This window comes from Sphaeramia orbicularis, chromosome 22 (assembly GCF_902148855.1).
Source record: "Sphaeramia orbicularis chromosome 22, fSphaOr1.1, whole genome shotgun sequence".
Classification (NCBI taxonomy): Eukaryota; Metazoa; Chordata; class Actinopteri; order Kurtiformes; family Apogonidae; genus Sphaeramia; species Sphaeramia orbicularis.
Window position 1 is genome coordinate 37823656 of NC_043978.1, and position 72089 is coordinate 37895744.

General features: G+C 38.7%; 1 protein-coding gene across 2 annotated transcripts; it reads right to left on the minus strand.

Annotated features, from left to right (window-relative positions):
• Window positions 1-4088: 4088 nt before the first annotated feature.
• Window positions 4089-43120, minus strand: fndc5a (fibronectin type III domain containing 5a). Of its 2 annotated transcripts, XM_030127403.1 has the most exons (7): window positions 43035-43120; window positions 41958-42426; window positions 22182-22297; window positions 16260-16458; window positions 7404-7493; window positions 7181-7314; window positions 4089-6740 (listed from the first exon to the last, which is right to left on the minus strand). In XM_030127403.1, exons 2-7 carry the CDS (start codon window positions 42112-42114, stop codon window positions 6681-6683), a joined length of 756 nt encoding a protein of 251 aa, XP_029983263.1. In that variant the 5' UTR covers window positions 42115-42426; window positions 43035-43120; the 3' UTR covers window positions 4089-6680. The 2 variants fall into 2 exon arrangements, 1 of the variants encoding a protein (XP_029983263.1); XR_003934585.1 differs by lacking the exon at window positions 43035-43120 and having other exon boundaries at window positions 7125-7314; window positions 41958-42668.
• Window positions 43121-72089: the final 28969 nt, after the last annotated feature.

Below are 72089 nucleotides of genomic sequence, written 5' to 3' on the forward strand. Positions count from 1 at the left end.
ACTGCCTTTTTACTCTGCACTGTTTACTGCACATGTCAAAGGTATCACTCTTGTCTTTGCCACTGCTCTGTTTTGAATCACAGGCTTTTCTGGGCATGTATAAAGCCATCCCTTATACCTTGTGAAATAAAACAGTTTCTGAAAAGCAACTGTTTTTTGACATCTGTAGATTATTTTTTCTCTTGCTTTGCTGTGGTTTCCAGTTTCAAAGTCATCTGTAGTTTAACAGAATTTACTTGAATGCATAATAATGAACATAGTCCTTGATGTATGGGCATGTTTTTTTCCCCATTAATGCTTAAATGGAGGCAGTTTATTGCTAAAAGACTTTGTTTCAACTTTGAGTCAGAATGGTCAATCAGTTGTCACTAGTTCTGATCATCGGACCCTTAAATGCCCAAACTACTGCCCCCTACCCCTCAAGCTTGCTATAAATGTTCATGTTCTTTTCTGTTAGCTGTACAGAAACTGTACAATATTATGCTTGTTACTAAATGTTTTGAGCCTTTGTAGATCCACTGTAATCTCGAAATTGAAATGTGTTTTTAAAAAAAAAAAGTTAAGGCATAATACTGTTAAAATTAATTTTATTTTTCTTCAGAAACTTTAGGCTGTTCATGTTCAGTCTATCCACATTTTTTTGTGAAAGGATAGCTTGTAAGTGTAAACATTTTTGTAATTAAAATTTTTGCACTAAAACAAAGGAAAATTTGGAGTTGCCATTATTTCTAGGTTATTATGCCATTATTTTACTGGTCTGGCCTGAGTTTGACAACCCTGCTATAGAGGGCTATTCCTGAGATTATTGTTACCCCGCCCCCCCCCAAAGGTGAGGCAAGGGGTATTGTTTTTGGTTAGGTTTGCCTTTTTAACACTTAAGCAGCAAAACTAAATTGCCAGTGACCCAGAATAGATGTCATTACATTTTGGGAAAGGTAGGTCAAAGTTCAAATTTTATGATTTTTCAAACTCTTGCCATTTGCTTATAATAGGTGAAATACATGCGAGGGGCGGGGTTTGTTGTGCCTGGCACCACATATTATTGATGTTTGTGAGCTCCTTAAAAGTTATTTTTGTGTTGTGATGTGACAAGATGTTTTTATAACCTGGGCAATAAAACCTAGACTTAAACATGACTACATAAATCCACAAGGGTACAAGTGGGAAATTCTCTAAGTGATTTGTGCAAACTGATCCTTTAATTGTAGAGCAGCTCTGACCAGTGTTTCTCATCCGCTCTGAGGATTCTCTGCTCTGTGGTCTCATTAAAGCAGCAGCAGTAGAAGGGAAGTGTAACTGCTATAGGCATCTAGTGTGGAACATCCACATCCCTTGAGTCAGAGTAGGGCTACATTTCTGTGGGGGCGAGACTGTTTGTGATGAAGTACTCGTGATAAAACCTTGGCCGTTCAATGCACACTACAGTTGACACCTATTAGTGTTGGTGGAGTTTTGTGTCTTTGTCAACTGTATTATGAGCCTGTTCTGTACAGATACAGGCTGAGCTAAAGTGGAAGCAAAGAACATGAAACACACCAGCTCAGGCTCCTTTCATTGAATAATGCAGGCTGTTGGCAGATAGCAGGGCAGGCTGTCCTGGTCCAGCCACCCAGAAAGCAGAGGTGTGGGGGTGGGGGAGTGTCACTAGTGAAGGCCTCGTGACACGCGTCGAGCCGACTGCGGGCCACGTGTGCAGCAGAGCTCCCACAGCACTACACCTTCCAATACGCCTGCCCAGCCTCAGTCATAAGAAGCTGTTAGTGTTTTTCTGACATGCCTTGCGGTTCTCAGGCTGTTTGGGGTTTTGTCAGAACTAACTGTGTTGTGGAAAACCAAAAGTCTCAGATATGGAAGTCATGCACGTCTACAGAATCTCAGAGCCTCATTTCGCGTGCTCAGCCAAGCAGCCGAGACAGTGATTGCTCTTGTATCTATGCCTTTTGTCGGAAAGAAAAACATAAACAATCTAATGTATCAGAGTGTGCCATTGTGTTTTCTTGTTGATTTCTAAGTCATTACACATCGAGGCGTGCTTTCTTGCGAACTTAACTTCCATTATAGTTGCCAAAGCCAAGTTATTGGATGAAATTTTCAGCAACATTAATGCCTTTGTTTCAGCAAAATGCCAAATCTTCCCACACTGCAAAAATGTAAATCTTACCAAGTATATTTTTTTCATTTCTAGTCAAAATATCTCATCACACTTAAAATAAGACATAATCACCTAGAGAGTAACTTTTCAGTGAGATATAAAGATTTATTTTTAGACAATAGATCTTGAAAATGTTATTTCAAGAAATCTTACCAAGATAATTTTCACTTGTTCCATTGGCATATTTTTTTTTTGCTTAGTTCAAGATTTTTTTTTGCTTAATTCAAGCAATCTATTGTCTAAAAATCTGTTCTTATATCTCAGTGTAAAGTTACTCTTTAGGTGACTGTCTTTTCAGTGTGATGAGATATTTTGACTAGAAATGAGAAAAATACACCTAATAAGATTTAGATTTTTTTCCAGTGCAGTAATAGTATAATATCTACTTCTGGAAATATCTACTTTTTGGATGGCATACGATTTTGACAGATTCACATCTATTATTCATTTGAAGATGGTCCTATCTTGTCTTCCATGTTGAAATACTCCCTCAAGAATGTCAGTTTTATTCTGATGCCACCTCACAATTAAGAGCAACCAGAGTTTTGTGGAAAATATTAGATATTTCATTTTATTTAAGCATACACAAGTAAGCATACACCATATTCTTCATAATTGAAGTTGTGTAACCTTGTGCATAATAGTTAAACCATGCTAGCCCTCATTAAGCAATGACTGCTGTACACATCATACAATAATTATAAACATGATAGCACAATTAAAGCAGTTCATTTTCCAAACCATGCTTCGTTGTGGATCTCATTCCTATTCTTCAACAACCCATAATGAAACAGGCCGACTCTTCTGTATTCTCACAATGCTGAATCGAAGTTCACAGGCATGTTTCTATGACAGTTAAAAAATACACATTGTGTAAGATGTTTTTGTAAAGTCCAGTGTCTCTTTACTTCCCTGCTGACTCACTGCAAAGGGATCTGTTACTGCTACCAAGAATAGTTTTCGAGGGTCGTGTCACACATAAAGGAACATCGCTGAAAGTCCTCAGTGTGTCGTTAAAACAGTGGTTCGTCACCACAGGGCTCGAGTGGAATGTTGAGTTCTTACAGTCGTCACCATTTAAGTGCGAATAAGGAAAATGATTTCTATCTGATAACAGGATAAGCTGTCCTAGAGTCAGCTATACAGTCCTGATGTCCTTAAACCTAGAAACAAATAATGACAGGAGTTTAGACTGATGGATGGCTGACTGATTATAATGTCACTACACCACCATATATGAAATATACAGAATAATTAGACTCATATTCCTCTACTGTTCAATATATGCTTTGTGTAAAATCAAATGATGTTCAAGCCTCAACCTGGATTTATCTGTGTGAAGGGAAATTCAACCAAAGTCATTGCTCTGATGCAAATCTACAACCTTAAACATTAAAGTGAGAGTTTATATTAATCCTACACATTATACTAGTAATAAGGGATAATCTATTTACAGTAGCAACCAAAGGAATGTGCAGTATTCTGGATATGATCACAACACCTTGTCAGGGATGTAATTTATGGAGTTAAATCTCTATGTCAGCTCTTAAAGTAAAACCCTTTGCACTCATTTAAACAACTGAGTAGGCAGAAAGTAAATAAAAAAAAAATGCCTACAGGGAATGCTGCGGTTAAATATATAGCTGGCAACTTAAGACATGGCCCCAGTTCTCAGAAATCATCCGGGGAGACAATCATCATTATCCGTGACTGGGTAGAAGGATGCCTATTGATCGGGGAGGCAACTACTAGTGCAGTGTTCCTGGGGAAGAATGGATTCAACCTTCAGCGCCTGAAGTTTTCAGTGAAGTGTTGATCACTGTGGATGCTGCAGCAGAACGCTGTTTCAAGACTTCTCCCAGTTTGTCCAGGCACCATCTTAATGTCTGTGTTAATCAAAATCAACTCATTTTATTTATTTATTTTTAACCACCACCCCCCCACCACCACCACCACTTTTTGCCATTGCTTTAAACCCACTCGAGCCTCTGACACGAATCAGTGCTTATTGGAGGAGCTGAGCTTTTCCACTCATAACAAAAGTAGAAGTGGAAGGGGAGAGAGGCAGAGTGATAAAAGCCTGCCATTGCATTAGTCATCATTCTGCCCACTCTGCTCAACCGTAACCTTCATTGCTCTCCCCTAACTGCCTTCACTGCCTCCCTCTTCCCCCCGACACTTCAGACTTTGTGCATTGACAGGGACTTGTGACCTGTTATGTTTGTGTGCACACATGTACAGTATGTGTCTGTGTTTACAACAGATGACTACCCACTGGATCACAGAAGGACACAGTTTGGGCTGAAAAAGACTACTTGTTCTTTCGGTCAATACAGATATTCAACATCTGAAAAGCTCTTGACTAATATGCTTTCAGAACACCGTGGTCAATGATAAGAAACATCCATCACTTTTCATTCTTTTTTTTTTTTTCCCCAATGAAAAGAGTCTCTCCTTTGTGCACATCAGCAGCGCAATGAAATAATGTAAGAGAAGTACATAACAGTTGAGAAAGGATATGAAAAGCTTATTAATATCTGGACTTTTACAGTTGCTTTTAAAAATATCACCTACACTTTTCACTTGTACCAGTACCTTCTTAAAGTTACATTTTCCACATTTGTCATATCATATTTCATCAAAGGCTCTTAAAACTGACACCGACAAACAAGAATGAAATATAAAATGTATTTACAAATTGAAATGTCGAGAGCTTTTCAACAAACCACCTGACAGAAGGAGATTTACCTGTTCTTCATCACTTACTTCCTTTTAAGGTTAAGAGTATGATGCAAATGTGACATACAGGGCCTACCGTCTTACGAAAGAAATCATGAGATTTTATTATTTTTAAGGCAGTAACTACTGAATTTGAAACAGCCCTCAAATAAACCATTTTCTTATTACCTCACGCCCCAACGCAGTCTGTTGGAGGCTGAACCATATCTCATACAGTATACAGTGCACAGTAACATATGGCAAAAGTTGATCCCTTATAGTTGTTTTAGCCTCTGCAACACAAATGTTGACTTTGAATTGAGAAAAAGTCTCAATAGAAGCCCTTCTGTCTTGGTGATGTCTGTTCAAGACATCTAAGTGAAGTCTCAGGATCAAAGGCTGGGCCCATACGAAGTTATTTCCATGCTCTCGATCAGAATGTTTATAGCTTAGAGACGCTCCTCTGAAAGTTCACACACAGATCACCTGGAAATTAGGCTCATGGTAGGTTTCCTCATTTTTGCATGCGCTCTTACAACATACAGCTGTTTATCTGAACTTTGCATGCTGGGAGGTCGAGTTTTTGTACGAAGGGGCTACTGTGTGCGCGCAAATTTCCCAAGTTCAAGTTCTTGCTTCCGTGCTTCACTGAAGGCTGTTATTGCTGATATAAGGGATCCCTTAGACATGCGTCCAGCCCCTTCTGAAGACAAAGTCATTAATTAGACAAATGCACTCCTTTATGGCAGTTCGTTTTCGTCCCCACAACACTTTGACAATAATCACCTCCAAAGAGAAAGACACAAGGAAATACTAAAGGGCTCATCCTGGACATGGAATGTAACATTTTAGAAATCTGTAAGAAAAGCGTGAAAGAAGTTAGAGGACATTTCCACAAAAGTAAATGTGACAGAGCTCATTCCAAACCTGTCACGTTATGGACTTCACTGTATATATGTGTTTAGATCAGATACTTTCTCCAGCCATCCTCAGAGTTAATGAGTTTCTTCTTTTCTGACATGATTGGATGATTCAGCTCCGGTGGTGAGTGGAGTGATCCCTCTAAAGCTGCTCTGGCGTCATCAAAGCACATCTAAGAAATGGCTCCTAAATTAGCCAGGTGGAGTCTGGATTCCCTGAGGGGGGAAACAAGCTCGCAGAATCAAAATGTTTCCCACAGGGTGGCAAAAGAGTTTCTGCCACTGGGGGAATCTAAACAGAAAAAGAAGAAGAAAAGAGAAAACCAGAACAACAGAAATGTTCTGGTGGCACCTTGTAAAAATTAGCGTAAAAAAACACTTAAATGATGAAACAGTGTTTACTTTGGACTAAACAAGAATAGGAGCGCAGTAGAGTGGACTAATTGGACATGTTTGTGTTTATAACATAATGAAAGACAGTGAGAGGAAAGAAGTAACATGGGAAGAGAAACAGAATGAAAAGGTGTCTGGCTCTGTATATCGGCTTTGGTCCCTGGGGTTGGTTTTTCAGCAGTCTCTCCACCGTCGGAGCCATTTGGCCCTAATCTCTGCTGCCCCATGGCACCGGAATTACTGAACACCGTGGAGCCACTGAACCCACGCCACTGTCTCTGCGCTGTGGGCTCTCAGACCTGCACCAGCCACACTATGCCTGGTCCTAGAAGCCCTGCAGCTTTGCCCCAGAACCGGGCCCCGTGCCAAAGGAGAGTTGGCGCCATCGAGGGGGCCCAGCATCCCGGCCTCATCCTGACAAGCAGATGGGCTTAAAAGGGGCCTGGTTGTTTGTGAGAGCACAAAGTCTTGCAGATAAAGAGAAGACGTCCTGGCAGTCACACCTCAATGATGTTGACAGATGGCATCCTGTTGTTGTTGTTGTTGTTCTTGGGGAACTGTGGAAGGAAAACAGGAGATGACAGGTATGAGAACGCTGGAGGACTCACAGGAACGTGCAATCTTCAATGAGCATGAGGATGCTTCTCTGTTTGGATGTATTATTGAGGTGGTTTGGAAGAGACTGTATCTGTTTTCTGGTGTGATTTGGACATTTAAAAATAGGAAGTGGATATGGAATGCAGCTCTGTGGATTGGCCAAAAGAGAACTTATCAAAAGCCATGACTTGTGTGTGTTTGCCAGTTGATGCTGAATGTTATATTGCACACAAAAATGAGGACGTATTGAAGCAGCGTTTAGTTTCGTCCTGAAGCAGAAGCTCAGATGGCACTATGATTGCGCATGAAGTGGAAAAAGTCTAAAAGTGGCCGGGACAATTCACCTGCCCGGCGCCGCGGAGGGGGAGGCACCCGGGGAAAGGAGGGGGGTGGGTTATACCTTACTGCGCAACAGCCCCCCTGTTGGATGTTCAGGAGTGCTGCACTCTGAGGAGTTTTTGGCTTTGTCCTTGTTGTTGTTGGGCTCGTTGTCTTTGATTATATCATACTGACGACAGAAGAGAGCGATCACACCTGCAAAGAGAAGCACAGTTACATTTCTTTTGCCAAAACGAAAGCTGTGTGTTCTCTGATCGTGGTTAATTGAAAAGCGTTGTACTCACCTGCCCACATGATGAGTACCACCACAATGATTATGAGCTCCCCTGCCCTCAGCTGGGTGGTCTGGCCCACTTCTTCCATGGTCACTTCGTCTATAGGAATCAAGAGGCAACATGGAGTAATTAGCCTCATACTAGAAGCTGAAGGGGAATAAACTCACTGCAGATTTAAAGTCCAAGGGCAATCGATGGCATGCCTCAAAGTTTTCACAGAAGAGTTCATTATATGCTGTCAATGACTCTTCAGGCAAGTGTGTGCTTGGAAAGCAATGACTAATAGGCTGTAAATGGAACAATTATACAACATACCAGAAATGTTTGCTATTAAATAAAACTTCATACTGGGATATTTAACTGACACTTCAAGTTTGCTAGGCTTGGAGGTGAATATATTGGATTTCTTGTGATTAAAAATGCCAAGACGCTGTGTCAGACAGTGAACGCCTCAGTTCTGTGGATGTTATGAGAGCAACTTTGCATCAAGTGTCTTATCAGAAATATTAGAAAGTCTCCTGTGATCACCACTTTATGTTTTAAATTTCATTACAGCTTGTGAAAGTCAACTTATGGTGATTAGAGGTGATTTTTATGATGTCTGAATTTTAAACATTATTCCAGTGCATGACCACACAGCTGAAAATATTATTCAAGCCTGTTCATATTTTGTTCCACCATGGATTTCCAATTTCTTTTTGTTTGCTTCTCTTTGTTTTTCCTTCCAAACAGGCAACGTAGTTAGGGGCCGCATCTTGGAAAAAAAAAAAAATTGCAAATATAGTGCAATTCTTTTACATCCACCCACTGTTTTCCGTTGTCTCTCAGATTCCTCTTCCTGTCCTTTTAATGGTGCATTTGCACAGCAGTAGCAGATGTGATTAAACTGTATATTTGGGGTTTCAGTTACGTACTTCCTGTTTTTATTTGAGTCGGCTGCTGCCCACAAGTCGACATTTTTACTCTTAAAATCTCAAATGTCCTTGCAGTATCCTCTGTGTTGCTTTTAGCTTTTGAGTGATGAGTGCTGTGTTGCCATTTTGCAGCTTTCGTATTGTCTTAATGATGCTGTGTCCAATTCTGTTCCTGTTTTGGAGCTCAGTCTATTCTTTGTACATCCAGAAGCAGAAGCAGTAGGAGGACAGACGCTTATAAGAAGTGATCAATTTTCTGAGACTGAATTTATATCGGCAACTGTCTCAAACCAAATACACAGAAATATACAAACACAGACATCCAAGACGATAACTAATAGGCTAAATTCTCCAAACATCTCATGGACTGACGAGATCAGACGCAGAACATGAAGAGAATAGTTAAGGCTGTATCTAGGTCACATGGGATCTTCCATACTAGAAAGTGAAGGAGGATGAGGCAAGAAGAAAGTGAGTTAATCACAGCAGTACGGATCAATCCATACTGTCCTCAATGAAACTTCATCATCATCTTTGATGTGGAATGGCAGGAGGGATATCAAAGCAAGCAGTGTGTGCACATTCAGCAAATGCTGCTCTTCTACCAAACAAAGCAACAACACGTAACTTTCTTGCACAGCTGAATGTTATGAAAGCCAGAGGGTGTATCTAAAAGTTCACAGCAGCATAGGGAGCACTCCTATCTTTTTATTAGATGCAGTGGATGACATTTGGAGGGCCCTGAGTGGCAGGAACCCTACGCTCCGGTAGCTTTTAGCAACAAGCACTTCTGCTGATCGATTGCCCTCTGTTGCCCAGTATTAACTAATCAAAGCACAACAGCCCAAGGCGCCTGACACGGTTGCCAGCTGGGTGCAGTGGGGCTAACCGGTCACTTGTAATACCTCTACTGATTCACACTGACCAGACTGCGGACCAACTGCAGTTTTCTGAATCACAAGTTGTATTTACTTTTCATTCTTCAGCATTGTTACTTTTCTTCTGTAGCATTTAAAGGGGTTGTATGTAATAATACAACTTTACAGTCTAGAACAAGTGGTGCCAGGCACAACACACCCCGCCCCTCACACATATTGTAGCTTATTTTGGCATCAATCCAGCTGATGTCATCATGTCTGTGTGTGTGCTGATGTCAGCATATCAATTGCCTCTATATATGTGTCAAGTTTGAAGTGAATTGAAACAAAATGTATGTTTTTAAAGTCATTTGAAATTATAAGTGGGAGAAAAAAAAGGGAGAAAAAAGATAAAAAATGTGAACTTTGACCTTCTTTTCCCAAAATGTAACCATATCTATTCTGAATCACTGACAATCTATAAACCCAATCTGGTATCAATTCAACCAATAGTTTTGCTGCTAGAGTGTTAACAAACAAACAAACAAACAAACTGAACCAAAAATAATATCCCTTGCCTCCCCTTTGGAGGGTAGGGTAATAAGGTGCTCTGAAGTTATGTCAAAGATGCCAATGTATTGGATTGTAGAGATATGAACTCCTAATATGTATTATTTAAGTCGTGTGTTAAGTTGTAAGTTTTGTGACCACTAGAGGGAGTTGTGAGTAACTTTGCCACAGGGCCTTTGACCAAAGCATTAGAAAGAGAATTGATAGAACGAGAACCTCTAAAAAAGTATTTCTAGAGTCAAAGAAAGTGACACAGTGACAAAAGCGAGAAGCACTATTGTTGTTTTCATCACTGGACACAGCTCTAAATGAAAAGAATGGAGTTTGATCCTGAAATCGCAGTGATTCTTCTACATGGGTGAGTTTGATTATGAAGCTTATGACTGTATAAAGTTATTCTGTGATGTTATCATTTTTGCTAAATTCACTGTTTGTTGATTCATGGTTCAAACTAAATTGTGACAATTCTGACCTTGTTTGGACAATTCCAAACAGATCTGTAATGCAGCTATTGACAACATAAACTGTACAGTAGCAAAGCAGAGTTGATTTGTGGTTTTATTGTCTGAAAACCGAGTTAGGCTAACTGAGCTATAATGTAAACTATCAGCTGATGTGGAGATTATGACACAGTGTTATTTTAACCAACCAAAATAACCAGCTATGAGTTTTAGTTTGAAGATGGAAAGTTGATGATACTATGATGCAGATGTAAACTATGAGCTTTATACTTTATTCTGTGAGTGATACAGCTGGTGGATATCTATCTAGTGTTGATTTGTTGGTGGTTTTGGTGTTCCTAAGTGTGCTCCAGTACATTTCTATCCCCCTGCTGTTGATAGTGTTGAGTATGTACATGCACTACATATGTATACTACAAAGTACTACATCTGCTTTAGTACAGTGAAAGAACAAAAAAGACAGAAGAGACAACAGAAGTATACTTTGCACGTTAACACATTCAGTACTAAAGCATTATGTATTGTAATTCTTAACATCTGTGTCTGCAGAGGAATGTTTAACCCTTTAACAACAGCAATCTTGCGCTCCATTTTGCACTTTACAGCCTTCAAATTGCTGTAACTCCTGAACCGTTTGCGCTATCCACAAAATTCCAGCGGCATTGGAAAGCTGAGATCCTGAGCTTTCCTTCTCTATATAACACTTTATGGCAGCAGTGTGGGACGCTATTACGAGTAGAAAGGACCTTTTTCACAGACTTCAACACAGCCTAAAAAACGCAAATAACAAAAATACGAAGCCATAATATGGATACTGAATGTTCTAGACCACAGGTGTCAAACATGGGACCTGGGGGCCAAATCTGGCCCACCAAAGGGTCCAGTCCGGCCCTTGGGATGAATTTGTGAAATGCAAAAATTACATTAAGATATTAACAATCCTTTTAGTTCAGGTTCCACATTCAGACCAATTCAATCTGAAGTGGGTCAGAACCGGTAAAATACTTTCATAGTAACATACAAATAATGACAACTCCAAATTTTTCTCTTTGTAAATGTAAATATTTTCATGTATTTACAGTAAAACAAAGTAGAATAACCTGAACAAATGTGAATAACCTGAAATGTCTTAAGAGAAGTAAGTACAATGTTAACAATTTTCTGTCTGTTACTAAATGTTTTGTGTGTTTGTAGATCCACTGTGATCTGTAAATTATAATGTACATGTGTAAATGATAAACTAAGACAGAATATTAAAATTACACTTATTTTTTCAGTTTGTTCATGTTATTTGCATCTTTTGAAAGGATAGTTTGTAGATGTAAACCTTTTCATAATGTAAGTTTACTTTTTACGCTCTAAAACAGAGAAAAGTTTGGAGTTGACATAATTTATATATTATTATGTTATTATTTTACTGGTTCGACCCACATCAGATCAAATTTAGCTGAATGTGGCCCCTGAACTAAAATGAGTTTGACACCCCTGTTCTAGACCAAAAAGCATGTTTGAACAGATGTAAAATAGTTGAAAGTTTATTTCTGCCATCTCAAAAAGTTTCATAATTTACATTTACAGTTGTTTCTGATTATAAATACGCTAAATACTTTGTCAGTTTGTTTCTTTTTCACTTCAACACACTGTTTTAAGCAATTATTATTTATAATAATGACAATTAATGGCCAGATATTGAAAGTTAAGTTCTTCATCAAAACAAAGGTACAAAGGATTTGGAAAAAAAAAAAAAAAACATTTTCTGACACTTTTATGGCGAAGAAAACATGAAGACACCTAGGCGGCCTGTTATAATGGCAGTCTTAAAAGGGTTAAACCTTTTATGCAGTTTAGCTTGCTTGTGTGGGTTTTTTGGGGAGTGGACAGAACTTTTTCACAGCAAACAACAGCCGGGCTTAGTGACTCATATTGTGTTGTTATCATAGTGATGTCACCACATTTTGTACAGTCCTGCCTCTACAGAGACTAAAACCAACATTTGGAATCAGAGAAACAGTTGTATGATACAGTTTGTCTTTCAACTTTAGATGTACTTTAATATGCATGTTTTTGTAGGATTTGTGCTAAACAAGGTTAAAGCCGTACATCACACAGACAGGATATTCCCACATTTACACAATAAGCATTTTGTTAAACTACTCCTTCAAGGGGCTAAAACCAGGCAGGAATATTTCTTTGTCTTTCATGTGGCTGCTTCTGCTTCAGTGTCCAGATAGTGCAAAAGAAAATGTGTGAGTAGTGTTTTTGTCCTTTGGGATGTAACAGAGATAAGGGAGGCTGTCTGGAAAGATATCTTACAGTTTTTTTTATACTGTGGATCCATTTTGACATAGATATCAAACCTCTGTATGACAGAACAAAAGGGACACTTTGTTCCAGCCTATTTTTTGACAATTTTCATGTGTGGCCAAGATGGCAGAGTTTCTTCTTGATCAGATCTGACAGGGTTGGTGGGTTATTTTGCAGTACATGTATTGAAAGTTTGTGTGAATATATGTAGGTTTAGATCAGACGGTCCACATGTTAACGTGTATCTCAGTCGTTTTTGGACATGGAAGAGGAACTCACTGGCAGCATTTTCTGCTCTCTGACTTTTGTCTTTTTCCCGTTTCTTTCAGGTACTTATCTGTTTCCTGTTCCTCTTCTTCAGTGTCTTTTCCTCCTGTTTTGTGCACAGGTTGCCCTGTATTTTTTTTTTTATCTTTTATATTGTATCTCTTTCTTTTCCTTTGATCTCCTGAAGCTTAAACCCATTGTGTGAGAAAAAAATGCAAAGACACGTGGAATAATCCAGCATTTCAGGCTCATCCTTTGCTCTTTCCACTGGGATCAGCATGATATAGCAGAACAGAAGGGCTGAGAAGCTGAGTGAGGATGGTGAAAACCTCCCTTTTCTTTGTGGGAAGTTTGTCATAACAGGAAAAAAGACTAACAGCTGCAGAAAGACACTCTCTCACACTTGCTACCCCATGTAATTATTTGTGGCAAAAGACCAACAGTATATTCCTCTTTTTGTTTTATTTTGTCAATACTTGAGCATTGCTTGGGTTTGTATCCACTAGTGAAAGGGAATTTAACACATGATGAGTTAAAATGTATCTCATGAGTTAACCTTGCAAGTAATTTGACTGCATGATCATACACAAATACTATCATTTTAATGTCTTTAGAAAGTATAAAATTAAGTTCAAGAGAATCTAAACACTGATTATATTTGTAGCATAAATGATTTCCCTGCCATAGCCATTGTCCAATGTATATATAAAAGTGTAACTCACACTTCATCTAAAATCATACTATTAAAAAAACTGTGATTTTCTGTTTAACTGTGAGATGTCAAGTTCAAGAACTGCTCATCTCTCATGAACAGACTCCATTGTAGCAACACAGCTAAGCTAATTAAATCAACATTCTTGAGCGTAAAGCATGAATGAGACAGTAAAGCATGTCTGGGGTTGAGATAAACTGTAAAGATGTTGAATATGAGTGAGGGATGATGAATCGCAGACCTGCTCTTGGTAGAGAAGCTTTGTGAAATGAGCGCCTAGTGGAAAACATGTGCAGGAGGAGGCAAATCTGCAGTGAAGGGGAGATTTCCATTAGTATTTGTGTGTGCAGAACCTGCCAGTATGTGGAAATGTTTTTGGTGAATGGGTAAGCGAAGTGAGGCAGGGAGCTTCTTCCTCTAGATTTGCAAAGAAACCAAGCAAACAAACACTCCTCGATTCCCATCCCCTATAGGGATGGGAATCGAGGGTTCCCAGTAGTTCAATTCCTTGGAATAATTTGCCTGCCTGCTTAATGGTTCTGCCTTCGTTGTGCATGCTTGATGATGTCACACGCATGCTGCAATTATTTTGGTTTAGAATGTAGCCAACATGGCGTCAGGGCAGAAACGCTCCAAAGTATGGCTATGTTTCACACGAAAAGATGACACCAGGGCTACTTGTAAGACTTGCAACGCTTTCATTTCTTCAAAGGGGGAAATACCTCCAATATGCAAAAACGTTTGTCCACGCAGCATGCAGTTCATTTACAGGCATGTCATGTGTTTGATACGCTACTTAGCAATGCTTGTGAATCTAGCGGCAGAGCGAACACCAGGGCATCATCCGGGAGGGGGGCCAACAAATGTCCTGCCCCCTCAAATAAAAGTTTCCAAAGATAGGGAAAAGGAAAATGAGGTGCACAACAGCGGGAGACATAGAGGAATTAGTTAAGTGTCTTAACCCATAAAGACCCAAACATCCACCATTGACCAAAAGAATCTACTGATCTAAAATATTTAATACCTGTTGATCCACTAATATATACATATATATATATATATATATATATATATATATATATATATATATATATATATAATTGGTGTAAAATCCAGTTTGTCATCTTTTCATGGTCATCAGATATGACCCATTTGAATGTTCAGAGGGTCAGTAGTGAATATGGAAACACCGTCATCTACAACAATATTGATTCATGAGTAAAACCCATGGAGTTGGATCAATGACAGCACTTGGTTTAGGTTCAGTTAATGATATATTTTGCTGAAAAAGTCAGCATTTTTCAGTTTTCTCTGTTCTGATATAACAGTTGAATTTGCTCTGAGGTTTTTTGAAACATCTACATGATCACTTAATTAAATGCAGGAAAATACTTACACTTTTCACTGAGGAAAAAAACAAAGAAAGAGGATAATATTATAATGAATGGTGATAAATCACTTGAGAAAGAAAGTATAAATATGGAGAAAAATGCACTTGGGAACTGCCACAAAAGTTGCACCGGGTCTTTACGTGTTAGGTTTCACTTTCACTTTGTAAAACCCCATCTGTTGTTATTATTTGTGCATACTGTGTATGTTATATTTTCTGTGCAGAGATGGAAATATAAAAGACAGTTAATGCAAACAAATCTGTTTGTACTCTTTTATTCCCTCACCCAATGAGAATCGATAAGGACTCAGATCAATAAGCAAAATCGATAACAGAATTAGAATCATTAAATTCTTATCAATTCCCATCCCTAATCACCTACTGCATAACAGTCTCAGTTAACAGTGTAAGGCTGCTCTCTGAGGTACACCGATGGCCTGAACATTTTGAAGAGTACATTGTTTCCATGTTGCCACTTTGACTCTGTTGCTCATGAATATGTAATTACAGCTCAGTATACATATATATCTCTGTCGCTCAATGTGTGTTTATTACTTCTGTTTATTTCTGTGCATTGTTCAGAGTTCACTGGTGAAAACAGTAGGAGGGAGACTATCTGAAACCTTAAGAAAAAGTGCACAATCGGAAGAACCCTGAACATGAAACCACTTGTTTATCTGAGGTCTGTGCTGTTATTGATTTCTTTAGATTCTTTCCTCTCACAGAAAAAACACACAAAATTCATTTCCTGTGCTAATTAGGCCTCTGTGGCACCAAGAGCATATCTTCAGTTTGACGATGATTGCATTTACAGTATATTCAGTGTAGCTTTGCGAGTGTTCTGCAGAGGTCTGTATTCCCTCCAGCTCTGCTCTCTGGGAAGTATTGGTGTACAGTATAGCACTGGATCACATGAAAGATGAGTGTAAACGAGAGAAGGAATAGATGGAGCAGGGCTTCAGCCAAAAGCACATCGATTCGCCATCCCCTGCAGCTCTGACTACCTCCTCGCCACATCTGATGAATGCCTCTCCTCATTTTGGTTTACTGTGGAGTTGTGCTGGGTGCATGCAGGGTAAAGCCCGCAGTGGCACATCAATACACATTGAAGCTTACACCCACCTCGGCTGTTTTATTCCCAAGTGGTGGTCAGTGGGGGTGAGGTTTAGAAGTGCTCTGTTGTAAAATTTCATTTCACGCTTTGTGTGACTATTGATTTTTATTGGTTTTTAGACAAAATCAGTCAAGATGTTGTCAAAAGGCCAAAGCCTCCTCTGTACTCACTGTCTTGAAAAAGTCAGAAACAGAGCTGAGAAATTTCCATTTATGCGTGGATCAGATGGATGACCGAGCATGAGTTTGTGTTTGTTTTGTCTTTGTGCCACCTTACCTTTACTCTTAGACGCCTGAGTCTCGGCCTCCTTTGGTGTTCGAAAGCGCAGGGGTTCGCTCAGCGGGCTCGTACCCGACATACTGATGGACTGCACATGCACAATATAATCCGTTTCCTCGTCCAAGTCCCATAATGCACAGGAGCGTGTGGTGGTGTTGACTTCCTGGATGAACCGCAGCATGTGCACGTCTTTCTTCTGTTGGAGAATAAAATGTGAGAGACTGATGTCTTTAGCTGTTTGAACAATGGTGTGCACTGACTGTCACCAGGCAGTCAATCACTCAGTAAAATTAGTTAACCAGAAGGTGAAACAGACGGTAAATTTATGGGACTCCTGAGAAGACCTCGGTGCTGAAAATTATGTTTCGTTGCATCCCATTAGAGCACAGTTTGTCTGTGGTGGTGAGATTGGGCCATGGAGAAAAACACAAGGATAAAAGGATGCATCCATACAAAAAGTTAATATAACTGACTGACTGACTGTAGTGCAGCAAAAACAACTGAATATAAGATCAACAAAGAATACAAGAGCAAACACATTTACATAATAAATTAGAAGTATAAAAGAACAAAAATGGTAGAAAAACAGTAAGGTGCAACAATAAACTGTAATGTGTAAAGTAAAATGGAATTGTTCAGTAATATGGACAGTAAAGTGCATAGTGGAAATATGTTTATGACCGGGTTTGAACATCAGGTGAGTTTATTGTACAGTGAAATGGCATGTGCCGGGAAAGATTTCCTGTATCGGTCCATTAAACAGTGGAGCTGTAATAGTGATAATCACAACGATACTGAGATATAATGAGATAAAGAATGGCTATTAGAGAATTTTTATTTATTTATTTTTTTAGTTAGATTGTCCATTCTGAGCTACCTCAGAATGGACAATCTCTTCTTTGTATTTCAAAGCAGGTGATGTTTAGCCTTAAAGTATTAATGTGCTTTAACTGTGTTTGTAGTGTTAACATCTTCATAACAAAAAATGAAGGATGGTCAAAACAAACACTGACTCTAACAAGGACCTTTCCTTTTTTGAGGTTGTGGAAATTCACTTGGTTGTGATCTGTAGTTTCACTACTTGATATCTTAATACTTCACAAAAAACCTTTAAGAGAAGAGACAGAGATTCCATGAGTCTCCTACACTGATACTTAAAGCAGTCCTTCTGGGATCTGTCACTGGTGGACCAGGGTTTAAACCCAACATCAATGTGATGTATGATGGTAATTTTCTGATCAGGGCTTTATAGATATAAAGGCCCCAGTGAATATTGCATCTCTCAGTCAAAGAGGCCAGATGACCTTATCTTAGAGGACACAGTGGTGAGTATCGTAGCCATCACCAGTAATAAACCTCAGGGCTGAGTGGTAAACATAATCTAATGGCCTATGAGTAAAAGCAGAAGCATGTCCAGAGGATGATAGGAACATTGATTCATTAATGTTCTAAAGCTGGTTTGAGTTGTGCATTGACAGTCAATCATTTGTTGTAATTTGCTGACAAGTCTCCTGATGTGATCTTTAAATGTAAATTAGTCACACAGCCAGAAGACAACACCAGTACCACATTGAGCAGGAAAACTCCAAGGTTATGCACCTCTGTACATTTTTGACCTATTTTAACTTTGATCTTTACTACTTACACTGGTCTACAACTAAGATGCCTCCAGAATAAAAGTAGTGAAACTCTACCAAATTTGTGTAACTAATAAAGAAACATTAAGTCAAAAATTGGCTGTAGTTTCCAAGATACAGTCTTTGCAAAAAATGCGAATTTATGAGAATTAATGAGAGAATGGGTTTTACTCCAAAGGAATGTTTGTCTCAGAGCTACCAGATTTACTTCAAAACACTAGTCGCTTTTCCACTGACCCTCAAATTGTGCGAATATTACTTGCGCATAAAAATTTACCTAATGGGAAAAAAACGACAATTTCACCAAAGCTCTTGTTTTTTGATTAAACCTTTTTGAGCTGGTAAAAGGTGTTTTTTGGGAGTAGCACAATTGGTATATCATGCCAACCTGCAATGGAAAGATCTTTTTCTGCAACTACAGTCACCTGAATTAAAAAAAACAAATAAACAAAAAAAAAAAAACGGATGTTGACGGACGTTACAACAAGCGAAGAAGAATAGTTTTAAAAGAAACTTGGTGCAGTATATGTGAACATACCAGGAAACTGAATAATTTTTTAATTTAGTCCAGGATAGAGGGGTAATATATAATAATAATGAATATATCTGTAACTCAACATGATATTTATGTTCGTCACCATGTTTATGAAACGACTTCCTGTGTCATCTTGCGATAATAAATAAACAAATCATCGTATTTGTGATTTAATGGAAAAACTGACATTACACACTTCTTTTTTTCAACATTTAGTAAATTTCGGTAAAGTTTTGCGTATATGTCCGATGGAAAAGCGACTACTGTCTGCACATAACAATCCATTCACTTTACAGGTTCTTTCTAGTGGAAGATATTTAAACCTATTGCCTAAATGTACATAAACTAATATATATGTGTAATAACACTTTAGCACAGTGGTTCTTAACCTTGTTGGAGGTACTAAACCCCACCAGTTTCATATGCGCATTCACCGAACCCCTCTTTATTAAAAAATAAAATATGATTTTTTTCAAATTCAAGACACAGGTATATGTTTTACTGGTGCACAAAATGAACCGTGCATTAACATCACTGTGTTCAAAGAACAAAACCAATACAGTGCATGAACTCACAACAAATTACATACCTTTTCACAAAGACATGACCTTTTTTAATATTACCACACTGAAAGGGTTTTAATTTTTAACCTTATGTATTCCAATAATGAACTTATTGTATTTATGCTATTTATCATTTTTAACATTTTAACACACACCCATCACCTAATTTCCATCAGGCTACAATTATAATGAATATTTACTGCAAATCAGTGTGACTTCTGCTGTTGTGTATATGTATGTGTAGGCCGTCAGGTCAACCCGGTTTTCGTTTCATCTTGCCCTGAACTTTCTGAACCACGCAATTTTGACATAAAAAAAGATAATTGCATGTAGTGTATCAAAAAAAGTTCTCGTTACTCCTTCAGTATTTTTGTGATCGTTGTTTTATTATGGCACTAGCTCGGCTTTAGCGTAATACGATTTCTCCGTCCGCGACGGTGCGTCGGTTGTCACATGATTGTAACTGACCAGTGCGGTGACCGAAAAATGTAAACAAACGCTACACATGTCTGCCTCCGTGGTTAACAGGAAGTAGCAAAAGTCATCACAACAATGTGGAAAATACTCAAATAATTCATCGTCAGACAAGTGGAAGAGATTATAAACACTTCCGGATGTGTTGTAGTGCTATAAGCAACAATAATACACCGCGTATATTGGATGTCAATCAGAGAAAGAGTCTCCGAAGCCGTTTGTTTACACGGACCTAGCCCGACACACACACCCGACTAATGAGTCGAGTGTGTGTCTTGACCTCCGCCGAACCCCTGAGACTGACTCACCGAACCCCTAGGGTTCGATCGAACCCAGGTTAAGAACCACTGCTTTAGCATATGCATTGAAAACATCAGCTAACCGACACTTTTTCATCTTAAGATTCAACACATTTAATCTCTGTGGCAGGTAATGTCTAAACAAACAGTACACCACTGTTACCAGTACATTTCAGAATTTATTGCAAAATCTTTACTTTTGAAGCCTTACATTGTTTTACACCTGAGTATATTTCTGCACATCAGATCCACATCAGACAGTTAAACCCTTATGATCCTCAGACCAAAGCTCACTGGCTGTTTTTCCAAGATCTACATTAAGAACCAAAAGTAATAAAGCTTTGGTTTTTCCTGAAATTGTATTGCTAGGAAAATATTTACAATATTTCTATGTGATTAATCTACAAATTAAATACAAACATGCAGGAAAAGTACAGGAGGTGAGGGAAAATGTGTAAAGTAACCTAAAAGAAATAGAATGGGAGAGGAAAGAAGAGAAGGGAGAAAAAAGTAAGTGATAAAACTGAAAATCTTTCCATATGATGGCCACTACATTTTGCATTTTGGATTTTTAAGTGAAAATCAAGTATTTTCCTGTACTTAATCCACTGATCATGTAGATGTTCATAAAAGCTTGGAGTAAATTTAAAGGTTATTAGATCAAATCAGAAAAAAATTTGGAAAAAGTGACTTTTTCAACAAAATATATCGTTAACTGAACATAAGAACAAAGGTCAGCAACCACTGTAATTTATTAAACGACGTGAGCTTTGCTGGTGAATCAATGTTGTAGAAGATGACAGTGTTTCCATGTTCACTACGGAGCCTCTGAACGTCAAAATGGGTCATATCTGATGACCATGAACAGATGAGAAACTGTATTTTACCTGAATTATTTACATGTATTGGTAGGATTAGTGGTCAGCAAGTTATTAGACATTTTAGATCAGTAGATGCTTCTGGGTCTTTATGGGTTAATTCAGATTCAAGCTTAAGTTGCCTTTTTCATAAAAAAAAATATAAAATACCATGTGACTGAATGTGTTCTTCTGCATTTCTGTTCCCTTTGCACACAAACCCTCGTGCGACTAAAAGCAGCAGACCGTCCAACTGTCCTCCTCAATCATATCACTGAACTCGTGTATGTCTGCAGATGAGTGTGCACGAACATTTGTAAATCCCCAAGATGGCAGCTTGTCCCACATAAAGTAATGTGTCTAATGACTGTGAATGGGTGCTGAGTAATGTGTGTGTGTGTTTACGATATGTGCGTAGGAAGGCTGCAAATAATATCACTTATCCCCTTTCACATAGCTGTCACAGTCTGCTGCTGTCAAAGAGCAGACAGGCAGTCCGACAGGATCCAGCGTCCTGTGATGATTCCCATAATGCATACTGTCTCCAAGCAAGGCAACAACACAATAAAGACTATCAGACATGGCAGCAAACAGCCAGTGTTAAGTCACCAACACCAATTAGTGTTTTTTGGCTTGAGTTCTATTACCCATAAAGACCCAAATACACACCAGTGACCAAAACCATCTACTGATCTAAAATGTGTAATAACTTTAGAGCCACTAATCCTATCAATACATCTAAATAATTGGTGTAAAATACAGTTTGTCATCTTTTCATGGTCATCAGATATGACCCATTTGGACATTCAGAGAGTCCATAGTGAATGTGGAAACACCATCATCTTCTACAACATTGATTCACCAGTAAAACAGTAAAACCCATGGAGTTGGATCAGTGACAGTGAATGGAGACACTAGGTATATGTTCACTTAATGATACATTTGACTGAAAAAGTCACTTTTTCTCAAGTTTTCCCTGATTTTGGTATGATAACCTGCAAACGGAATTTCAGCATGATGATTAAAATACATGATCAGTAAAATAAATTGAGGAAAATACCTGATTTTTCACAGGAGAAAAAAAAAAAAAAAAGCAAAATCTCCCCATGTCTGTGCGGGTTCTCTCCGGGTACTCTGGCTTCCTCCCGCCATCCAAAGACCAGATCAAAGATCAGTTAATCTAAATTGCCCATAGGTATGAATGTGAGAGTGACTGTTTGTCTCTACATGTCAGCACTGCGATGAACTGGCGACATGTCCAGGGTGTACCCCCCGCCTTTGCCCATAAGTAGCTGGGATAGGTTCCAGCGACCCCCATGACCCGAGTGAGGATAAAGTGGGTTCAGATAATTAATGAATAAATGAATGAAAAATGCAACGTGGAGACTATTATATTATAATAAATGGTGATAAATCACTTAACAAAGGTTAAATGGAGAGAAAATTAATTTGGGAACTAACACAAAAGTAGCTCTGGGTCTTAATGGGATAAAAAGCACAAGTGAGGATATCAGAGCTCATCTCCGCTGTGAGTTTTCTTTTCATGTTGCTTACCTGCTGTGTGATGGCAAAGCCGATGACGTTGTCTCCCTCCGGGATGTCCCATGTCACCACAGCAGACTTTGCTTTCACCTCTTTGATGGTCACATTGACAGGAGGTGACAAGCTATCTGCAAACACAGAGGCAGGGAGAGAACAGGACAAAGGCATGTTTTATTGTCTGTGGTTTGAGGCAAATGAGAAGTTCAGCGCCGTTATGTTCCTGTCAGGGGCAGATATGGCCTACAGCGTGGCAGGATGCCAAACACACTTGTGTGAATGAATGGCTCAGGTTAATCCACATCGAACAGTGGGATCGATGGAATAGTATAGAAATCCCAAACAGTGTCTCAGAACATTTGCGCCATATAAGACCACATGTGAACGTGTAAATTCAGTCTGTGAGACACCAACCAGTCTCATCATTCAGAAAATAAAAACTAAAATAGAAATGTGTTTTACAGTTTTGACAGTTGACAGATATTTTTTGGTTTAACTGCTGGTACTGCCTCCAGCTACACAGAAATACGCCATCATCAATCGCTCTCCGTAACTCTGTCTGTCTTTAATTAAAGCTAATAAGGTTGGAGCCTCATAAAAATTTACGATACAGCTCATTTTACTATTCTATTATAGGCTTTTTTGGGAAGAAAAGTATATGAAAGAAATATGATTGGTCGCTTGTATTAAAAAATGAATTTGGATGATATGCAAATTGTACCTGAAACAGGCGAATAGTGAATGCCAAAGTGCTGTATGTGTGTTTTTTCCAAATACACCTCCAGTGTAATTAGGGTCAGAAGTTGCAAGATTTAAGCGGTACAAGAGAGTAATGTTTCAGTTTCCTTACATAATTAAGTGTCAAACCATGTATGCGAGTGTGCATGTGTGTTTTCTGCATGTCCAGTGTGTACTGTGGTGCAACTGCTGCATCGAAGTCTTTAATTAAAGAACAGGCTGCTTAAGTCTGCACCGAGACTGGAAATACACAAAAAGCCACACAAGCACACATAATGACTTTAATCTTGTGTGTGTGTGCGTGTGTGTCTGCAGATCAGACACCTACACTAGAGGAGAACATCAATTTGACTGTAATAGTCTGAAATTAATTTTAATTTCCCCAGTGTTTGTATGATAGCATCTCAAGCACATTGTCTGTTCTTATGGAAATCAACTTTATCATATACAACAGATAAAAAAAACAAGACGGGTATAAAAGCAAGTTACAGCTTGATAAGTAGTGATGCAAAAATGTGGCAGTAATTGGGCCGTCTAGTTTAAATGAAACTGATTCTGTCATGATTCACAAAAAGCAAAAACAAATTGTCTGAATTTCACAATGTGAAATAGAACATAGACTACTCACATTATTTATAGAAAGTGGTAATTAATAGAGTACACTTTGTCTTATTTCACGTACCTGAAACCTACAGGTCACAAATCCCACCTCCTCCATGTTATTCTGTGGGACTTTAGTCAAACTAAACACCCACACACTTTAATAGTCGTTTCCCTGAGGTGATTTCAGACTTTGCAAGTAGATTTCACCAGGATAATTTATGCTGAAATCATCTTTTTTTCCTGATCATTTTTAAAAAAATAAGTTCATACATGCATTCATTCATTCATTTATTTTCTGAACTCTTTCATCCTTTGGAGGGTCACAGAGATGCCAGAGTTTATCCTAGCCACTGATGGGTGAAGGTGGGTAGTTCAACATCCTGACATTTACTCTAAATTGTGCTGCACAGGCAGCTATTTTATATTTAGGTTTCATTTTTACACAAAGGGAGGAGATAGAGCCACAGCATTCATCTATGTAGATAGCAAAATCCATCTTCGCCAAAAAAATGGTTTTGCAATCAACAGCAAAAGGTAATTTGTTTACTTTCCTTTGAATTATGCCTTCATTTGTTAGTTTAAATGACTATCATGAAAGTCATGGTTTGGTGTAAAACAAAAACTGTGAAAGTGCATTAACAAAAAGACTACACAGCTGGAATTACATTATCGTACTTGTGTCCTTCTAGAAAATATTTCTGCAGCTTCAACATGACTGGACTGAAATGATTCTCAGCTCTTTGAATAGTTTTCTAACTGTTAAAGACCAAGTTGAATATACTGGAGTAACCGTTGTATTGGTGTTGGTGACTTATATCAAGTGCAGCAAGAGATGCAGTCCATTGAGCTGTTTCACACAAAATCAGACGTTATATTACTATCTTGACACGAAAAACTGTGACTTTCTCGGCTATAAAATTATTGGCTATAAAATTATTGGCTATAAAATTGACAAATATCATATGGTACATCTCACAAATGACCCCCTTTCATGTTTTACTGACATTATCTCTCTATATACAGCCTCTCTGCTATATGCTATACGCTGTAAAATAGTCAACTTCACCAAACATTTGCTTGATAGAATCATCTGAACATCTTATTTTTGTAATTTACAAACCACAACTACAGTCAAGCTGTCATTATGTTGGCTCTGGATTTCTTCAGTGACTTTTTTCTGGTCCTTTAAAGCAACAACAGTGTACAACACTAGCTCCTGTTAGCTTCAAAATGACCTTTAGCTCATGCAACAAACATCCAGCACCCTGCACAACACTGACTCCAACACAAACGTTACACAGTCAGTGTATCTTTTGGTAATTGGATTTTCTTTTCCAAAACAAAAGAAAAACTAGTGGTTAACTGATTTTTGTTTTAAAATGGAAGAATTAAAATTGAATTTCAAGGCGTTTTTCTTTTTCAGTGTCCAAACAAATGAACCAAATATCTCTTCCAAATAACAAAAAAGAAAGTTACTACCTGACAGAAATGGAAAAATGGACCAAAAACGCCTGTTTTTTTCATTTTCTGAAACCAGATGTTGTCATTTTCAAGGAAAGAGCACTAATGCCATTGAGGTCACAAAGATTCTTCAAAGATTGGTTTGTACAAATATTCCAGTTTGTACGAAATCTGGACGTCATGCTCCCTCCATGAATGTCTATGAACTCCAGATTTCGTACAAACTGGAAGATTCATTCAAACCCATTGTTCGTAAGAATCTTTGTGACCTCGGCATTAGTACTCTTTCCTTGAAAATGACAACATCCAGTCTCAGAAAATGAAAAAAAAACCCAGCAGTTTTTGGTCCATTTTTCCATTTCTGTCAGGTAGTAACTTTCTTTTTTGTTATTAGAAATGGAAAACGACAATCAGTTTGTTTTTGTTTTTTTTAAATTTGGTTTATCTTTGACACTGAAAAAGAAAAACACCTTGAAATTCAATTTTAATTTCTCTATTTTAAAACAAAAATCAATTAACAACTAAAGACAATCCAATTACAAAACGATACACTGACCGTTACACAATCACACAGGTTTTCACAAAACTCACTGAACCTTTCAGAGAGCTGCAGACAAGTTCATTGTCAACTATGACTAAGCTGTGCATAATTGATGTGGTCTTTTGGGTCAATGGACATTTGTAATGTGATGTAAAATGATGATGTATGATGTGATAGTGATGTTGCTCTGCCGTCTATAATGGGATATAAATCTAATTCAGCCAATCAGATGCAGTTGATGAGTTTCTGAACAGGTTAACACACATTCCCCCCTCAACGGGTAGAAACCTCAAAGCTTGTAATTACAGGATGATGGGCTTGTGTAGCGCCGGCATGCTGTCACGCTTGTATACATCTGACATATTGTACACTTAGAACAAACGCACTAAATCCAAGCCAGCTTCTGTGTTGCGTGGTTCCTCGTCGCCTGCCGCTGATGTTTTGATGAATGGCCCGACTAACGGTAGACGACAGGATGGAGACCTGCTGCTTCTCTTCGTCATGGGGGACTGCAGTGTTTGAGGTAGCTTAGCTTTTGTTTACCGTCTGCTGTTCCCAGAGACACCGGAGGGACAGGCGTCTCAGGCAGCAGAGGCTGATGGGACCGGAGAAGTCACAAATCAAACTCATTATCTCTTTGTAAGCCTTCAAGTCTCTTTTTCTTGCACTAACAACAGTTTCAAAGCACACAATGACAGTTAACGTTTAATTCCAAACAACCCATAGGGATTACATTAATTTCTAAGGCTTGACACAGACCACTGCTTTGTTTACACACAGTAAAACCCCTCTCTCCTCTTTTAGCACTAAAATATGCTGATGATCATCTTAATGCAGCTTATTAGTCCCTTTTTCTTTAGATACTTCATGTCGTATAAATACCAATGCTGTTTAAACTCATTCATCTCTTTTTCAGGCTTAGCTTCAGACAGATTCCCTTCTGAGATATAAATGATATTACACAGTGTAAAATCATTGAGCCTGTGAATAAACTGTTTTTTTTTTTTTTTTATTTGTAAAGTGAGTGAAATGCCTCTTTAAAAGGCATCAATGCACTATTGATTAGAAAGACATGAAAAGGAAAGGAAGTGATTCTGACTTTCGACATGACTTCGGCTTTCATCCATCAACTCTTGATGATACGAGAAAATGAACGGGAAAATAATTTCTGACTTTGTACAGTCTTTAGAAGAGTTACCCTTAGACACACTTATATGACACAAGCAGGGAGTTAGAGGGTTTGTATCCCAAATTTATTCTGGAAATCTCTCAAATCCTAGGATGGGAGGATCAAAACACTTCAAACAAAAAATAGGAGGAAGACCTGGAGTGTCATTTTGATGAAGAGGATTAGGCAGCATTGTTTGCAAGTGGGAAATTCTTCTATAACACAGAAGAACAGACACAAAATTATGCAATACATTTTATTCACAGGGTACACTACACTCCTAAAAAGTTATATAGAGCTAGCGCATTGACCCGTGGGGATCCATGGGTTCTAGATGTGGTAGTTTTTATGCTGTTGAGTATTCGTGCATGCTTGTACCACATTTGTCCAGCAGTCACCATCAGAGTGTTCTGGGTATAGCAATGTGATTATAAAGCTATTGTATTCCACAATTACTAATATCTCCCAAAATATTGGTCCTATCAACTTGCTGTTTTCGCTAGTCTGTTCCTTGACCAAAAATAGATAAGTATGACAAACTGCAGCAGTCAACTTTTTCTGGGTTTTGTGTGAATCCCCAGACACATACATGCACACACACACACACACAGAGGCCACTTGACTTTCATAATATAGATAAAGTCAGAGTTCAGCCAGTTTTGTCTCGGATGCAAAACAGGATTGGACACGTTGAGCCATATGTTCTGTCCTTGCTGAGCTTTAAAGACATATTGGAGGACAATACTTAGGGTACTCATCTGCAGTATATTACAGGCATTGTTCATCCTGCTGAACCCAGAATAACTCTCTTAGGTGATACTAAAGAGTCTTGATGAAATGACTACAAGGAATGGAGAAGAAATTCTTTCTTTGAGACATGATAATCTCCATCTGGTGTCACTCCTACCCCTCTTTCCTCTCAATAATCACCTGACAAATGTCTGATCTATAAAGCTCTTCTTGTGAAACTGTCTACCTCACATCTCATGTCCTTTGAATCCTGTAATTTATGTATTAATACATATTCTCCATTACTCATGTATCTCAGTGTGCTTTCAACTGCAGTAGTCGTACAGTAAAGTCTTTTCAGAATAGACAGGATAATCTTAGAATAATTTGTGTCCATATTTTTGCTAATTTTTAGAACTGATTCACATCAGAGCATCTGTTGTGTCTTTCTTCTTTATAGTATCTTGTGCTGATGAAATTGTGTTTTGAAATCTCTACTGCAGAACCACTCTTAGTCTCACTAAACTAAATAATAGATAAATGGAAAAAGTATCACAAATAAAGTAGTTTGCAGGAGATTGTAGCAAAGTAGAGAGTCCAGCAAAGAACAGAACATAAATAACATATGTCCTTGTTATAAACAGGTCCAATCTGAGAGTATCTTCACATTTAACTTCTGGTCACTTTTGTCTGCCTTTGTCCATCTGGCTCTCCTGAGTGACTGTGTTACGCTGCAGGACAAAGAGACAGAACGCTGGTCGTGACCGCGGGCCTTAAATATCCACATGACATCAGAGTCGGCTCTAATGAAACACCAGACAGATGTCTTCATAAACCCGCTCTCATTGCGGGGGCATTCAGAGTGCTTCTCCATGAGGAATGGGGGTGACTTTGAGGCATGACGGATGTTGCTGGTGTGGGCGTGTGTGTGTGTGTGTATGTAGGTGTGTGTTTCATTTTAAGCCTGATGATCAGAGTGACAGCTACTTGTCCACCCCATGCTGAGCAGTGTGAAATGTGACAGCTCCTTAATATCTCATGAAGAGGAAACTGGAAATCATGTTATTGTTTTACAACATAGATAATATAGACTTGTTCCACTCATCAGCCATCATCTCCTAGTCCTAACTCTTCTGCTTTTTTTTTTTTTTTTTTTTTTTTTTTTAATTTTTACTACCCCACCCCCTGAAGGTGAGGCAAGGGGTATTGTTTTTGATTCGGTTTGTTTGGTTGTTAACACTCTAGCAGCAAAACTATTTGTTGATTTCATACCAAATTTGGTTTATAGATTGCCAGTGACCCAGAATAGACGTGGTTACATTTTTTTTGGTATTTTTATGCAGATTGTGAACTGACAGAACTGTGATTTGATTTTTGTTGTTTGTTCAAAACTACCAGTCAGGGAAAAGTGCACTACTAATGTTTAAAATACATTTAGTAATATTAATAATTCATTTTATTTTCTATTTGATTTATAGCAGCAGAATTATATTCCTGTTTTTCTATATTCTATTGTGTCCAAAAATTGGGGGAAAAATTTTCAAAAATTCATAAATGTATTAAAGACATTTTGAGGGGTTTTCTTTGTTCCTGTACCGAACCGAAAAAAAACCCCAAACCTTGGCTTTCAAAACCGAAAATGTACCGAACGGAAAATTTTGTGTGCTGTTACAGGCCTAATATATATATATATATATATATATATATATATATATATATATAATTTTTTTTTTTTTTTTTTTTTTTTTATGTCTTCACGTTCTCCACAGTCAGGTAAAGTCCAGTTAACTGCTTTAAGGTAGGAATCTGAGTGGAATTATAGATGAGGAAATATTCCCTACAGACAGGTTCCATATGTGAGGAATTTTGTAAACTATAAATAAGTTTCCTATTTTACTAAATGTCTAATAATGCTGATGTTTCCTTAACCCGACCCAGAAGAGGTCTCTCAAGCCAAACAAAAACCGTAGTAGTAGAGGAGTTATCATGAAGCAGTGTGATATCAAGGGAGTTGTTTTCACCATCGCTGCAAATAAAAATATATCTGACAGAAAACATGTTTACAGAAGAAGCAATCATTCATCCAAAAGTTTTAGTCACGTTCCATTTATTTACATATATTGCAATTGAAGCAAAAGATGGAAAGTACTTTAAATGCTATTTAGGACTGGTTGATCTGGCCAAATCATAGGTAAAATCACAATCCATAATCTAAATCACAATACAGTCTCACCTCTTAGAATATAATCATGGCAGAACCACTTAAGTTTACCATGGGGTTTTCTTTATATTCTGTAGACTCTGTGGCTGTGTTTGCATTGCTTTTTGTTGTTGTTATAAGACTATAAACTATGCATTTTTGCATAATTTTGTACAGCAATTGTTACAATACATTGACAATAGATGTAGAAGAAAAAACACATCCACATTTTCCTGAACATACAGCTGCATTGTTTCTAATTACATAGACTGTGGTGGTTTATATTTTCCTGTCAGTTTTATAATAAATCAATAACCTTTTAACATTAGCATAGCTCTAAAACATCTGTGTAAATCAAACTCATTGCATGTTGGAGTTCAGGAGCTGGACATACAACTGACTGACTTATGGATATTCTTCAACAGCGGTAAAACTACATGTTACATAAATTCAGCAAATTAATCTATCTTAAAACCAAACACATTAGTGCAGACAGACAATAAAATATTGGTATAAATGGAGTGAATAAAATCACTGGCCTAGTGACCTGAGCTAGTGACAGTAATAACGCAATGGCACTGTCATTATAATTTTACTAATAACATAATCTGTGTGATCCTTTTGCAAAGTAGATCATATGACAAATTAGGATTAGTCATGATCTAACAATGTGAGATCACCCAGCTCTAATGCTTATGTTATCACATTGAATGTGATGCTTTTGACAAGAGAAAAAATGAAACAGCCACAGAAAACAAATAAGATTTATCAGAATTGAAATATATTTGAAAACGACATTAAAACATTATCTACAACAATTTACTGTGATTTACTATGATGCAATATGTAAATGCAATGGAAATAACACTGACAATCAAAATAGTAAACCACCTTTCCATCATTTGCATTTACATCATGGTATTCTCCTCCTGAACTCTAAGGAGTTACAATAACTTTAAAATTCAAACTTTGTGCAAAACTGTCTCATGTGCAATAACACAATGTCCTCGTGCAATATTACAGTTATGTCAGATTTGCTTATTCTGCTGTATTTCAATTGCTGCTTTTACAATATTTGCTTTTAAATTGCTTGTTTTTATTTCATCTATGCTATACATTATTTATTGCTGTACATAATCTGCTATTTTACATTTTTTATGTTTATCATATATGTGACTATACATCTTGCCACTTATATGGACACTTCTGCCTTATTACCGCCACAGTAACTAATATTGTTACTGGCAGCAGGTCTATCTGCTACTTTTGCCCACCCACTTTTGTATATTTTCTTTTCTTCTCTTGCTCTTTTAATGTGCCGATCTTCGGCCTCCTAATTGCCCCTCGGGGATAAATTTTTTTCTGATTCTGAACAGAAATAAGGTACAACAGTGATCCTGAGGATGTTTTGTAAGCAGAAAGTGTCAATTTTTCAATGGCTATTATTCATTTTCTATATGTATGTAAGTGTCTTGCATGGCTGCTTGTGTTTGTTTGTATCCTAACTACAGTGTCTTTGTGTGTAACCTGCCCACCTGCCCTCTGTGACCCCTGTCAGCTTCAACAGCCTGATTCTGTGTGACACCTGTGCAGACAGCTGTGGCTTTGAGACTGAGAGATCATGAAAGCTGGTGATGTTCCAGCTCCCATCCACCCCCGTGGGGAGATATTACTGATTTGTAATACCTTATTACAGCTCTGCAATCCTTAGAAATGCATTTCTCAAAGTCAGGCCCCTGGGTTGGTTCTGCTCCTCGGGATGCTAATGAGTTAGTCTGGAGGCTTGTGAACTGACATGTAAACTGCCTGTTAGCTATCATATTCCACTGTTAATCTGGCATTTTAGCGGCAAGAACAGGCCTCAGGAGGCTGTTACTTCCTGTTCTTTTTTTAATCACACTACGTATCACTTAGTTCTTACTAATTCATACTTAGCAGCTTAAGCCACTTTAGCTGATTTCAAGGCTAATAGTAAGTAAACAGTCACTCTGTATGGAAGGTGTAATAGTAACAGGTAGGGGTGAATATTAACGAAGAGTGCATTTAAAGAAGGGGAAAGGAATAAAACTTTCCACTGCCACAACTGTTGGAAAGCGTAAGGCCACAGGGGGAATTGGCTTCCATAAATTAGCACATGTTGATTAACGTGTTGAGGCTAACGGCAGCACTGTGGGAATTACAATTGCTTTCCTGCTTATTTCCCACACTAACATGTTATTGAGCGTAAAAGATGTGTGAGCGGCGGTGTCACTGCTCTCTCAGGGGTTCGCAAACATACAGCTGGCAGGGACACCGGCTCCTCTCATTCATAGTTAATGTGCCATGATAGAGCCATCAGGATTTTGTGCTGATCTGGAGTTCGTCCTTGCATGTGTCAAAGGAGACCTTGGCACGTGGGCTTTTCCTTGTGGGCACACGCACACACCAATATACACATGCACTTAAGTTGTAGGATCACAGTGTGACACTTTGCCGATGAGATGAACACGAGGCGTTAATGTGTCTCATTTAGAAGCTAAAACATCTGGTGAATAATTTATAGTGTTATCTGAATGTGTGTGCATCAGAGTCACACTGTAACGCCGTGTCATGTTTTATAACTGATCGCCTGTTATGCTTTTTTCATTAGAGGCTGCCTACTGTTTCACAGCCGTTCGGAGTATTTTCCCTATGACTCTTTGAAATCTTACATAAGCCACGAAAGGAGCTCCCTTATGGATATCCTCCTTTCTTCCTGTTTTTTGTCCTGGCATTTGTTTCCTTCAGTTGGCAAAGCTTTTGGATCCACCGCCTCCCTGTCAGAGGAAATCCACCTCATATGTTTCCTATATTTCATCTTCTATTCACTTTCAACGCCTGTTTCTCTGACTGTAATGGACACTTGGTGCTGAAACTTCACACAATCCCACACCGTCTATCTGTCTTTGTCTCTCTTTCTTTTCATCTCCGCCTGTCTCTCCAACATTTGCCTTACAGCTACTACACCGGGGCTTTTTGGCAGCTCCTCCGTAGCCTGGTGCGTAAAGCTTTAAGCCTAAAACTGACACTTCACGGAGAATCTGGGTACAAAGGGGAGGTGATAGCCTTGTTGTGCTGTTCTACTATTGATTAGCCTCATACTACTTACACACAGACTGGTGATCAGTTGGTTTATGTGGGTAGCTGTCTTCACTTCTGATTTCACTTGGGATGTCTTTCTTTAACAGCCACAGAGGGCCTGTTTCAATGTGTGGGAAGCTGTCGGGAGTGTGTTTTTTGCATGCGTCCAGAGCTTTGATTTCTCTTCGGTCCACTCTGCCTCTGTACACTGTGGCCCAGCACCATCAAATAATCACACCTAAGGGTCTTTTTGTCCCTTTGTAGAGAAATGAGTTATTTACTCATAGGAAATGAATTTTCCAACCCCGCTGGCCATGAGTGCTGCAAATACAGAGACGAGGGAGGGAGGGTGAGGTTGCAAAACAGCATCTTTCTCCCTCTTTCAATCAGATGGACACACACACACACACACACACACACGGTTTCCTCTAATTAAATGTCAAAAGGCAGAGTATGAAAATCAATGCAGCATTGTGTGGAGAGAGAATGCAAGCCAGCTAATTCAAAAAGGCAAAGGAGCGCCGTGAGGCTGATTATTTGACAAACCCAATGCTAATGAAATCTACGATGAAATCAGGAGCGACCACCGCCCTCAGGCAGGGAAACGACAGTAATATGGGATGGGGCTGATTACACCAAGGAGCTCACAGCTTGATACGAGTCTATGAATACAATATTAGTGGCTCATCGCACACTTTTGTAGTTTTTTTTTCTGTCTCTCACTTCACATTTAGCTTTTGTCTGTGGAATTTTTGCAACCCTGCTGAGGACTCACAACTGGTTGAGTAACACCTACAATAGCTACCCAAGTGGATCGGTGTCACAGACTGGTGGAGGGGGAGGACGTGAATAGTACTCTCATAATACACTCTTTCTGGTTCCATCTAACACTCCATGTTTTTCCCCCTTTTTTTTTACAGCTTACATTTTCTCCCCCTTCTGGTTTCTCTCTCGTAATACTTTCATTTTTGAATGCACACTTTTTGTCAGCTATTAGCTTCTCCTTTTAGCCATGTCTGTGCTTCACTGTGTATTCCCCTCAGACTAACAAATGTCATGCCACTGACATCTGACCCCTGACCGAGGATGCCCCCTCCCATAAACAGGCTTGTAGGCACCGGCTTTGGGAATGAACATGGGGGACTGACATCCAAGGACAAAAGCGCACACATCTACACCCAGAGTGTTGGTGACGATAAAGGGGTTACATTTGAATACTGTATGTTGTTTTCAGTAATGCTTATAAATACAATATAACATTCATTATGTTGCTGTTTCTCCTTGTGCAGGAATGCTTTGCTTTGCATGTTTCTGGACAATACGGACCAACCCACTTATGTAAATTTAAGTAAAACACCATGAAAGCAATGAAGGCTTACATCTATACAGGCTCATCAATCATTTGGTAGAATGTGCACACATTTTGCACAGTGTTTGTGACTGATTTTCTTGCTTGTAGTGGCACTGCCTGTCATCTGTCAATCAGACTAATGTGTATGACTAAGAAATCTGAGTCTTCCATCTTTGGCTGCAACCAGAAGGAACCACCATTTGTTAGTATCAAAAAGCAATGTAATAAGGTACATGATCTGATGGCATTATTAAAATCAGTGTAGATTTGAATCTGTACCTGATATTTAACTGACTTCTAAAGTACTCTTCACAACACTGAACACACATTGGCATCTAATTTTTCTTTGCAGCCATCTTTCAGTTTCTTTACTTTTAACCATAGCGAAAAAAATGAATTATCCGTGTCAGACGACTTTTGAAACACAAGGCAAAAGTTTGAAAGAGGAGGCGAGGAGACTCAAAGACAAATAAATGTATATATCTTGGTGTTGGTAAAGGTAGAGGAGGTACTCTCCTTGGGGGGCCCCCTGTGCTGCTGACTGCTCAAATGTAAAACACACCATCTGGGCCATCCCACCCCCCACAGGCTTCACCGTCCAGAACCGAATTAAAATAGTATTTTTGTGCTTCACTTTGCTGCTCGAGAGAACTGGGATGAGGAGGAGGAAGAATTGAGAACTTGTTGAAAAATAACCCATGACACACATTCATGTGCACATATAAATACGCTTCTGACACACAATATCCAATGACAATCCTTTTAAATCGATAGCATGGTGGCGCATACCCTCTTCCACCTGCACACATGATGCTGGACAGATGACAGACTGCGTCAGCCACTGCCACGTCAGTCTTTTGGCATCACCATCTCGTTCTCCCACAGACTCAGGGTCCAGATGATTGCACCAATCTGTCCTCTAATGCCTTCTATGTCCCATTTTCAGCAAAAAAAGATCCAACCTGAGATCACTGAACAAATGTGAATGTGGTGCAACGAAAAGCAGCTTGCATTAATTCCAAATAAAGTACATTAGGAACAATTTCTAAAGCAAAAAGATTATGATCTAAATCGTTTCTCCATGCACAAAATTGCTCTATACTCATGTGGAGGAAGCTTTAACACATACAGGGCTTCAATAAACAGCACAAGGCCATCGCTGTATTCATTTGTGTCTTTCTAAGTCATTGGCGAGCTTTTAGAGAACTCCAAGAGGCTTTTTGAAGCTGAGAAGAGGGTGAAGAGGTGCTAGAGGAAAGAGCAGCAGCAGCAGTATGTTCATACAAACACTCAGCGGTGCCGACACTTGCACAAAAGGACTTTGAAAGGACTTTGTAGTAATGGATTCTCATCGCAGTTCATTTAATCAAGCTTGTCAGGTGTCAATTAAAACATGACAAGGTGCAAGTAAGATTATCTGGGCAGCGTGACATGATAGCATTGGAAGAACTAGAGGGATGATGGGCCAAGAACAGTGTATTTACCAGCTCTGTCAAGTGTAGAATCAATATGAGGAGGTGAATTCTAACTGTTCAGAAACCCAAACAGTTTTTCCTTAGAGCCTATTTTTTTATTACAGGAAAATATTTTATTTTTAACTGTGAAGATCAATCATGTCCTGCATCACTAGAACACCGATCATTTTGTTGTAGTTGCTTTGAAACTGGATTTTTGGAGGTTTCAACAGATTAAATTTAAGATTTTTAAGACATTTATGAAAGCAATTTAAGATCTATGTCATGTCCACACTGGAAAACAAATGTATGAAAGGTCTTTGGTAACTTTAGTGATGCCCTGAATGTGAATACTGTTAAATATCGTGTCTTTTCCTGATGGCTTTTAGCTTTATTTTTTCTTCTTTGATTTCCCATGAGACTCTAACGCCTGTATACCCAGAATGCTACATTTGAGCTATTTCTTGTGCAAAGTGCAACAGGCTTCAAAACCATTATTTTCAAAGGAGGCTATTCTAATGAAAATAACATTGAGAAACAATTTTAATATGTTACTTTTGCTAGCAGAAATGTTTTTTTTAATATGAAGAGATGTGAGGTGATACATTCTAGTGATGGGACTTCTGGCTCTTTGAAGGGAGCCGTTCAATCAGGAGCTGTTCACTGAAAAGAGCTGTTCAAAAGACTGGCTCTTTTATGTTTTTTGCATTATTTTGAAATACCAATGTTTTAATGACTAAATAGGCTACATGTGATGATTGACATTACATTTTAAAGATGTTTAATTGGTGCAGCAGTAAATATTATCTTAGCGTAAAAAAGAATAGTTAGTTAAAATGTGTGGGCTAAATACATGACATGAGAGGTGACAATAGGCAAATGCTGGAATTTGACGAAAAACATCACAGTACATTATGTGCACGAGTCTGTAGCCTAAAAATGAAGAAGAAAATAAAACATTTTCTTATGAAATAACATTTTATTCTCCTCAAAACACGAATAAATGTGTGTAAACATACGGAAAAAATTGCACAAAACACAACAGTGATTAATCACTCCAGTTACTTAAATACCTGAATTGTAGAACAATTCTCAGATCAAGAACAGTATGTTGGTAAATTGACAGGCAATTGGACACTCCCTCCTTAAAATTTTTTGTTTTTTAAAAATAAAAAAAATGAACGGCTCTTTACAAAGACTCAGTTCCCATTGTTCATTTCAAAGAGCCGTTCAAAGGATTCGATTCGTTCATGAACGTCACATCACTAATACATTCTGCCTGATACAGTCACTGGGACACAATTTAGATCCATGTTGGTTTTCTTTTGTAATTTGTGATCAATGCATTTCCCCTCAAAAAACACATTTAAAAGTCACACTGAAGTTAATGAAACTTCATAGCATTAGAATTAAGTTCATAATCAATCATTTCTTTCAAAATAGTTTTAAGACATTTTTAGGCATTTTAAGGCCTAAAATTATACATCATACAGACCCTGAGAACATGGCCCCACAAAGGAGCCCAGTGAAAGTGAGGAGGTTATAGCGAGGGCTTTACTGATCTATGATGGACTGACCTGGTCCACAGTGACAGGAGGCACGCTGGTCTTGTTTTGACTGAAGTTATAATAACATATGAAACATGTGACTTTTGCCGCGTTTCTACTATGTGGAACCGGCTCAACTCGACTCGGGTACCAGGTACTATTCCTGGAGACCATTTCCATTACAGGATACTACCGACTTTAGAGTACCTGGTTGTCACAGCGAAGCTGAACATAACTTCCATGATGTCTGCTCAGAGAGTTGCTGATAAACTCGCGTGTTGCTCCATCAAGCTCACACTGAATGATTCCATCGGCCACTGGGGACAGAAATGTCTGAACTTCCTCGACTGACCACAGTGTCATTTTGCAGGCTGCTATCATGGATTTGCCTACCGGTATATTTACTGTAAACTTCCAAATCTGTTTCTTTAAAAATGGTGTATCTCGCATTGATGACACAAGGACGCAGAGACAACCCTCTGACCAATCAGTGGTCTGCAATGTTTACACATCACATTTTCATATCTCTTCACCCGTTTTGGGACCTTGGAGCAGATACCAAAAAACTAGTACCAGGTACCAGATTCCAGGTTCTTTCACATAATGGAAATGCGAAAAGGCCGAGTTGAGTTGAGTTGAGCCGGTACCACATAGTGGAAACACAGCATTAGTCTGTTTACATTTGTGTGCATGACTATAACTGCAACATTATATTGACATGCCTTTCATTTTTTCACCTTACCCTTTCATAAAGATTTGTCATCCTTGATACTATGAACATTATTATGACGTGATAAAAAAAGAAGTTAATTATAATAAAAGTATAAGTTGATAAAATGGATGGGTGGTGGTCTTACTGCTTCCACTGCAGTACTTCACACCTTGTAGATTACTGTTATCTTGCAATAATTTTTTCATGGTAGTAACTATGTTGAAATAAACAAATGCTGTGAGTGAATCCACAAAACACACTTCTGTTGTAGAATTGACAACTGCAGTTAGAATAAACTAAATTACAGGGGCTATATGAAATTTTTTTTCTCACTTTTCATTTTTCTCATTTTCTCATTTTTCTTCTTCTTTTTTTCCCCTTTCAAATGTTAGAAAGTGACCTGAAATTATCATTGGAGTGTTTTGAATAAACTGAAGCTATGCCAAACATGCCAAAGTACTGACTAAGAAACAACTTCTAGAGTCAAAACCAATGAAAACTAGAAGCAGTGTTGTTGTATAAAGGTATATATGCTGAAAGTATAGTTATTATGTGATGTTATTATCTTCGCTAAGTTCGTCATTTGTTGATCCATGGTTCAAACTAAATTGCGACAGTTCTGACCTTGTTTGGACAAATACAAACAGATGTTTAGTGCAGCTACTGACAACACAAATCATACAGAAAACGGAGGTGATTTGTGGTTTTACTGTGGCTTTTTTCTGTCTAAAACCAGAGCTAAACTAACAGGGCTATAATGTAAACTATCAGCTGAGCACAGATAGATTATAAAACACTGTTATTTTAGTCCATTGTCAAAATAACTGACTGTGTGTTCTGATACATGACCTCCCCTTGCTGTTGAGAGTTTGGAATATTAATACTACACTGAACCCCTTTAACATATCACCCACTTAAAACCAGTATAGAGTAACTTTGTGGTATAGTAAAAAAAAAAGGACAGTACAGAGCACTGCTTTTAAAAAACAGCAAACGTGATTACTAACAGCTACTAATTACAAACAGTTAATTGTTCTAACACAATTGACTGGAGGGAAATTAATGAACAGATAATCACATGCATGCACGCACAGTTCTGCATCCCCCGCAACTCTTAGATGAACACACAAACATGTACACACACAAAAGTCTCCCCATCTTTTCTGTGCCCTGTTAAAGAGCTCATTCAGAGGCAACAGTGATGATTCAGCCGTCCAATCAAGAGGCTGCCCCAGATACCCAGCAGGTTTAAAGGATTTATTCTAAATGTTGTAGAATAAAAGAGGCCAGAACCGCCGCCTTTACAGGACTGAAACACACATGACAAAGGTTGTGACTTGTGTTTCGAATGCCTGGAGTGAAAAATATTGATGTGCTTATCCTACGACACTTATTGATCCAATTCAGAACGCTGTGTTCAGCAAAGATCATTCATTCCATACATGTAACAACAAATAAAGAGCCACAAAGCCACAAAGACTGTGTTATAAAATGTGGTGAATAATACAGTGTGGTGTGATGATCTATCACATGCATAAACAACTATTTGTAATTTGTAATGCATTTGAGAGGCAGCTATGTGCAAGAAATTCCCTCTTTTAATTATTGACACTTTTTGTTTTGTCCATTTGGAGGTTTCTTGAGACTTGTGAGGTTTGTACTCAGAATATTTTCCAGTATAAGTCTGTTTCTTGGTGGCAATTTAGTGTGAGCGAAGAGAAGATTCTGCTTTTATAAACTATGACTTTGTTGAGGCCTATAACTCCTGTCTATGGATGCTAGATGGCTTGGCTCTTGACACATAATATACTGTACTGTCAGAGAATTTATGACCTGGCAGGTGGTTGCCAACATTCCTAGATTTTTAGTTTATAGCATAAAAAATAACCTTGGCACTCTTGAAAGACTCAGCTTTCCCCAGTTATTATTATAAGCATCTTTCAAACAAAGAGAACAGCCTGGAGCCTTTCCACTGCTTGCATCAGTATTCAATTTGTTGATTGATTCATTGATTTTTTTTTCCCCCCTTGTCCAAACTCAGAACTGTTAGAGACTGGAGAAACTGCCTACGAGGATTTATGACCTCATTTAGACAAATGTGTTAGAGAGTCGATTTACATTTTAAATGGAAACATTATCTTCCCTTTCCCCGTATCAACTGACTGTTTATGAGTCACTATCAACACAGACACTGTAAAGATGTCAGCATAGTGTAAATTTTATGGTGTTGTAGCCATGCACCCACTCGCTCCTACCAATCCACTCCTCTGGCTCGGCATTGATTTGGCCTGTTTTCCTGGTGCAGGTGTCTGCCTAAATCTTTAAATAAACTTGGAGAGCAGAAAACTTGAATCAAGCCGGACTTGAAGTAACGCCTTCGCATCAGATGTGTGGCTACATGGCTTTCTGAAAATCTCTGAATCTGAACTGGCAATGTTTCTAAAAAAAAAAAAATCAAACAAAACAAGAAGCTGTTTCTTGTATTTTGAGATATTTTTGTATTTTGACATCACCTAGTGTCTGTCTTTGTGCTTAGTATGTCTGTGGTTGAAAATGTACAAAGGCATCAAATATATATTTGAATTCATTAAAACTCTCTAATTGTGACATTCATAAAATCAAATTTAAACAATATCAGTTCCAGCGTCATTTATAGAAGTACTTTGTAACATTCACAATAACATAGCAGGCTTTATAATACAGTCACGGAAAACATGATTAGACCACCCTTGTTTTCTTCAATTTCTTGTTCATTTTAATGCCTGGTACAACTAAAGGTACATTTGTTTGGACAAATATAATGATAACATCAAAAATAGCTCATAATAGTTTAATTTCAGAGCTGACATCTAGCCATTTTCCATGTTTTCTAGATAATAACCAAAATCACCTCAGTTCTTACATCAATAGCTATGGCATTGTACTGCCAAAAACAGTGCTTTTAGGCATTCCATGTTTTGTTTTCTGTCGTTTTAGTCACATGGTACACAGAAGAATTAGTACTTGATTGCATAACCATTGTTTTTGATGACTTTTGATGATCTAATAATTTTTTTCTGTGACTGTATATCTCTGTAGTCTTAATGTAAAACTGACAAATACACACAACACCAATAGAGAGTTGAAGTAAGTATGAAGTACTGTGTGTGAGTTAACTGTACCTCTCTTAGTGTGTGTGCAGTGTGCAGCAGAGATCAGCAGCACAGTGATCCATCGCCAGTGGAAGGCAGAGGAGTGGGAGGATACCGAGCGAATCAGAAGTGTATTTTTTCTGGCTGGAGTATGTAAATGTGAATTGTTGCTTTCTATTACAGTGAGTGTGCACATGTGTTGTGCAGGCTCTAAAAAGCATGTTTTATAGATGCATGAATACTGTATGCTTTCAGACAGATCACACACACACTCACACTCACATACAAGCACGGCATGCATCAGTAACGTTTCCATAGCTCTTTGTTCCCTATAAGCAATTCCATCACATTCTTCATTCAGTAGCTCGTGGACATTCATTTCAAGCAGATTTTAGGCTCCTAGAATGACAATGTAAGCTAAAAGACAAGATTACAAACACACTTATTTAAAGCGTTACTGTACAGCTCAAGATGAAATGAACAGGAGGCAGTAAAAGAAAATCCCAGGTTAAGGTTGTGATTGTGTGTCTGTGTTTGTAGCAGTTTATAGTACCTGCCTGAAATGAGATTCAAAGGTCAGCTTGGCTCACATCAAACACAGAGACACACCACACACTAGGAGGTAAACATAGTTTGTTACAGATCAATCTTCCCTCACAATTCATGATCAGCTGGCGTGGCATTTACATTTCCCAGACATCCACAACCACCGACTGAAATCTTTACTGTAGATGGTTCAGATGACAAAGTGTACCCCTTCAAGAGATGACAACACGGAAATGCCTCCACTAAATGCAAACACAACCAGCCTTTTTCCACAAATTCAACACAATACGCAACGTCTCCCAACAACACATCTAGAGCCTACACAATCCAGAGCCTTTAAAGCACCAGTATTTTACCCACATGCTGCTGCAAAAACCGCTCTGGTTCATTTAATGAGGTGATCAAATATAAATATCACTCTGCGAGGGATGAAAAGGTAGGTTTAGAGCTTGTGCTGCTGCTAAAATTCACGGAAACATTGCTCTTAATTTGCACATAAACATAAACTTACCCCCTGTGACTCGAGAGACGCCGAGACAGCTGAGGACGAGCAGGAAAATTCTCTCCATTTTTCTAACGCTGGGAAGACGTGCGGTCCCATTTACTCTGTCCGGGGGTGCTGTGTTAACCGCCGAACTCTTGTGCTGCTGTGTTGTGCTGCTCGGCATTCACGTCAGTTCATGCGTATCGTCTCGACTGGAAAAAGACAACGACGGTCCGACAGCGTTTCAGCACCTTGGACAGCGGCTCGTTCATTCAACAGCCTCCGTCGGCGCTCGTGTCACCGGCAACCGGCAACCAGCAACCCGCCAGTCGGCATCATTATCGACTGGTCTCGAGTCTGGGAGTGTTGATATGCGTCGTCGGTGCTCCAACTGTGCTTCAAAACCCTCCCCGATCCGCTGCTTGTGCTGCTTCTGCTGCTGCTGGTGCTGGTGGTGGAGGTGATGCTGGAGGTGTTGCTCAGCACCGCTCGGCTGCTGCAGACAGAGTGAAACGTGCTGGCTTTGTATATGAGCAGCCTGGACTGTCCCTGCCTGCCTTAAGGCTTCACAGATGAAAACAGTCGAGGCAACATCAGCAAATAATTCCAAAACACACAAGTCATTACATCATCTAAACCTCAACATCCGGTGCAACTTTATGCAATGATACACTTTTAAGCCTACAGTGTAACCCTTATTTACTCACTTATAACAATTATGCACCTACTTATTCCCCCAAACAATCATTTTGCGTGACTTTAAAAACGCACAACAACAATAATCAAGTGCCAACTTGTCACCAAAGCCCTCTCTCATGAAGGACAGTTGTCTCCCACTCTCATGCTTCAACCCACTCGCAGAGATGTACTCTAAATTATTACTGCCCACTCATCGATTAAATATGCATACACTGGCCCACGCAAAGATGTGGTCTCTGTGGTGCCGCTATCCACTGCTTTCCTCCACTTCAGGAACAAACACGTGCCTCTTGACTTTTGCACAGAGTTGACCAAAAAAGCACAGATTCAGTTTGAGCAGCTCGATATAATATAACAGAGCAGCGGAAAGTGAGTGTGGAAGTGGGTAAAGTCTGTGTACAGTACCTTCCACTTGAGATGGTTTCCCTGCAGCGCGCTGTGCTTGCACAAGGTTTGTGTATGTGTGTGTGTGTGCGTCCCGAGTCTGGAGAGCGGTACTGTCCCCTAGCTGTGTCCCCAAGAAGTGTTTTCTTTACCCTGCCGTGCACCTCAATTCATAGCCTACCGCCTCTGACGTGCTTCACAGGAACAGTGTTAATGCTCCACTTTGCTGCTCCCCCTCAGTGTGTTTGTGTAGAAATGCTCCTGTTAAGTCTGTTTGAGTTGGAGAAAGAGTCCACACTACAGTCGTGGAAAAAATTATTAGACCATCTAAAGCAGGGGTGTCAAACCCATTTTAGTTCAGGGGCCACATTCAGCTAAATTTGATCTGAAGTGAGCCGAACCAGTAAAATAATAAAATAATAATATATAAATAATGTCAACTCCAAATTTTTCTCTATGTTTTAGAGCAAAAAAAGTACATTTACGTTATGAAAAGGTTTACATCTGCAAACTGTCCTCTCAAAAGATGTGAATAACATGAAGAAACTGAAAAAAATAAGTGTAATTTTAACAATATTCTGCCTCAGTTTATCATTTACACACGTACATTATAACTTGCAGATCACAGTGGATCTACAAATACACAAAAAATTGAGTAACAGGCAGAATCTTGTTAAAATTGCACTTACTTCTCTTAAGACATTTCAGGTTATTCATATTTGTTCAGATTATTCACATTTTTTGCAAAATTATACTTTGTTGTAGTGTAAATACATGAAAATATTTACATTTACAAACAGAAACATTTGGAGTTGTCATTATTTTTATGTTATTATGATAGTTCTTGACTGGTCCTGCCCACTTTAGATTGAATTGGTCTGAATGTGGAACCTGACCTAAAAGGATAGTTCATATCTTAGTGTAATTTTTTGCATTTCACGAATTTATCCCAAGGGCTGGACTGGACCCTTTGGCGGGCCAGATTTGGCCCCCGGGCCGCATGTTTGACACCTGCGATCTAAAGTCATCAAAAACAATGGTTATGCAATCAAGTACTAACTCCTGTGTGTATCATGTGACTAAGACAGACAAAAGAAAACATGGAATGCCTAAAAGCACTGTTTTGGCAGTACAACGCCATAACAATTGATGTAAGACCTTAAGTGGAAAATGTCTAGATATCAGCTCTTAAATGAAACTCCTATGAGCTATTTTTGTTGTTATCATTATATGTGTCCAAACAAATGTACCTTTAGTTGTACCAGGCATTAACCCATAAAGACCCAGTGCTGCTTTTATGTCACTTCCCAAATGATTTATTTCTCTCTCTTTAACCTCTGTTAACCCTTGTATGGTGTTAGGGTCTGTGGGACCCATTTTCATTTTTTATTAAAAGAAAATGATGAGTAATTATTTTTTTTTAATGAATTTTTTCCTGTCCAATCTTGATTATATTACATTTTATTAAAAAGACAAACTAAAAATGAGTAGCACTTTCATTCATAAATGTGATCTGGCAAAGGCACAAGGCAAATATTAAACATACAGGCTTTTTATGTTGCTTGTAATTGGGATGAAGTAGACGTCTGTTGAGTATTTTAACATAAAATTGTTTAATTATGAAGAATTAAAAACCCACAAATGCAGCGGGTCCACCAGACCCATGAACACTGGCTGAATAACAAAAATCTGAACACCACACAAGGATTAAATGATTCATAACCATTTATTCTAATATTATTCTCTGTATTTTGCTTTTTTCAGTGAAAATCAGGTATTTTCCTATATTTAATTTGCTGATAATGTGGATGTTCATAAAAGCTCAGATTAAAGTTGAGGGTTATTTAATGAAGAACAGTGAAAAATGAAGAAAAAAGTTACTTTTTCAGCAAAGATATCAGCAACTGAATGTAAAAACAAGTCTCATCATCCACTGTCATTGATCCAAATCCATGGGTTTTACTGGTGAATCAATGTTGTAGAAGATGATGGTGTTTCAACGGTAACTACAAAATATCTGAACGTCCAAATGGGTCATATCCGATGACCATGAAAAAATGACAAACTGCATTTTACACCAATTATTTCAAAGTATTGATAGGTTTAGCAGTTCAGAAGTTTTACATCAGTATGGTTTTGGTTGCTAGTGGCTGTTTGGGTCTTTATTGGTTAAAATGAACAAGAAATTGAAGAAAACAAGGGGGGTCTAATAATTTTTTCCGCAACTTTATGTCCACCAGCAGCATATTGAACATGTTTGTATTCACTTTTATATCTTACCCACTATTATTCTTGATGTGAGCCTTCTGTTGCCTGCAGTGTTTTAGCCAGATCACCATAAGGCGGAGGGAGTTTTGGAAACAAAATGATTAAAATACCACACAACAAATTTTGGACACATTCTGTTAGACAAAATAAAAAGGTCACACCAATACAACATTGTGGGTATGTTCATCGGGGTGGATTTGTAAGCTGTTCACTGAAGTACAATTTTACTGTTATTTTACATAAATATAGTGACTAAGAACAATAAGTCTGAAAATTATGAGCAAAAAAGGCCACTCCATGAATTAAGTGAATTAAGTAGCATGCATGATTTAGAAGGTATGCATGATTCAGATCTTTCTAGAGAGGGGGGTGCCAAAATGTAAACCCCCCTCCATGTTACACACTTATTTCTGTCTCCATTTTGAATTCCATATTTACTTTTTAAATATCTCACATTCCAATGAAGAGGCAAACAAAAGATACTCATTCATCCTTTATTTTAATTGAGTAAAAGGATTCATTTGTACTTTCAGCTCACAAAGACTTTATTCAGCAGGCGTTTGGGTGAATCAGTTCAGTGAGGGACTTTAAGGCTCTGGTGAACGGGTTCTTTGAAAAGAACCAGTCAAGCAAAATATGCTGGGTAGGTTGACCCAAAGAACAGGGTTGGAATTGGACTGAATCAGGTGTGAGCTACGCAATGAAAGAAGAATGTTCTGGTTGAATGATCTTCTTTTGTATGTCTGATAATCAGTGTCTGTTGCTCTTTTTCAGGTGGTGACAAATAATGTAATGAATGGTTGGGGTAGCACTAGGCATTGGCAACTGGACAGGGGTTCACATTCATTGATCCAGTTTTAACAGGAAACATCTGAGATTCTTTACCATGAATGTTGTGGTAAAGATGGAAAGAAGAAAAGGAAAGGGGAGGTTGGGTTGTATTGTTGGATCTTCATGTGGTTTAAGTATATGTAGAAACTAAAATAAGCCAATTTATTATTATTATTATTATTATTATTATTATTATTATTATTATTATTATTATTATTATTATTATTATTATTATTAGTAGTAGTAGTAGTAGTAGTATTTTGTTCTTATATATGCCACTTAACACACACACACACACACACACACACACACAAAAAAAAACAAAACAAAACACTAAAATCTTGTGATTTTCAAAAGACAATTAAAGATTGTGGCTCTTCTCCACAGAAGTAGGTGTTAAATTAAGATGAAACAATGCAGGAATGCAATGCATGAAGATAAAAACAAACCCCAGAGAAACATCTGAAGTCTTAAAGGAGTGGATCAGCAGATGGTAAATCAGAAAATAAAAAAAACAAAACAAAACAAAACAAAAAGAAAGTGTTTGTGTCTATGTTGACTTTTGGAAAATATAGAGTGAAAAAGGAGTTGATCTATCTCATCTATAACTTTACCTTTACATTTTTATTATTGTTACTATTTTAAACTGGAAAAGCACTTGGAGAGCGCAGACCTCCGCCAAGCGCAAAAATTCCCCACATAATCGGTGATACAAATCCTACATTTATTTTTTAAAATAAAAACCGCCTTCTGGATCAGATCCGGATCAGCCTTTGAAATGTGATAGAGGACCCCATTGTCAATTCTTGAGTTAAATTTCATGAGTTTTGGTCAATAATTAAGCGAGATATTGGGAAACGAAAATTTTGGCCCCATTTACCACAATGTTAACAAAAATTTCAAAGTGATCCAGAATCCAGGATTTCTTCCAGATCACCCCCAAAAGTTAATCATTTCTTCCTTATCCCATTTCCAACAAACCCTGAAAATTTCATCAAAATCTGTCCATAACGTTTTGAGTTATGCTGCACACTAACGGACAGACAAACAGACAGACAAACAAACCCTGGCAAAAACATAACCTCCTTGGCAGAGGTAAAAATATATATTTAAATCTATATTGTATTATTATTTTGTGCTTACTATCATAAGAAAGTAAAACCACAGTCTCTTCTTTAAAATGCTGGTCCGAGGCACCTTTATGCTTTTATGTTTAATGGCTGGACTTAAGGTTTTTCCGAACAGAGATGAACGGTGTGACATTTCCAGACAACAGTCCATTTGAGGAGTCCTGTGAGAGTCAGTGCACCCTCAACACCCTGGTGGGACTAATGTTGAGCTGCACAAACTCGCTTTATGAATAAAAACTTAACAAAACATTGTTCCTCCCTCAAAGGGAGAGTATCACTGAAATGTAAATAAGTGAAGGAGGAAATCAGTGATAATCCAGTGACAAAGTGTAGTGTGGATAAACGGTGCAGGTGCCTTTAATGTTGTGTAATAAAGCGGTGAGCTGTATCTGATGTAAATGTAAAGCCATCGTCGGAGTACCATTTGGATGAGGGTTAAGAGAGGTCAAGTGAGTAGCTGATTGAGTGGAGAGCTAATGCAATGAATGGATCAGTGGATGGCTGCGTGAAAAAAAAATACTCTGACAAAAGTGGTGATTGTTTGCTAATATTCCCACTTGATTGAATTTTCTTTCCGGAACTGGTTATTTTGGATTGATGAAAGTGGACACTGGATGTTCAGCAGATGGTATGATCACTGCCTGTTTTACTATAACCACTGCAAACATGCAAAAAAGACAAATATGAGACAAACAACAGCATGTGCATTTCATATTTCCTAATTCTATAATAAACTTTCATGGTTTTTCTCTTATCTCTGCCTTCTACACCTCTGATTTTTAGATATGAAACTAAAATCATTAAGGTTCTGCATCATCAAACCTCTATGACGTTTGTTTCATTTTTTGCACTTTCACCAAATATGATTGTTCTTCATTCCTCAGAATCTGTCCATACTAGATCGATACATGTTCCAATTATATATACTGCACAAAAATAATGTCTGACTTAGATAAACTGACTTGAATTTGGAGTATTCATCTTGAAAGATCTTTTAAAAATTTTTTAAATTATATTTACTTATTGAGACTTTATCTTGTTGTGCATGCGTGCACACACACACACACACACACACACACACACACACACACACACATACACATACACATACACACACACAAATAAGAATTTTAGCATTTTATAATCCTTAGATAATATTTTCTTATTTTAAGAAAACTTGATAAGTACAATTTTCTTACCGCACTGGCAGTTAATTTTACTTGAAATAAGACATTTTAACCCAAAAATGACTTTGATTTTCTTATTTTTGTATGGGCTTTTTTTTTTGCAGTGTATAACCATTTCAAACACATCCTACACTGTAAAAAAAAAAAAAAAAAGACCATAGAATTAACACCAAAAAGTTGTAAAATTGCAACATAAAAAAACCTGCAAGTGAAAATTCAATGCAAAGTTGTTTATTTGAAAAGATTTTTGTGTGAATGATTAAATCAAATATAACTGTAGTTTTTACAGGAAGAGTATGTTAACAAAGCCAGATTTGTATGTAGAAGTTATGTATTTTTATTGTTTGGAGAAAATAAAACTGCAAATTGAAAAACAATGTATTACCGTTTAAATTGCAAGACCATGATATTGAAAAAACAGCCTTTTCTTATCCTTTTTTTTTTTTTAATGAAAAAGTAATAAAGTAAATTTAACATTTTAAACATGTAAATATCACCAAAATCCAATGTTAAAGCTACATGTTTAAAATGTTAAATCTACATCTTACTCTGTAAATATGTATATGGTTTGATGTGTTTTTTTACAGTATTGTTTTAACCACAGCTGCCAGTTTTTTTCTGTAAAACCAACAGGATTTTTTTTTTTTTTACAGTGTAGATGTGTATTCCGCATAGGCACAGAATACATTATTAGACCACCTTTGTTTTCTTCAATTTCTTGTTCATTTTAATGCCTGGTACAATTAAAGGTACATTTGTTTGGACAAATATAATAATAACAACAAAAATAGCTCATAAGAGTTTAATTTCAGAGCTGATATCTAGCCATTTTCCTTGTTTTCTTGATAATAACCAAAATCACTTACATCAATAGCTATGGCATTGTACTGACAAAAACAGTCCTTTTAGGCATTCCATGTTTTCTTTTCTGTCTGTTTTAGTCACATGACACGAGTTAGTACTTGATTGCATAACCATTGTTTTTGATGACTTTTGATGGTCTAATCATTTTTTCCATGGCTGTATATGCATGTGAAGTAGACTAGATTACCTGGCTGAAAATGGGTTATGGAATAGTGGAGCACACACATCCAGGGCAAATTTACTTCATTCATTTACTCCCGAGCAGCACAAAGTAACAGCACACTGAACTGTCAACACTTTCTGCACCGGGGGGAACTCTTAGAGATCTTTCAAAGTCCTGGACCAACAGAATGTTAATGATCTTTAAATTCAGCACTCAGCAAACACATAAAGGACTCAGCCCAAGCGAGTAATTTGCTTCTGGAAAATTGGCCTCACTGATACCTTACAGTCCTCTACATTAAACGCAGATCAAGCGGAAAATCAGCAATAAATCTGATGTCTTTATGGACATTTTGGTTCATCTGTGTTCCTGTGAGCTTCAACCCAGTGGAGGGAGACATTGTTTATCTCTCTATGTGTGAGTGTGTGCATTAGTGTTTTTGTGTGCAGTATGTTTTTGGCCGGGGAAAAGGATTTGTAGGGACTCTGTAATCATTTTTCAGAAGGGGGAGCAGGGGCTATGAAGTGGAACATTGGTGTAAAGTTATAGAGGTTACACTCGGTTTATCCAGCTGTTTGAAGTGTCCCTTCTTGTGCCAGGTGTTAGGCTGCGAGGCTAAAAGACATCTCACCTGATCTGCTGATGCTGCAACTTCAGCCCAAATTAGCAGCGGAAAATACAGATGGGTTTAAAATAACACATCTCTATTGTGGTCTCTCGTTCCAATTTTTGCTGCTATAAAATACAAAATCCTGCATATGGTGGTGCCCGGGGGCATTAGTCCATGGTTCTTTCAAACAATTCGACCATTTTGTTATGCATTCAATTTAGAATTGCTGAGGCATGAAGCTCAGCCATTATCAGTTTTACTCACAAAGTAAAAATTGCATTTGACCAAGCAGCACAGCCATGAAGGATTATATAAAAATTCAAGACTCTGAAACTGATTTAGCAGTTTTTAAACACACAAGGAAACAGCAGCTAGCACAGCCTGGCATGAATATTTTACATGCACGAATATTTCCTGACAAGACACTGGAGCTTACCGGGACTTTTCTACCTTTCAAAATGAATTTAGATTATGAGCTGGAGCAGGTCACACAGAGGTGAAAACCAGGACCAAGAGGGGATTTTTTAGAGATTGGTGCAGAAATAGAGGGAAACTGAAGCATGGGACAGGTCTTTGTTCCTGTTTCAGCTTGATAGGATTGGGACTGTGGCTCAGGGAGAGGAGATAGAACAAATGTGCACTGTGCGAAGGAGAGGGATGAGTTAAAAAAAAAAAAAAAACTTCTCTGCTTTCCTCTCTTTAGTTTTAGTCTGTAAATTGTGATTGGCACCCTCCTTTTGGCACCATAGGAGGAGCGAATGCATTGGTTCTGCTCACACGTGGAGCAACTGTAGCTTTCGGATGATTGAGTTCCTCCTCATAATCCCATTACAGCTCTGCCGATTCTGAGTTCATTTGTAGCTTTGTGCAGAGCAACGCTCCTGTCTGAAAATGGGGAAAATCTGAACTGGCAGCAGCTCACTGACTCAAAGCTACTTATGGCAGAACATGGAAGATGAAGCTTTTTAACCGACTGAAAATTAGAGTAAATTAATTTAAATGGCCGCAGAAAGCAGTCAGTCTGAGCTGTCACTGCAGATGGACTAAAAAAGAAAAACGCCTTTCTCTGTCAGCATCTTGTCCCCTGTAGCAAATTACACCCCTTTTCTGGTTTCTGAACTCTGAGTATTTCATTTGGAGTCATTTTAACAGTCAAACATGGCTTTGTTTAGATGCTGGAAAGCATGCAGCCCTTTAATATATAAGTGCTACAATGCAGTCTAGACACAGTTTGCTCTTATTTTTGGACTCTGAAGCCACTGGGAGACATCTTAGTTGTGAATGCAGTGAGACTATATGTGGAAGTTTGTATGTCTGCAATTAAACGCTGTATTTTGGATGGTAATATGATGACTGCCTTTTAAAAAGTAACTTTTGCTCGTTACCCATTACTTCTTTGAAAAGTAATCCATTACTTTACTTAGTTGCCCTCTATAGAAAGTAACTTTTTGCGTTACTTGTTACTTTTATGCTGCTCAACTTTGGGCAGAACCACATATCTGTTCCTAAATGTATAGGGCTACATAAAGTTCTCCTATGGAGGACATAACAGGTATTTCTTTGGGCTCTTTGTTTTAAAAAATGCCACATAGAGCACTTGACAAGAAAAAACTGGACTACTATAGGCTTCAACACCACCACTCAGAACTATCAAATGAAATCAATGAAATAACATAGCATCCATACAGCTTATGGGCACATAGGTGAACACTAAATACAAAAGGGCTTATCATTTTTTGTCCATCTCTTGTTTAGTTACCTAGTGAAACGAGGTGAAATGAGAGCCTGTGCCTATGCAGCTGTTTCACTGCTGGATGACTACAAGATGTTTACATCGAAAAGAGTACATCTGCACATGCCCGACAGTTTGGAGCATGCACATAATTCTTAGGGCCAAAAAAAATTTTGGGGAAAAAACTATTTGTGACACTTGTCAAATCTGTCCCTAAGAAAAGTAATGCTGTGCCAAACTGAAAAAGGCACTACATTTCGTTACCAAATTTTCAGTAGTAACATGTTAGAGTACTTTTTATTCGAAAAAGTAGTTATGTTACTGTAACATGTTACTTTGTACCTCGTCACACACAACACTGCATAAGAATGACATAAATTGACACGTTGACACATACTATGTGCAAAGTTTATCTTGAATAACTTTAATAATATTGGCAGTTTAATTTATTATATTTAACTTTTATTTAACCAGGTAAGTTAGTTAACTACTGATTGTCATTTATAATAATGACCTGGCCAAGAGGCAGCACACAAACAGAATGAGTAGCAGCACAGGATACATGTACAGCAAACGACAGAACAGATTAAATATACAACAAACAAACAAACAAACAAACAGGATGGACAGAAGAACCGATCCCAATGACATATAACTAATAGAAAAGCTAAAACCAGGTGCAGTGGTCCAGAGGTGTATCTGTCACTGATCTTTTAAATGACGAGAGCAGCATGAATGAGGTGAGTTTTAAGGATCGTTGCAAAGAATTCCAGTCATAAGTGGCAGAAAACTGTAGTTTAACCTCTCTACCTGTCTGAAATCCCTTGTAATCAAATGAAATTTGGGCGTCATGGGGTAGATGCTGATGTCTCACGTCTTTTCAGACCACTCCATTGCAATATTCTGTAAAAGTAATTATGAGATTTTGACCCAGTAACACTAAATAAACACCCACAGCAGCTTTAATTAATCATTTTAACACAAAGTTCAATATGTAAGATTTGCACATGCTCAGATACATAGCTGAAGCTTGAGTTGGAGCCTGATGTGTGTCTGTTTTTGTGCTGGAAACCTGACATTTCTTGACATTTGCTAATTACCCCACCCCCTGAAGGGGAGGCAAGGGATATTGTTTTTGGTTTGGTTTGTTTGTTTGTTCACACTCTAGCAGCAAAACTATTGGTTGAATTCATACCAAATTGGGTTTATAGATTGCCAGTGACCCAGAATAGATACAGTTACATTTTGGGAAAAGTAGGTCAAAGTTAAAATTTTTTATGAATTTTTTAAATCTTTTTTTTCCCCTCCCATTTACTTATAATGGGCAACATTTCAAATGTCTGTAAAAACATCAATTTTGTTTCAATTTACTTTAGACTTGGCACATATATAGATGCAAATGATATGCTGACATCAGCACATGCATAGACAGGACGTCATCAGCTGGATCGATGCCAAAATAAACTCCAATAGTGCGAAGGACAGGGTTTGTTGTGCCTGGCACCACATGTTACCTGTTACTTGTCCTTTTGACACAGGTCTAGTATAACCTGTGGACTTCTGCTAATTTGTAATAACTGTGGTGATCATCTGTGATCCTGTATGAAACTGCTATGTCTGTAATCAACATCACTCTGATTTTGTGTTATTTGTATTGGTTTTTGTTGCCTCCACCCATTTATTTTCCTGGTTGGTTGGTTTTATGAGTGCAGATTTTCAAAGATCATAAAGCGACAAAGCATGGAGAAGAGTAAAATCTTGAAAGGTGATCAGATGGGTGATGTGCACAAAAGTGTTAAAGTCATAAAGAAGCTTTTTCCATCTTTCAGAAACCTCAACAGTCATCTGTAAGTGATAACCTATTGACAGTGAACCTGAACATCTGGGGGTAAATTCAATAAAACACAGGCTTTGCAAATCCATTGTATGAAACACAGATGTAGGAGGTTGATTCTTAAATCACTGAATGTGTACAGGTTCAACTAGTCCCATGAGAATAGGGATTTACATGTTTAAAATTAAAGCTGCTGCCAACAAAACATGTTTTGCATTTTTTTGTGTTTGCCAATATACACAGTTGGTAAAATCCTCATATTACTTTTCTGCTGGTCAGCTGGACTCTGCCTGTTAATCAGCAAAAGCAGGACACAGACCTCACTCCAGTCTTAAGCCAGGGGGACATATTCAGCTCTCTGTGGGACAGATAAAAGAAGTCAGGTCAGGGATACAATTAAACCCATCTGCATCCTCCCTCTTTTCTTCCCTGTTGCCATCTTCTAACCTCAGTATCTTTTGTGTTTGGCTGAGTCTGAAGAATTACTGATCCATTAATGAGATTCATTCTCTTTCTGCTCTCTCTTTGACCACATTATATATATATATATATATATATATATATATATATACTTTATTTATTTATTTATTTTGGGGTCTTTGCACTCTTTCAGTACCGTCTTATAATCTTTGTCTCATTATCTTTGGCTTTTGGCTCTGCGCTTCACTTTTTGTTCTCCAGGTCCTTTTAAAATACCTTTTGAATGCAGTCTTATGGTCTTTCCCTGTATGAGACAGTGAGATTTAGTGTGGGTCTGTGGGCTGGTGCTGTTTATGCAGCCAATCAGGGTGTCCACCCAAATAATGACTGTCATGAATCAGCCCATGAATGAGACACCCATTGAGTTCAGTCACACAGTCAGCACTTCTAACTTTAACTAACCCTAGCAGTGTGAGCATTTGCTCTACGAGGACGATAAAAAGTATAGTGGAGGCCGTTTGTGTTGAAATGAGTGTCACAGGCGCCTGCTCTCAGGTTAGCCTGAGCTGAATGATTTGATTTGGTGGAATAGTTACAGTGGAGAGGGAGCATTTCTTTCCTTGGTGGAGAAATCAATTTAATTGGCTACGTTTTGCATCACAGAGCACAACTGCATAGCTGTTTTTTTTTTTTTTATGAGAGGCTGTTGGAGGCCTCATTGGAATAAAGCTTTCCGACGACCACAGCTCCATCTATTAATCAAGACTGTAATCTTTACTTTAATGGGGGAGGGCTAATGTTTACTTTGTGAAGTGAAGGCAATGACCTGCTTGTTGTGCATTAGACAGAAAAAATAGTATGCCATTCCTCTTTATGCGTTGTCTGTGAAATGGTAGATGCAGTCATTTCATTGATTTTAACTGCACCATAAGCCCAGGTGAGTAGAAGTGCTGCCTTCATACAGAACAATGCTTTTAATCACCTTTCATTTTTAATTTATTATTTTTTTTACACCTCTCAGGAGTAGTACTTGGTGCAGTTGAAATGATGGAAGTTCTGCTGAATGATCATTTGAGAAGCACAGGAAAAAGAAAGACCAAGCTTCGGTAATTCTCTGGAGGAGTGCATGTACTGAACTCTCTGATTCATAGCCCAATAAGTAAAACCTCTCACATTCTTGGCTACTCGGTCCGCTAAACCATGTCCTGCGTATGCCCAGTGCTGCTGATGATCTAACATCTAAACAAAAATCGGCGTTTGAGCAATCCCCCCAGTGTTCATCAAAGTTTCATCGAAATCCACTGCCTCTAAAGGCTCTGAGTGTGCACAGATCATGTGAGATGAAACAGCAGAAATTGATTGAGAAATCCCTTAAGCTGCTTCTGCATCTGGTTCCTGCCACTCTGACTCTTGATCTGTAATGTCATTGAAGTTCCAGTGCTCCAAGAAAGCACTCAAGAAAACTACTGCAGTTGCTAAAAAAAAGGCTGACATCACCTTCCATTGGTTTAATGAATATTTATAAAGGGGGTAGAGTGGTGATAGTAGTGGTTGTGACCACTTTGTTGGACATGGCATCAGGTAGTGGGTGGACAAGGCTGTCTGTTATCAAGAGGTGTTATTTGTGTGTTGCTGTACTGTGTATGTGCATGCTTAAGTGTGTGTGTGTGTGTGTGTGTGTGTGTGTGTGCATATACACAAATAAAGAGTGCGATGTGATGAAGTGCACATTTGACAAGTGTCTCACAATGTGACAGGAGCGAGGTCACTGCACCCTCCATGTTACTGATGGGACTGTCATGTCTACTGACGTCACTAACTTTGTGCATGATTTACACATACCTGGTCTCACACACAGTCAAGATGTAACGCATTCACTGCAGACTGATGCAGAACAGACTGATGTACGGGGAGGTTTTAATCTCAAGTCTTTGGGGCACAAAGACTATAACCAGGGTGTGAGGTGAAGGACTGTGGACGACTGGAGGAGGAAGAACTGACCAGCATAGACCTCTGAACCCAGAGAACTGGGTAAGTGTTAGACTGGTGCCTCAGTCAAGTAGACAGGGGTCTGTGGTGAGGAAGTAAAAGAAACTAAGCAGGCAAACCAGGAGAGGAGCAGTCTGAAGGCAGGGCAGGTATAGGCATTATTAGTGTGTTTAGATATTTGGGTGTTTTCACACCTGGAAAGTCCTATGGTCCACTTATTTAATTTGGATTGAATATGGACTTTATTTTTTTCATTTGGGTTGGATCACATTCTCATTGCACTTTTTGCTAGTTGACCAAAATTTGTAAACAGACGCACGTATGTGACAAACTGTGCTGGCATTGGGGGCGGGGTGAATCAGATGGCAGGTGTTGATGAAAATAGTCATGGAGGTCCTACATGCAGGTATCATTTGTGGAATGTGTATTCTATTTTTACAGACATAAATTTATGAATATAATGTAAACTGTCAAGAACAGCTCATTTGGAGCCAGTCTGGAAATATGAGCATCTGACCAAATGTCAATGACACATTCAGTCTCCTCATTGGTCCACGTCTGTCCTCGGCTCATGGCTGCTGCTGTTAGCTCTGACTACCCATGCGGGTCAGCTACTTCCAGCGGCTACGGTGGCTCATCAAGCACAAAAAGGCACATTGGTTGCTTGGTTTGTTTCGGCTCAAGGCCGGTTATATTCACACCAGAGGTGAACCAGCCCAGAGTCCATTTGGAAGCGGTCTGCTTCTTTGATTTGAATCTGAGTTTGTATGTTTGTATTCACACCAAAAAAAAGTCTGGACTTTCTGGGGAAGCGAACAATACACCCTTAGACAACTTTGACTGTACTGGTATCCAGTGGTGGGCCAGCAGGGCCTCCTCTGCTGACTCTATTAAAAAAAAAAATTTGGTGTATGTTGCGTGTTTTTCTGAAGTATTTATTCAGTTTCATTAGTGTAATGTCCACAAAACGGCCAACACTATAGATAGTGATAGCCTCTCTGGATACGTGCCCATTTGTGCTCCATTTCAAAGACTGTACCTACGTACACTATGAGTGACTAACGCAAGCACTGAGCACAAGCTGTTTTGCTTGCCGTGTTTACTTTTTATCCAAGAAAGGGGACATGGAATGGTTATGACTTTTGTAGTGTGAACAACTTCACCAAGGCAGCTCTTTAACACAAAGACTCTCAGCGCCATATAATAAACAAAGTCATCGACCATGACCGCCACACTGTGCAGCTCTCATATGTTCTCAAGTACACAACTGAATGCACACACTTTAAGCCTAGTGATTTCCCAGGGAGCATCAAAAATCAAAGAATGCAAGATGGGGTTTTGTTTTGTTTTTTGTGGATTATGTGCATTTTTTTACTCGTTCTCTCAACTGCACCAAACTAGTGACTGAGTTTTATTAAAGCAGATGAGGGGGGATTTTAATCGGCACACTAGTTTTTGCACTGTCCAAGACCAAGAGAAATGAGGTGGTTGAGCTTTTCCAGCACATACTTGACCACGTTGAAGATTTTGACAGTGAAATTGTACACTGTGCACCTAGACACCTGGTGTAGTTAAAAAACTTTCACCTTCTGTTTTTTTTTTTTTTTTTTTTTCCTCTTTTCTTATACTGGCATTTTCGACATTGCTGATGTGCTCTTTGGGATTCTACAAAACAAGACCTTAGACGTGCAGTTTAATCTGGCCAGAATTTCAGATTTATTTTTGTCAGTGTTGAAAGGCAGTGAGCTAAATTCAGCTATATATCTGACAGGACCGTGCAGGCGGTGGGACAGACGAACACACTGTGCAGAAAACCTGACACACTCAACCATTACAGAGAGCTTCGACAACAGACTCACACCAATTACGAACAAATCTGAACATCACAAAGTACTGATGATGGTTGGATTACTGGATTTAGAGAAGGTTGAACAATTGAAACAGACCTTTACAAAGGGGTCTGGAGGCTGATGGAGAGCTATGGAGCAGTTTGGATTACTCAGTTACATTAATTGTTACACTATTAATAGAAGTGGTTAGTTTCATCTCTTGCTTTTTTCTAGCGATACCCACTTGTTTCCATAAAACCAATGTGGCAATGACCATGCCATGCATCTTTAGGCTTCAGAATTGCAGTTCACAAACCAATGTCATGGAGGGTTTATCTGCCATTTATGTACTGTTTGTGATCTGCAGCCAGGCAGGTTCAGAATGAAAGACATAGCAGAGGATAAGTAAGATGCAGAGTTCAACATGGTGGCACAAAACAACCTGACAAATGGACTGTGTTAGAAGGCTGGTTTATATGCAGAGGCTGATGACAGATGAAAGCAGGTGAAGGAAACAGGTGGGAGTGTTTACTGGCAGGTAAACAGTCAGAGAGGAGGAAGAAGGAGGCGAGGAAGGTGGAGAAAGCCAGCAGGTGAAACAGATGAGTCGGTGGTTCAGGAGATCGACATTAAGCCTCTAATGAGCCTGTTTGGGTTCATGAGACAAACTGGATTAATGGATAGAATTTAATCTCAGGCCCCACACTCTGGGATAGAAGATGAGCGGACTGCACCTGATAAACTGGTTTCCAACCACCGTTTATCAAAAAGATGATGATGAAGATGATGAGCTGGTGATTCAGGACAGGTTACGCAGGAGGGAGTGAAGAGGAACCTCAACGTAGAGATATTTCATTGTCATTAGTATGAAAATGTAAGAATTGGAAGGAAAATGTATTCATCTATCTTCCATGTTCTGCCATATTTGCCATATATGCCGAGAAAAAAAAGCAACTCTAGCAAGCAAGAAAATCTCACAGTTCCTTTTGTCGAGTCAACATTCACTCCGCTTTTAGCCCTGGTTTGATCTCCAACATTTCCATAGAGAAAGTTTTGGCCAACTTTTACAGTTACAGTACAACTCTTTGTTTCAGTTTCATGTTTTCTGTCAGTATTTGATAAACAAAATCTCAATGACTGATGAGCTCAACATTTGCAACAGACAGATAGGCAGATGTTTTTTCTAATTCCACTATTCACTAGAGATCTGTTGTAAAACTGCAGTTTGTTTCAAACTCATCACACTGTTTGCTAATGCTGCCATATTTCTATATCTCAGACACGAACACTAATAACTTGGTGAGTGCTCTGTTCTTTGTGCCAAGTTGTATTTAATCTAAATTTTCCTTTGAAGCTCCTCCCAGTCCTGCAAAACAGCCCAAACAAATATACTCTCACACACATTAGAAGATGAGGATTAGCAGAGAGGACTCTCACAGGAGGAAACAACGCAAAATCATAGCAACAGGAGAATTTAGATGCACAAAGTCACAGCAGTCACATTGCACACGTGGGTGGACTCATTGGTTTGAGCAATGCAATTACTGACACGCCATAGAGTTAATTTGCTTCATGAAACATTGCTGTATTCTGCTGTGCATCTCATAACATCATGCACACCATCCTGCTGAGCCCGTGTGCTGCCCAGAGATCTCAAACCAACACTGCCCTTTGTGAGTGTGAGAGTGTGTGTATATGTGTGTGTCCTGCCTTCCACCCAATTGTTGTAAGAAGATGCTCCAAGCATGCTGCTACAGCTTTGTTCTGCCGGCTTCTCAGCTTCGCCCTTTTCAGTCTGTCGGCCTTTTCACTTCATCTCATCCTCTTCTCCCTCCCTGATCCCCTCTCTCTCCATCAGTATGCTACGTGGTAACATTGTTTTACCACAAATAGACACACACACATGCACACACACAAACAGTATACAACTGTCTTGTGCATTGACGTCATCCAGCTTTCCATTTCTGTTTTTGCCTCTTTCAGTTAATTGTCCTTCTACTCAGATGGATGCAGTTGGAGATGCACACACTTGTGACGCACACAGTGATGTATGATAGATTTAATGTCTTCAGAGTTAAAGCTGCCATGTGCTCGATTTTCAGTGGCAGTAAAACATTTAATACCCATTTCCTTAGAGCTTGGCATGTGAATTTCACAATTTAGCAGTAAAAAGCACTAAAATACAGTATGCCACATCCTCACAGCACAAATAAAAATTCACTAATCACACTGGAAAAGCTGGAGGAGCAGCCTCTAACTATCTATTTGCCATTTTCTTACGCTCTTTCTCTGTGTTGCAGCTGTGGCAGGTCAGTAAATTGAGTGCAACTGCACAGAGCATGCAGGTTCCCTACACACCCACCACACTCTGGCAGTTGCCTCCCCATCATCCTTTTCACCTGTCACTCAGTGCCTCTCTCAATTAAATGGACCACTAAGCACTACTGTTCATACTGAAAAGAGCGATTGCCTTGGTAATACTGTGAATCCACAACACAGTCCAGAGATGCTCTACGGTGAGCAGTTTGCTGTGTTTTGGGTGAACAGGGAATTAACAGTCTTGTATGTCTGTGTTTACCTACATATGTAGTCGCATAGGAACCGCAGACATGACTTATACAAGCCTTAGTGACACTCATGTTTTCATGGCTGAATTACCACGGAAAAATCCAACCCTGCATAGACCTGAAATAGCAATAAATCTAAAAATCTGATTTATCCATAACAACTGAACAGATGTATTATATTCCTGATGGTGAAGACGATTTTGTCTTGAAATCACTGCTGCTGACTTCCACTTACATGAACTTACAAACATGTATTTTTCTAAGAGTGAGAGGAGGTGGGGTATTCAAGCAAGCCAACCCACTAGGGAGTTACAGTGGGCAAAGTACCAATGCTGTTTTCAAAGTGTGAGTGGAAGCTCACCTCTAATCGAAGACATTCTCGCGCCCCCTCAGACTCTGATGTAACAGGTCACTTTCACACACCTACTCTCTTACACCCTGTTCATCCTTCATTGAACTTGGTCACACGGTACTACTACTACTACAACTACTACTAGTCTGAGCATATGGCAGTGTTTGGCAACAATAAAACATTTCTTTTATCACAGCTCAATGAGGCCCATAGGGTGAGGAACTGAAGAGAGAGAGAGAGCGGCCTCTGTTGGGTGGTGAATGGGTCAAAAAAAAAAGAATCTATTAAATTAAGAAAAATCAAGGCAGTAAAAAAATGACATTCCTATTAAAGACTATGTAATATATAAAATACACATAAACTGCACTACAAAGGGTTCTAGTTTTCTTTAGTATTTTATCATACACAGGTGAACAATCATGAATTCTGGGTCATATACGAGGGCCGTTCAATAAGTTCATGGCCTCACCCAGAACAGAACAACACAGACTGATAATTTATATTTTATTTTTCAACATAATCTCTATTTATAGTAATGCACTTGGTCCATTGATGTTCAAGCATCACTATCCCATCACGAAAGAATGTAACATCCTGTATTATAACAACCAGTATTTCTGGGTGAGGCCATGAACTTATTGAACAGCCCTCGTATACCCAGCACTGACATTGTGACAGACTGATGTGATATGGAATGACATTACCTAAGTAATTCATATTTAACCCATAAAGACCCGAACAGCCACCACTGACCAAAACCATCTACTGATGTAAAATGTTTATTACCTGTTGATCCACTAATCCTATCAATACAAGTAAATAATTGGTGCAAAATACAGTTTGTCATCTTTTCATGGTCATCAGATATGACCCATCTGGATGTTCAGAGGCTCTGTATTGAACATGGAAACACTGTCATCTTCTACAACATTGATTCACCAGTAAAACCCATCCAGTTGGATCAATAACAGTGGATGGAGACACTTTGTTTATGTTCAGTTAATGATATCTTTGCTGAAAAAGTCATTTTTTCTTCAGTTTTCTCTGTTTCTAATACAATTACCCTTAACTTTAATCTGAGCTTTTATGAACTTCTACATGATCAGTTACTTAAATATAGAAAAAATACCTGATTTTCACAGAAAAAACACAAAATGCAGAGGATATTATAATAAATGGTGATCAATCACATAAGAGTTACAGAAAAAAATATTTTGGAATTGTCACATGCAAGCACTGGGTCTTTATGGGTTAATATACTGTACATGTGACATTGACAATCAGTTACCACAGTCAAACTCTTCATGATAGTGTACGCTGAGACCCCTTGTTGTTGAATAAAGGTGAATATTTCTGTTGTGCAGTGGCAGTTGTCATTCTCCTGAATTCTGCTTTCTCTATGCCATTGTTTTAAAATTCACCCTCACTATGTGGAAGACCAGCTTGGAACTGTAAATACACCCTAAAAACGACAAGTTTTGACAAAGACCTACATGTTTTTTGTGCTGTTTTCATCTGCAGGTATCTCCGCATTTTAATACCACAAAATGCTTCCTCATGCACACGTTTTCTCCTGACACTGTTTTGCAAATATAATGTGGCCACATACTGCACTCAGTGTAGCCCAAGAACAAGCCAAACAACTGATGACTTTTCCTCTTATTCTAGAATGACACTGGAGTCAAACCTATCTACAGCACTGACATGGTGCTAATGGAGTATGGAGATTGGTTTGGATATGCAAGACTAGCTCTGCTTTGGGTGTTGCTGACACTGATTGTTTCCACTGTGGTTTTAGTTACCACTGAACATGTCCCACATTTAATGCTGCATAGTCCCATTTGAATAAGCTGCACTTTTGCTTGTAAAACTATTCAAGAATACCCTGTTAATGGCAATTAAAATATCATGCTGTGATTTCAGAAAAATAAATTTATGACTGATGTGACTATGGAATGGAATCATAATGTTAATTTTCCAATCCAGTCCAAATTTATTTGTAAAGCACTTTAAAACAACTGCAGTGGACCAAAGTGCTGTAAAGAATAAATAAAACCTAAGTAAAAGAATAAAATGCAAGAATAGATTAAAAAAAAAAACATAAAAAAAGCTGTACAATTGTACAATAATGTTGAATAATAAGACACACCTCAAGGAAATTACTGACCCCTGGGATCCACATGTTCTAGATGTAGTAGTTTTTATGCTGTTGTGTATTCGTGCATGCTGTACTGCATTTGTCCAGCAGTCGCCACCACAGCATTATGGGCATAGCAACATGATTGTAAGGCTATTGTATTCCAAATTTACTAATATTGCCCAAAATATTGGACCTATCAACTAGCTGTTTTTGCTACTGTCTTCCTGGACCAAAAATATATAGGTACGCCAAACTGCAGCAGTCAACTCTTTCTGGATTTTGTGTGAATCCCGAGACATACACACACATGCATGCACACAGAGGCCACTTGGCTTCTATAATATAGATAAAGACAGAATATCACCATTGTATCCAAATATTTATTCTGTTTTTGTCTGTTTTTCTCCAACTGTGTCTCTCTGCTTATTTTTTTTCCACATTTGCATTACAGTCTCCTCAAAACTGACTCTGTCAAACCTGCCTTTTATGTAAAACCCATGTAAATGTTGTGCTAGTTCACTGTTAGGCAACACTTTCTCCTGCTGTACCACGAACCTGAATCGTCTTTTCTTTGTACAGTATCTCTCTCGCTCTGTCCATCTCTCGCTCTATTGTTTTCTTCCTCCTTATTGTCTTTGTGTTTCCCAGGTTATTCCTATTAGACATTATTCAGCATGGGGCTGACAAAAACCTGCCTGCTGCATGCTGATACGGCCGCAGAGCACTGCTCCAGCCTCTCCTCTCTGATGTTACGCCAAACACACACATACACATTCAGTACACAATAAATTCTCTTTATATGTTTAGAACAGTTTGTTGTGTGTGTATACATGTTGAAACTGACAGAAAGATGTGAATCTTTTGAATGACTAAATAATTCTTTTTGCTTGGCCAGAGAACAAAGAAGGGAAGAAGCTTCAGTGGACAATGGAGCAAACACTGAGGTTTTGATTTGCCAAAAGGGGACAGCGGTGCATTCAGAGACAGACGAAGGACTGCAGACAGTGATGGATGCACACAGACGGTGGGCGACAGTGAAAAATGAGAGGATGGGAATTGCTCTTGAGGTGACACATACTGATGATGACGACCACAGAGTGAGGCACGAACAAAAGTAGGGATATGGAGAGGTGTAAAAGATTAACCTGTGCACAGAGGTCAGTTAAAGTGAGTTTCATACTGTGTAACCTGTCCATATGTATGAGTCCATTAATTGGGTTTCCGTCCTTCATTTGTCAGACCTTATGTATGAATCTAAGTGTTTAAGACAAAAGGAGGACAAAGGCAGGATGTGTTGAGGGAATGTTCAGACTGATGATGAAGATAAAACAATGGAAGAAATATTGATATTATAGGAGGAGTTGTTTGACAAGAAAGAAACTACAGAATCAAAAAGGGAAAATGAGAAATTACAAAGACTTTGAGCCGGGTTTTGATGAATGCAGTGCTGAATTGTTGAATCCAGTTTGATCAAACTGTTTAGAGAAGCTTAAAAGGATTTTAAACTTGGCTTGATTTACACAGACAAATGTGAGAGAAGTAAAGCAATGAGCTTCATTATCATATCAGATGAAAAATGTCACAACATTTGCCAGATGTACACTGACGAGTTTGCAGACACTTGCAGTATTCAGCAGAGGTGTTTGCCGGTTGTGAGACAGTAATTGACTCATTTTGAAGATTGAAAGGGAAAGCTTTGGTGTTTGCATTGCTTTTCTTTCTTTCTTTTCTTTCTTTCTTTTTTTTTTTTTTAAATTCTACCTTACTTCTAATCTTGTTGATCATTTCATGTATTCATGAAGCCAGTGTGCTGAACCTGGATGGAGTAGAACTTCAGTTTAACCCATAAAGACCCAAATATACACCAGTGACCAAAATCATCTACTGATCTAAAATGTGTAATAATTTTAGATCCACTAATCCTATCAATCCATGTAAATAATTGGTGTATAATACAGTTTGTCATCTTGTCATGGTCATCAGATATGACCCATTTGGATGTTCAGAGGCTCCGTAGTGAACGTGGAAACACTGTCTTCTTCTACAACTGATTCACCAGTAAAACCCATGGAGTTGGATCAATGACAGTGGATGGACACACTGGGTTTATATTCAGCTAATGATATATTTTACTGAAAAAGTTACTTTTTCTCAAGTGTTCTCTCTTTTTGGTATAATTACCCTCAAATGTAATCTCAGCATGATGATTAAAGTACATGATCAGTAAAATAAATCATGGAAAATACCTGATTTTCACTAAAAAAAAGCAAAATGGAGAGGGTAATATTATGATAAATGGTTAAATAGAGAGAAAAGTTTATTTGGGAACTCACACATTAGTAGCACTGGGTCTTTATGGGTTAAAAGAAGGAGACATAGAAGGTCAGAGAAGTGGCTTGAGAAAGAAGGGTCACCAGTTCAATTCCCAAGACTACCTCTCTGCACAACCTCTTCATTAGATGGCTGATCTGCCCTTGAGCAAGGCGCTTAACCTCCCATTTGCTCCCCTTGAACTTGACATGGCAGCCCACTGCTCCTAGTCATGTCAGTGTGTTCCTACATGTTCACCTGGTGACGGGTTAAAAGCAGAAGGTCAGTTTCAGCGTCTGTTGTATGCCCACACGTACAATATACTGACAAAGATTCCTGTTCACTTTGTATACTATTCATAAAAGCACAAAGTGAAAGCTAACATTTTTGCATGAGCAGATGTAAGAAAAAAAAAAAAAAAGACAGAATATACAGTAACAGTACTGACACGGAGAGGTAAAATGATGCGTAGCATTGCATTTAAACAACATCAAAACCAAAAATAAACGAAACACAAAACAAAGGGAAAAAGGGCAAACAAGAAGCTGACTTTAGCACCACCTCCAACCTGGAGCCCAGGTGATTATTCACAGAGTGTACGCAGGCTGCTGAATTTGGGTCCTGTAGCAGCTGTTATGTACCCGTCCACTTCACATAAATAGAGACGTCTCATCTAGCGCAACCTGACTGAGAATTATCCTTACTTTTCTGCAGACGCGGAACTTAGACAGTGTATTTACCTAAAATGTTTTTGCTGATTGGCTTCTCTTTGGCAGCTTGACCTACAGCACCAATATACTTAAAACCCTGTATGTGCCATAAACATACTTCTCTGCACAACCTCTCCATTAGATGAAAGAAATATGCAAATAAATAAGAGTAGCAATTAGGATAGTGGAGTATCTCAGTTTGATCACATTGATCAGGGCAGAGATGAAGTACTTCTTATTTAATGTGTCTGAGCTCAATGAAGTACTCATTAGCAGAAGACTGATAACAAGGGCTTCTTAACCATCAGAAGTACATCCCCTCCTAATATGACTCATAAACAACATCTGTAAGAATATGACGTCCGTCAGGCAGGCGATCAATCATTCATTCATTTTAACCCACTGAGGAGGACTAAAAGGCACACTGCTGAAATAGTGTGCCGGGCTGTCAAGCTGTCAACGTCACTGCTCAAATATACTGTAGTGCACTCTGACTGCTGTGTGAATGATGAGGAACACAATCACAAAGTGGAATTTGGCAGCCGAATGAGGGTAACCCTACATGACCTCATTTTGCCATCTCTTTAGCACTGAGCGAGAGCGTTGCTGGACTGAAAAAGAACCACTACTGTAATTGAACCGACTGGGGGGTCATATTTAAAAAGTGCTTTTTACTTATCTGAGGCTTTACAAATAGGATTTCTGATCATAAATAAAGAAAAATCACCCAAATGAAATCATAAAGTTTTTAGATGTACCTCCCTGAGACGGTTTGTCTTTTTGCTATTCCACATTGAAAACATTAAATATGCAACATCCCTCAAACAGTCATTTGGATTCAGGGATGACGTGAATTTAACAAATCAAGGTTGCTTTGACCTCACAAAACACTTGCAGACTCAAGAACCTGATTATGACTATCTGTGGAATCATAATGGTCTGTTAAAACCCTTTTGTGTCCATTATTCAACATCATCCTCCTGATTATAAATGCAAACAGCAGGTTCCTCATTATCATTGTATTCTTATGCTTAATAAAATACTCTGCAAATCCTATTTCTTTTTTCTTTTACTTCTGTGCAGGATAATGTTTTGCAATATTTATAGGCAATATCTATTTTTACATAATGAAAAACTTCCAAGTAATAATATTACAATAGGCGCAGAGTATTACAGCCGCTATTTATCAGGTATTCGTAGATAATAAGGCTTATTGTAGGATGTGAGTGACTGCATGAACAGATTGTGATGCAAGGACAGTGGACACATCTGATTGAAGTTCCGGTTGTTGTATTTATTAATTTTACATTCCACTAGATTTTTTTTGTTGTCTTTGAACACAGGGGAGCACCAGAAACTTTGAAGGCAGCGTTGTGTGTCTGAGTGACTCACTGAGTTTAATGAGGGTGTCTGTCAAAACAAAAGACTTTTCTTTTGATGTCTGGTGGTCCTGTCATCTGACAACTATATCAAAGCTGCAGCCGTTTGTGGTGGCTTGAGGTTTGCCTTTCTTATTTGTGATTATCTATGATTCATCTTTGCATGAAACCTATCAGGTTCCATTTGCTTTCAACTGTATGTGAAAAGTAAAAATTGCCCTTCATCTTTTACCAGAAACAAAACAAGTGTCCTCTTATGTAATCCACACTAACAAAGGGGTATGCTTGTGATTGGTCACCTCAGTGCCCCCGACCTGCCCGCCCATGTCCCGACTGTCCCACCATCTGCTTCAATTGTCCTAATGAAGCACATCCTTCTTTGAAGTCCTCTGAGATGCCACCTCTACACGGGCTTAATCATCCTCTATAAGCTTCAGCCCCTCTTTGGTCCAGGCCACATCTCAGTCCACATCGGTAATTTCATCAGCACCCAGTAGTTAATGAACTAGAGGGTGGAGGGCAGCAGGAGGAGAGGAAGAGGAGAAACCAGGGAAAACTATGAGACTAGGCCCTTTGTGCTAATAAAGACACTCTTTCCCTAATGAAAGTGGCTCTTTTGTTCCGTATGTGGCACACACGGAGGACGGGACTCAGCGGTCGGGGCGATCTGACCACTTTAACATTCAGCTCTGTGATAAACGGTCAAGGAGTAAATTATTTCTCCCTTTTGGGAGGTCTTTCTTCTCATACGCCAGCACTGTATTAAGCTTTCATTCTAACTGATTGGCTCTTTTGTGCTTTGAGGTCCATGCACTGTACTTGCAATCTCTCATTTTAAATATGTATATTTCTTCAAGGAGGCAGTACTTTTCTTTCCTTAGCTTTAAAAAGTCACATCAGTTCAGCACCAGAACAAAGGATGTAAACACCACAACTACAAAAGACTTATGTTCATAGGGTGATTTTTGTTCTGAACAGAAAGGTGCATAAAGTACTATTAAATGAATAGATGTAACTGATAAGTTACCAAGAAACAGTCATTAGCAGAGATGTATATCCGTTTCAAAGGCACTCAACTGGCCTTGAAAAATTTTACTTACAGCACAGTTTCAATGTTATAATCGAACATATTAATCATTTATATAACCCCATCCACCACACACACCACCCCACCTCATACAAGACTGTAGCTCTAAATATAGTCCATCCTGTTCGTTCTGTCTCCTACACACATATTGTACAGTACAGTTCTCACAAATACACACACGGTAACATTCAGATTTTCCTTGTAGCAAGGATGATTTCTGGACTGATACAACAATTCACTTTTGCATGGACAGATGATAGAGGGAAGCCAGTCAGGTTAGAGTAAGACACTCAGCTGAACCCCATGTGTGCGTGAGTGTGTTTCTGATCATCTGAAGGGCTCAGAACTTTATGCTAGGTTGTGATGCTCCTTTTTAAACAAACTTGATTTATATGGTTATTCTTGTAAAGTAAGCCTCAGCGACGATGGTGGTGCATTTCCATTTAGAGGAGTTTTATTGAGGCTGGAGAAATGATAAAGCGTATGATTTATGAGTGGGAGCGACATGCCAGGCTAAATCTAATCCCACGGAGGGAGAGGGAAACCACTGGTTCCATTCTGAAGGAGGAAAGAGGGCAGTTTGGCAAATTGAAGATAGTGCAAAGAGATGAGAACAGTACGTGATGCAAGGAGATACAGCTTCTGTGGGCTGAATATTAACACTTTAAAATTGTTTTAAATTTTTTTTAAACATAACAATCCAATACAAAACAAACCAAAATGAACAGAGGGAGTGACTGAATTTGGACCATTTTCACTGAACTGAACATACATGTAATAGTGCTGTGTAGTTTTAACCCATAAAGACCCAACTCTACTTTTATGTCAGTTCCCAAATGAAATTTTCTCTGTATCTAACCTTTCTTAAATGATTTATCACCATTTATTTATGATATTATCCTCTGTATTTTGTATTTTATTGGTATGAATCAGGTAATTTTTTTGGATTTTCTTTAAACTCAGATTAAAGTTGAGGGTTATTATATCAAAAACAGAGAAAACTGAAGAATAAGTGACTTTTTCAGTCAAATCTATCATTAACTGAACATAAACCAACCACTTCCATCCACTGTCATTGATCCAACTCTGTGGGTTTTACAGGTTAATCAATGCTGTAGAAGATGACGGTGTTTCCACCTTCACTACGGAGCCTCTTAACATCCAAATGGGTCATATCTGATGACCATGAAAAGATGATAAACTGCATTTTATACCAATTATTTACATGTATTGATAGGATTAGTGAATCAACAGTTTTTAAACAGTTTAGATCAGTGGATGGTTTTGGTCAGTGATGGATGTTTGGTTCTTTATGGGTTAAGAAAAGGCTAAAACGATGCACATCACAAAAAAACTTTTTCAGAAGTCCCCCAACACCCCCATTGAAGCATCTGCCACTGTCTTCTGGCGACTCTGCACTCATTAGCAGGCAGACCAGTACAGGGCTTCCTCCATCTGGTAGCCTGAAGCACACACGCTGTTCTGTACTCAGCACAACACAACACTCATACTAAATACCGACGGACTGGAGGACAGAAGAGCGTGGGACTTGGGGTGAACACTTGGCACTGGAGACAATCCCTTCGCTGGATGTGGACTGGAACTCTCTGGAGGGCGGCTGGGGGGCTGACCAGAGGACAGGCTGCAGGCCAGGAGGGACCATCTGGAGGGTGGGAAGGAGACCAGGTTTCCAGGTGGGAGGGAGTCTAAATTTGATCTGAAGACAGGTTAATGGCTTGGTGGAGTGTTTTCACAGGGGGATAACTCAAGATGCTGATAGCATTGGTGAACTCACAGAAACAGGCTGATAGATGACAGAGGAAGAGGCTGGTTATCGACAGACAGGTTTGAGGATAGGGGCATAGTGGGCAGCTGAGGGTCCGGGTCACTGGGCAGTAGGGGTCTTCGGCACTGATGGCAGTAGATGGATGGACACAGACAGGGAGCTATTTGTATGACTAGATTCTTGGAACAGAAGGCGCTGAAAACCACCATGTGACTCCGACAGAAAATCAACTCCAATATCCAATTGCTTCTTAGACATGTTTTCCAAAAGAGATGCTACAGGCAGAAACGGATGAGTAAGTGCTTTCCTGGAGATTGAACATGGAAGAGACCAGGGCTGGGCTAGTGGGGGAACAGGTGGTGAATAGATACAAACCTCAAGTGAAAAGCGTGTATATGGGTAGAGGCTAAGTACTGGAACACAGAGTGCTGAATAACAGCCGTGAAAATCTTGTGGGTAAAAACTGAATCTGCTGGGTCTGTATGTGCCAGATTCTACCATCACAGGCAGTGGAGAGTCTTGGATAGAGACAGGCAGGTACAGGATTTAGTGAATTTATTAGTGGTAAAATACTGGCAGGTAGTCAGAAAATGAGGCCAGAAAGGTGTACAATAATCTGCAGGGGACTGTATGTCTTATCAGCACCGCTAACAATATAAGTGGGAATTTTAGTCATATGATTTGAGTGTTTTCTTTATTTGAATCCTGTTTTAGATAAGTTCTGTTGTTGTTTTTTAATTAGGGCCATCTGCATAAACTAGACAATGTTGCGTCAGCCTAACAAAAGTACATTATAGCAATCTAGGAGTACCTGTCAAAAAATGTGAAATCTTGAGTCCCACATGTCAAAAATTGCATAAACGAAAAAACAACCACAGCCTTATCCCTTCACTCAAAACAGCCACGTTTGACATTGTATCAAAACATCAGTGCAAATGCAAAGTGAGCACATCCACATTCTTCCATGGCTGCTTGTAATTTGCTGGTTTCTAAGCAGGAGAGCAGAAGCTCCTGTATTGTTATTTTAATGTGACCCACAATATGTCAAGAGAAAACCTCTAAAACATGCATTTTTAGTGTGATTGCTCCCAGCGAGAGGTGAGCTGCTAACCCTACCGGAGTAAATTACATACTTGACAGGACAAAAACGTGCTTCGTTAAGTGTTTTTCAGCTGCAAATGAGTTATTTTTAAGCTTGGGAATAATGATGTACTCCACTATAGGCGGGCATATTCTGTAGTTCTGTCACATTCTGTAGCACAGTTTTAACAGTGTGGAGATGTAAATCAGCCTTAAATAGGACATTGCTTTATAGAGGCTGATCCAAATAGATCATCTGGGACCTGCTGTCACTCATGTTATTCGTCTATCTTGCAAGCGTAATATAAATTAACATTTCTGATGGGAGACATGACAGTGCAGTGAATTGGAACAGCTTGCAGATCTTTAAGGAGGACTCAAACGTCCCAAAAAGTGGGATTTCTTCTGCCTAACATGTCTGGTAAGGATCACCAGCTCTTTATCTTCCTAAGTCATTTCAAACTAAAAATGGGTTTAAAGCCATTATAGAGTCTTTATATAACAGGCGTGACATGGTTTCACCTAAAGACGACTGTAAGACAAGGAACACAGGGCTGAACATGTGACACTGTGGACAATTCCCTATGCAATTCAAGGGGCACAATAGCAGGATTAGTGCGTTTCCATTCACTGGAGGGATTACATGGAGGGGGCGGCACAGACTATGCACGTCTATGGTGCAGATGAGACTTTTCTCACACACTTAAAATGATTTATGGAATGAAAAAATAAGGCCAGAATACAGAGATGAGGCAGAAAAGAGTCAGAGGAGAAGGAAATGTCTTGGGAATGAGAAGAGAGTTGGAAA

Coding starts and splice junctions, on each gene's coding strand:
- fndc5a (XM_030127403.1), bottom strand. CDS start 42,114: ATGCCGAGCAGCACAACACAGCAGCACAAGAGTTCGGCGGTTAACACA. Junction 22,298..41,957: donor CGTCTCTCGAGTCACAGGGG/GTAAGTTTATGT, acceptor CTGTGTTTGCAG/ATAGCTTGTCACCTCCTGTC. Junction 16,459..22,181: donor GCTTTGCCATCACACAGCAG/GTAAGCAACATG, acceptor ATTCTCCAACAG/AAGAAAGACGTGCACATGCT.